Source organism: Rhinolophus ferrumequinum, chromosome 19, assembly GCF_004115265.2.
Source record: "Rhinolophus ferrumequinum isolate MPI-CBG mRhiFer1 chromosome 19, mRhiFer1_v1.p, whole genome shotgun sequence".
NCBI classification, from domain to species: Eukaryota; Metazoa; Chordata; class Mammalia; order Chiroptera; family Rhinolophidae; genus Rhinolophus; species Rhinolophus ferrumequinum.
The window spans coordinates 32,679,193-32,751,281 of record NC_046302.1 but is presented as its reverse complement, the minus strand read 5'-3'; positions in this window follow the sequence as shown (position 1 = coordinate 32,751,281).

Genomic DNA, 72,089 nt, shown 5'->3' with positions numbered 1-72,089 from the left:
TGGGCTGGCATTTAGCTCAACATTTTTATTCTTCTTCCAAATCCAAACCCACTCCATTTTCTTCCTCCCTCTTAGAGTTCCCTTTTCTCTTTCTTCAAATATGTTCTTTTATTCTTTTCCTGTTTCTATCTAATAGTGTATCTCTCCCAGCTTTGTGCTAGTAATACAGCAAACAACTCTTTGGAAAACAAACCAAAACAACAACAACAAAAAAAACAAACCTGATTTATGTTTGTGGCACTGTTGATTTTGGTGGTGTAAATAGTCCCTCTCTATCATGGCTAATTGGGCTTGTCTGAGTATGTATGAGCAAGCTCCAGTGTACCATTCACTCACTCAGTACCTCTCTCTCTCTCTCTCTCTCTCTCTCTCTCTCTCTCTCTCTCTCTCTCTCTGTCTCTCTCTCTCTGTCTCTCTGTCTCTCTCTCTCTCTCTCTCACACACACACCCTTACAAAGCCACTGACCAGAAAGATAAAGAGGTGAATAGAGAAGAAAACCCTGAAATCAAAGAATATTTCAAGAATTTCTCCCCTTATTGAAGTGTCATTCTGGTCTCCTGGTATTTGAAGTTTGGGGCCAGCGATGTTCTACCTCTTTTTCTGTAGAGCTGGGCAAAAAATTCAAATCTCAGCTGAGCTCTTACAATTTTTCCTTCTAAGAAAAAGTGAGCTCTGGGGAAGAGGAAAAATCTGAAGAGTTTATGTGTGTGTTTTCATTTGTTGCTTTGAGATTCAGAACTTCTGTTCTATTGCCAGTTAAAAACAGTATATATATTTTTTTCTCTTTAAGTCAGCAGAGAACTGGAGATGATGAGCCCAGGACTTGGTTTCAGCCCTGGGGCACAACATCATAAGATTTAAATAATGTCTTATTGGTTTTCATACCTTTTTTCCCAGAGAGTTCTAAGCATGTTGAAATGTGCAACTTTTGCTCTCAGTAGTCATTTCCCACTGGCTTTCTTTCCTTTCAACATTTTCTCTTCTCAAAGCCTTTTCTCTTTCTTTCCTTTTCCTTTATTCATCCCTACTCTTCTCTAAGTTTTATTTTCAATCACCTTTTCCCTTTGCTTTTCTTCAGTCCTCTTTCTAACTTTCCTTCCACCTGTGATTTTACGTTCTTAAAAAATCTTCACCCAGACTTTTCCCACATAACATCATCATGCAATAAATCCTCGTGGCAATACATTGAAACATTTGGGAGCAAGGAAAAAGATCATTAGCATAAGTAATAAGAACAGCCCAAATAAGAGTTGAAGTCCTGGAAGGAGAAGGAATATTCATTCAAAATCTTAAGTAAACTGTGAGGTAAAAATCAATATAACTGTAGCTGTCATTAGTACCGCTCACTAGATGGTTCTGCTTCTTCTCCCGGGCACAGGATGATGCTGTGTATCCCTCTCACCTTAAATTGGATGTATCATAGTGCATGTGTAGGCAGGGTAAATGAGAGTGGCAGCAATATTATTTAAAGACAAATGTTTCAAGAGCTGATGCCATGGCAATTTACAATGTTCAAGGTGGTGGAGTCTCCGTCAGCCTGGGTCCCAGAGTGAGGATAAAGAAGGACAAAACCTCCGGAAGACTTGTGGTGGAAATATAAAATGAGCAAAAAATAAAATTTGTTTTAAGACTCTGAGCTGTGGATGTTGTTTGTTACATAGTACATAACATAGTCTATTCTGAAGAGTATAGTAACCAAGAGGAGAAAAACATAAAATAAGCTATTGGCTTTCAGAGATAAGAGTGTAGAGGCTCAAAAGAAAATGAAAAATGAGGTTAAATTATTGTCACTTCAAGGAAGATTTCCCCAAGAGTATAAAAGATGGCTGAAACTAATCCTGTATTTTGGATAAATGCAGTAAGCGCTAATTCCTGTTGTCCACGCACATGACATATTTAAGGTCCAACAAATACTTTAGAGCACTTGCAAATGTTGCTGTATCTAGCCAAGAGGAAAATGTGCGTTTTCGAAAGTGTTCCAATCCACGATTTGAAAATCACTGCGAGATCCAATCCAAGGCCAATGCCAACCTAGGATGTTATTGAACCCATTACTTTCTCATGATATAGGATAGGCAACATTCTTTCACCATTTTCGTACTTTATTCATTAAAAATTATCAGATATCTATCTGAAACTAAAGTAGACTTTGGAGTGTTATTTTTATTGCAATTAATGAAATATATTGGGAAGAATATCAAACAAGAAATAAGAAAAAAAAAAATTGGCAACTGCTTAGATTCTGCCTCTACATAGCAATATTATTTTAGGTAAACAAACCTGAGCCTCAATTTTTCTCATCTGTAGAATGAAGGATGATCTCTATGATCATTTCCAGATTGATTATCTCCTGGTAGCATGTATAGAAGTCACAACTTACAAGGAATACTAATACTTGATCCTCAAAATGACTGTGGTTGTCTAGAAGAAGACAGTTCTGGTCTATTCCATCAGGGGCTGTCAAGAATTGTGAATGGGGTGAGATTTTACCACATTTGCCAGCTAAAAAGTTAGCCTTCCTCAGTTTCACGGGTATGGGCAGAAGACATGACACTCCCGAGTCAGAGACAAAAGGCTCAGAGCAGTAAGAGTAGTGAGAATATCAACATTGCTTGTGCTTAAGCCCCAGTTCCCACAGGGTGATATAAAGAGAGCCAAGTGACCCCTACATATGCAAAGATAATCCAGAACAAAGATAACCGGTGTGTTTGCTCCTAACACAGGCAGAAATATGTGAAACCCATGGAGAAAATAAGTCTCCCCTAAATAAGTATCCATTGTTTTTACTTCATCACCGCTTCTGGAAAATTTCTCAAGGAGCAAGCCACTCCATAACCGACTTTGATTAATCTGGAACCAAATTTCCAGTTTATCCCACACAGCATTTAATTAAGGAATCCAACAGGATTCCAAGCAACAGGATGGTGTCAACTTGAAATATCTGATCTCAACCATATCCTCAGGTTCTTGATCCCAACCTGAGTAAGGATCAAAACATTAGAGTCTACCTTAGAAAGCCAGGTGGCTTTCTCCTTTCATTCCTGTATTGATCTTTGCACTTGGCCCAAGATGTTAATACAAGCACTGCAGCTTGTTTAAGTGACTGCACAGATTCCACCTTGGTCTACAAGGAGGACGTGTGTGGCAGTTCTATCATCCACAAAAATGGCCAATGAGTTGAGGCTGATCTGAATGTCTCAGAGGGCTGAAGTGGTGTCATCTATTCCACTATGATCTTTTCCACTATGACAGCACCTATGTAAAAGCACTTCAGGTAAAGTGAGGGACAAATTTTGCACCCCCTTTTCTAATTAGATGATCCCCATCAGAGGGATAATACCCAGCAGATGCAAATAAATAACAAGATAAAAGATAATTATCTCTCTAGTTATTAGAGACAATTTCATAACCAAATATAAGAGATTTCAAAACTTAATAATCTGATTATGAAGTTGCTAGAACAGTGCTAAAGTAAATTATTATAAAATGATGTATTTCATTTACCGTCTAAATGTTATAATTTAAAGTTTTCTTCTGCCGAGGATACTAAGTAAAAGTCTTACTTCTTTGTAAGCCCTATGCCCTTTTATTAAAAAAGAAAAGTGAGAATGAATGTTCACAAAACATCAAACTGGGCAAGCCCTATTTGCAGACAGAATAGGTATTTTCCCATATGGTGTGCAAATAAGCAGTTCTTATCTAAATCAATCCCTTTCACTTGTCTGCCATTGTGTCTGAAATTCACACCTTTAGGTATAAATGTGTTTATATCTCTCTATAAAATATAGAAATAAAGCTTGTTTATATCTATATCTATACATAAGGGGGAGATTCCCGTTCATAGCAAATATCCTTAGTAAGAGAAATGCTCTCAGTGTTTATTATCCACACAGTTTCAATTAACATGAGATCTTTTCCACTGAGACAGCACCTAGTTAAAAGAAACTTCTTATGAAATGAGACCCACAACGAGAGATCAGTTTTGAAGAGTGCGTAAGTCAAATAAAAAAAGAAAGGAACCATGGGGTAAATATGAAATTGGAGGAATGCATGCGTTGGGGAGGAGGATAGTGGAAGTTGAAGTTTAAGGGCACAAGGCATCAAGCGATAACCCACCCCCACCCCCAACCAGGCCAAAAAAAAAAAAAAAAGAAAATAGAAGAAAAGAAAACACACTGTAGAAATCAGATTGTGTCAAAATCTCAGTTTTGCCTAATAATGCTCTTTTAGGGCATAAGAAATTGTAGACGATTGGAGCCTGGAAGCAAAGTCTTTTCTGTGATGGAGTGTACCATTAAAGTATTCTGGCTCCTTTTATTTCAGAACAACGTTGACCCAAGTCCAATGAGATCCATCAACATCCTATCTCTGCTGACTCATTTAGCCGCAAAAAGAGGTTCACAAATCAATTCAAAATAGAAACACAGGAAAGGTGCACAAAATAATGGAGAATTGAAAGAGATATCATGTAAGACTTCCAGCACCCTTTAAAAAAAATTTAAAGCACACCCTCCCAAAATAAAGAAAAAAAAATGGAAATAATTGGGGTGGGGTGGGGGAGTCTCTGAGCCCAAGACCACTGTACCAGGTGCACAGTAAGCGAAAAACATAACCTTTCATCTCTGGGAATGATAAATGGATGATTGTGAAATTGTAAAATCTGGAAATGGTTTTCCCCACCACTGCCTGAATACCTGGCTTCTGCATCTCACATCCAGAGCCCAGATTTTATATCACAGAAGCAAAAGGGTGGCATGTGGGGCTCAGCTGTCAGCCGTGTTGACACCACACAGCAAAGGCTGTTCAAATGGACAGATCTTCACTGGGATTATGCCTAACTCAGTCGTTAGTCACTCACCCTTCCTGGCTTATCTGCTTTAATTTGTTTATCTTGTTTGTTCGTTAGTTTTGTCTAGATTTTATATTCATTATTCTGTATTGTATCTCTGACATTTCAGTTTAGGTGGTGATTGTTTACCGTATAGATTGATTCTCCCAGGCCCTCAAATATTCCACAATCGATGCTAACAAGATAGTAACTACGAATAGTCATTATTTGGCTATTTTGGGACACATTCTCTATCTCATTTTAATGCATTCTTATGTTTCCTGTCTCCTGGGGAATCTCACATATTCCTTTTGAACCTTTACTCTTTAATGCTACCCAGACGGAGCCTTTGTACCTCTTTGGAATGAATAAATACAGACTATCTCTGGTGATTTAAATCTCTCTCTCATGTGCCTTTAAAAATGCACACTTTGCTTTTATCAACCCCATATTTTGCACTTTTAAGAGAAAACACTGCAACTGGCATAGGTTCTCTTATCAGTCCGTATTATAGATGAGGGGACCAAGTAGGGACAGGCTTGTCTTCTAGGTTCCTAGCAAGTCACAGACACAGAAGGAATGTATTATGGATGTTGTAGATCATTTGTCTGGCCTGTTTGCTATTGTAGTTTTTGTTGCTAGTTTATCTTTTTACTGCACCTGCAGTTTCCATGTGGCCTTTAATTGGGACTGAACAAGGAACAGTTATTCCCAGGGCTGAAGAAATATGCACAGCCTGGGAGTTTGCTACGTCTAGTAAAATCCATGCCCTGGCCCTACGAGAGAGAGCTCCGATACCAACAGAACAACTGCCCATTCTACTCTCCTTCTTTGTGCTTTTCTGGGTTTACTTGACATTTTTTTCCCCCCATAACAGAGTTACCACTGTGTAATTGTCATTGCCCCATGGGTAGGGCAGACTGTGGAAGTCCTTTGGAATATTTAGATATAGGCCATATGTTGGCAAAGCTGATGCTACAACCTTCATACTAAACTATACTATACTATACTATAAAACTTGGTATGAAAACAGACAAGCTAGCTTTAGATGGCCATAATTTCACGAGTAGACCTAAAACAGGTTCTGCTTCATGCTATTCTAAAAAAAAAAAAAAAAAATTCTTACCTATTTATGTGAAAATACTAAGACATACTGACAAAGCAATAAACACAAAATGTGGCTGACTTCTGCAGGATTGTGTGGGCAGTCAGGCACTTCCGGCCAAACGCCAGGGCATCCAATAAAAGATCTGTTACATTGTGTTTCATCGAACCAAAATTTGCTTTGGAAGAGATATAAGATGGAAGAAGAGGAGGGAAAAAGGAACCTTTCTCCTCAGCATTAGGTGAGGCCCATATACTGGGGATTTATGTCTGAGCACAAACGAGCCGCATATCCATAGCCAAGCTTTTGTTTGCAATATTCTGTTTTTATCTCTTCCACAACAACCAAATTACAGAAACACTTTCAAGGAAATGATAAACCCCAAAGTAGAATACAACTCAATGTATTAGGAATCCAGATTAACTCAGTTAGATGTCTAGTCCAGGGAACAAAATATTCAACCTTTAAATAAATACACAATAAAAATAGCACACTCTTACTATAGGGTTACTGGACTGTAGCAATAAATGAACTGAATAAAATTTTATGGCTTCTTAACATGCTGAGGTTTTTGCAGTGTCTTCCATCTTGTAGCTTAACAACATTTTGCAGTCTGCTATCAGTGAAACTAATAGTGCAGATGAAAATTTTATGAAAAATGGGAAATCTACATTGGTTTTATATTATGTCAGTGAAATGAATAAAGATCATATTTTGGCATTAACAGCTAATGGTGAGAAAAGGAGTGGGGGCTGGTTACTCCAATTTGGCCCTGGAATTGATGTTTTTTAAAGAGTCGGCTGTAATTATGATATTTGAATGTCATTATCATTAAACTGATGAATTATTTAGAAAGAAGGTGAACAAGGCAAAGAGTTCTTCAGTGTGTTCATGCATTTTAGTTGTATTTTGCCAGTCGAGGTGCTCCTTTCAGAGGGCGGTATTAATCACGGGGATGGTGCAGATATGTGGTGTTATTGTTTCTCTCAGCAAGGTCAAACTTTTCTAGCATAGAACATTTGGGGGCTAGGAATAGAGGAAAAGGGGAAGAGGAATTGCTACACAATCAATCATATTGCAAATGTTGATAGAAAATAGTTCCTACTCTTTGAAATGAATTGTTTTATGTTTTGCATTTGAGTTGTTATAACGACCTCCTTATCAAATTTCTGGCCTGCCACGTTGATTGGCTTCAAGAAATCATTTTGATAAGAAGAAAGCATATTTTTTTTTTAAAAAAGACTATTAGAATAATATTACGTGGATGAGAACAATATTCAATTTAAGATACAAGGAACTTTGCCTACAAACGTTTTCTTTGAACCAAATGGCACGTTAATAATTAGCAAACTTTATTTTCTCATTTCTCTCTTTCACTCCCTCTTTAGGAAATGACATTTGCTTGTTTTCAGTGGTTTTATTTTTCAGGTGTCTGCAAAGTAATTTTCTCTCTAGATGTATTTTTAAACATTAAGTTTCATTTACCTGGCTCAGATAGGTACGTCACTGCCTTCAAAAAAAACTTGCACTTTGAGTCCTTCATGCCAGTCTTTGACTGAAACTTACTGAGTATCAAAGTACATAATTTTGTGTGGTATACAAGATGGACCATACAGGATTCTTTGCTTTTGATGTTATAGTTAAACAACCTATCATATTTTAACTTCATCCTACAAAATACAAGTTAATTTTCTTGTGCCCTAAGATTTTGTTCATTTTCATAGTTTGTAGTAAGAATGCTTTTGTTCTAGATCATTCTGAATGCTATTCTTTTTTGCTAGATGACATCCTTATTTTCCCAAAGAACTTGTATGATCCCATGATTCCAGTAATATGACCCCTCTCAATAGCTTATTCTTGTCTTTTTTTTTTTTTTCATTGGGTTTAAGGTTGTTTTGACTGGGGATGTTCCTTTGACAAAAGTCCCAAAAGAGAATAAACTGCAAGCTGCATTCTAAGCTGCATAATTGGAATGGACTTTGGATGTGTACACTCTAAAGATAACTTCTTCCCATGTTTCCTCTATTCAACTCAGTTAATCAGGAAAGGTCCAGAAATGCACAACCTAACTTCCGAATAGTATAAAGAATATGTATTGAATGGACTATCTTTTTCTACTCTAGATTCAGGAAAAATGGAAATGAAGTATATGGAGATAAAGAACACTCAACATCCAAATAAATTTTCCATCCATATGGCAAGATTAAAACAGGGAAATATAAATCAAAACCACATTGAGATATTACCTCATACCACTAGAATGCCTGTTATAAAAAAGACAAGAAATAACAAGTGTTGGCAAGGATGTGGAGAAAAGGAAACCCTGGGCACTCCTGCTGGGAATGTAAACTGGTGCATCCAGTCAATATGGAAAACAGTATGGAGGTTTCTTAAAAAATTAAAAACAGAGCTACCATATGATGAAGCAATTTCACTTCTGGGTATTTATTCAAAGGAAACAAAAATACTAATTTGAAAAGACATATGTACCCCCATGTTCATTGCAGCTTATCATTACAGCATTGTTTATAATAGCCAAGACATGGAAACCACCTAAATGTCCATTGATAGATGAATAGATAAAGAAATTTTGTGTGTATGTATACACACACACACGTATATATACACACACACAAATATATATATCTGTGTGTGTATATATATATACATATATATGTGTGTATATATGTATATGTATATATGTGTGTGTATGTGTGTGTGTGTGTGTGTATATATATGTAATTCAGTCATTAAAAAGAATGAAATCTTGCCATTTGAAACAAGATAGATAGTACTTGACAGCATTATGCTAATGAAATAAGTTAGACAGAGAAAGAAAAAATACCTTATGATCTCCCTTATATGTGGAAAACAAAACAAAAAAAAACAAGCTCCTGGATATAGAGAACAGATTTGTTATTGCCTGAGGTGGGGGTTGGCCAAAATGGGTGAAGGCTATCAAAAAGTACAAATTTCCAGTTATAAAATGAATAAGTCAAGGGGATGTAATGTACAGCATGACTATAGATAATAATGCCTTATTGAATATTTGAAAGTAGCTAGGAGAGTGGATCCTGAAAGTTTTCATCACAAGAAAAAAAAAACATTTGTAACCATGTATGGTGATGGATATTAACTGGACTTATTGTGTTGAACATTCTGCAAATATACAAATACTGAATCATTGCATTGTACAGCTGAAACTAATACAATGATATTTCAGTTACATCTTGATAAAATAAACAAACAAAACAGAATTGTTTTTCTCTTATTAATCTTTTTGTGGATTTGTTTATCTTCCTATATTTTAGTCTTTAAATACTTATGGTAAAGAACTTTCCGTACACTATCTTGAGAAATATTATATAATACAGTATTACTTGTTAAGAGAATTTCTAGATTTAAAAAAAAGATATTCTTTCCATATGTCATTTGTGTTGTATCAAAGTACTCTCTTTTATCTGTTTAAGTAAATTATTTTTCTACCTAGTTCTTTGAATACCTTATGTGTTCACATACACACAGTCCCACACAAACATACACACAAATACACACATACACTCTTATCACAAGTGATTATCAAAGAGAGACCAGTCAATTTATTAATTTATTCAGTGTTATTTACATTGAATGAATGAGATTTTATTTTCTCCAATAGTATTTACATTCATATTGTTTAATTTATAATAAAGAGTAAGTATCAGCCACACATTTCATTTACATTTGAATTTTGAAGCACTGGAGCTTACTCTAATTAACAAATGATTAGCCTTGACTAAAGAGTAAAAACTGAATATTAAGAAAGTGATAATATTTTGTTCCTTATTACTGAACATGAATTCCTGTAAGATCTTTAACTCTTGTCTCTTTTCTCTTTTGATTTTCATTAATAAATGCTTTGTAGAAATTTTGTGTCATTCAGTTTGGATTTTAGGTGTGACTTAGGATAGTTTTGCCTGTGTTTTCGTAAGAGCACAACCACATACTAAAATATGAATGCTTTGCCCATGGGATGCTAAACATTTAGTGCTTGAGAACCGTGTACACATACACCAGGTTTGCATTCTTCTGGATCATTAACATTATGCAGCCAATACCTCCAATTGGGAGACTTAGAAAGCTTCTAAGAAATAATTTTTGATTCCACTGACAGGGTTTGGGCTTATTTGTTTATTGGTTGCTTGCTTACTTGTTTGCTATTCTTGCCTATTTCTTTGTATATTTTTATTCAGTCGTAGATTAGTGGATCAAATCACATCACTTTATTTATTTATTTATTTATTTATTTATTTATTTATTTATTTATTTATTTGTAAGTTGTAAGAATTGAGTGTTGTAATTTGAGAAGTATAAAAAAGACAGTCAATAATTTTTATTTAGATCTCACACTACTAGATGTGGAGTAGGGAGGACAAAAAGAGAGATCAAGTATTTCCTTTTGGAGCATTTCAGAATCAGAGTTAGAAAAAGTATTTCTTTGGGATTTCATCAATCAATATTTACAAGATTTCCATGAAATGGTTAGAACTGAGACGCCATGCTGAACAAGTCAAATGTGGCTGAAATTCACCCGGGAACGAATGTTGCAGGTATTAAATTATCCATGGGCTCCAGTCAAGCAATTCAATACTCAATCTGCTCAAAGCCCAAGGAAATAAAGATCACATAAGGAATTCCAGTTTGAAAGAATATTTTCTTTTTAATTTCTGACGCACAATGGCAGGCCATCTGACATCATGTCACATCAGCTTAACTCCCTGGCTGCAACAGACCTGTTGTGCCGTATCAGTGGGGGAAATGTACAAAGAGATTCTTGTCCTCAATCAGATTTCTCTGGTATCAGTCTGGACAGCAAGCAGTCAATCCCAATTGAGCAGGCAGATGGAGACAGAGCAGATTAATAAGTGGATCCTCTTTATCTGAAGAGCTGGCAGGCATCATGGTTCGCCAGGCACCTGAGTTATATTTTTAAATAGGTCAGCACATCAAGCGTTTACAAAAAGGAAATGGAGTTAGCTGGAAGATTGGCACCAGTGGGGGACACAATGTGGGAGGTGGAGCTCCAGATGTGCTTTGATGGAGTCTGAGGATTTGGGACAGTAGAGGATCGAAAATAAAGAGTCGCTGTTTCTGTTTTACCATCTTGTTTGGGGGTGGGGAATGAATCGAAAGTACACAAAACACATCTAGGTAATGTCTCTGAACTTGGCCAGGCATTTTAACTTTTAAAAATTTTCAACGTCATCACTGTTTCTACACAGCTACTAGCACCAGGGCAAAGTGCCCGGTTTTTTGTTGTCGTTTTATTTGTTTGTTTGTTTTGTACCTTAGAAGGTAAACAATCCTCTGGAAGCTACACAGGAAGTAGAGAAATTGGACCTAAAGAGAGGCAACATATAAGCTAACATATAAATGATCCCCAAGATTTGCAAATAATGCTGCCATGAAAACTGACCTTTCTATGTCTTAGTCAACAATGTGATCAATAGTTTACACTTTGAATATTAACCTGTATCAACCTGAAAGTTTTAGTCCCTAAAATAAACAGAGAAATCTGGGTACCATATTTTTCAGGGTATAGATTTCCAGGGATGGAATTATAGGGTGGCCCGAGCTCAATTCTTAATTGCAGTAACAAGGTGAGGCCCACTTAAAATATTATATTTCCAAATCTTAACCCTGACTTATCAAAGAAGTCCAAGGAATATAATGAGGATTCACTATTTAGCTACAGGTTTCTGTGTGAATGAGCTCTTTATAATTAAAATAAATAAATGAATTGTCCACCTTTTTGAAATTATGCCATTTGTGTTTGACTCCTTTCTCTCTCGGTGATAGGGGAGGATTCCTGGGACGGTGCCACATTACCCAGACTGAACAAGGCAAGATCGAGTGATTCACGCTCACAGGGTTTGCCTCTTGATTTGACAGCTGGAAGTCAAACTCCATTTGCTTGTGTTGTTTCCAAGGATAGATAAAAAAGACATTTGAAAAGAATAATTTGGGACCTCTAGGGAGAATTGTGTATTGATTGAGATGAAGTGTGCAAGGCTAAAGGAGCAAATTTCTCCTAAAATGAGACTCAGGAAAATTAAGTAGCAAGAGAGCAATGAAGTAACAATAAATGCTTAATTTGGAAAGGTTTTTTTAAAGTCTCCCAGAGTTCTTGAATCCTCTGATCTCAGTGCCTTAGATTTAGTCAGTGATTAAATGATTATCTGATATGACAGTACAGTGTGGTGGGTGTTTCCTCTATAATTCCAGTGTTGGAACAGCCATTTTCTTCCCTTGGAGGATAGAGGGATACGTGTTGGTATTATATATCTAATATATATTGCGATATAGAAGTGAAATGACAAAATTCTGAACTTTCCTTGAAGTCATTTGAGAAACCAAAGAAAACTGAGCGAGTAGAAACAGTCTCAGCACTGATAGCTGAGGCAATCCTCGAACTCAGAAAGTAAAAAGTGACCACTGGAAGACTGCAGTTGCTATGGAGCAGCCATCTTGGGTCAGGGAGATGGGATTGAGCTGGGGCGGGGGATGGGGGCAGCAGGCCTAGTAATAAACTTGACAAAGTGGTTCTGGGAAATGGGAAAGCCTGGAAGGATTACCAGATCGAGAAGTGTCTCCAAGACATCCACCTCATATTAGAAATTTAAGCAGCTTTATTATTCTCCAATTCTCCTCATGCCCAACAGAAAACCTTTCCAGTGCTTTTGGTTCTTATCCCCCACCCCTCAAACTCTGTCTCATGAGCATACCTGTAAAAATGCTAACCAATGGGTCTTCCAAAGAATCAAAAGATGATCAATCCTTGAGCAACCTAATCTCCTATAGGCCAATAAAAGATTGATTATATCTCTGGAAAAAACTTCCGACTCTGACTTCTGGTATGAATGCAATTAGAGATACCAGTTAAGAAATATAGCCATACAGCTTTTAACAGAATATAATACAAATAAAAGAAAATTTACAAGTAAAAAAAATAAGAATCCCACTGCTGTAAACCAACAGTTTTCATTCCCTGCATTTTCTATTTTTCAATTTAGTCCAGTGTATCACACACATGAGTCAGCCCTATAACAGGGATGGAAAGATGACTAAGATATTACCCCTCCCTTCCAACAAGAAAATTCACATTTTATATGGGAAAAAAATATTCATCTATAGTAACTATGATAAGTATTACTTTATTCATTTAAGATACAATCTAAGGAAGAAAAGAGGAAGAGCATATTTTAACAATTTCTTATACTAGGTACAAATACTTTTCATATTGTAACATAGACTTTAAATGTATCAGATTTGCAAAACACCTTTTCCCCACTTCTTTGCCCAGACCTTAGCTCCTTCTTTCCTATAGCCAGCTGCAGTGGAACAAGACCATAGATGAGTTCAATAGTTAGAGTACTTAAATCTGGCTTTAGAGTCGGCATTCAAATTGTCTTATTCCCAGGAAATGCGCAAATGACATGTAATAAGTGTTCAGTAGATAATAAATCTCAGAAATTTTTCCAAAGGAATTTCTTTGCATACCATTTTTGTTCAGCTGAAGGTGCTACACCATCACCTATCATGAAAAAAACCTATAAGCTGCATTCATCTCTCAACATTCCTTTCCCCATTCATTCACCTGTTCCTCCTTAACATACTCAGAGTATGAGTATAATGACTGGATTAGAGTGAAAACTTCTAACAGTATATCTTTATGCTGAAAAGATTTGTGCGTATATTCAATTGTGTGAGTGTGTGTGTGTGTGTGTGATGTACATATAATTTATGCTGGCTTTAAGAGAACATAAACATAAACAATAAATAATAAAAACGCACAGAAAAAAAACAGGACTATATTTTTTCTTTTTTAGAAAATACTTTATCCAAGAATGATGATTCCTTTCTTTCTCTTAACTTAGTACAGAGGTTGTGACTTGTTTGTCCTATGTATTCCCCTCAGTTATTAGAATAGTACTAAGTTCAGCTGATTGATGAATTAATGTAAAATGTTAGATATATGACTAAAGTAATATTTAGTTTATCATCATAAATGGCCCTCCAATTGCACATTCTACTTACATTTTTAATACCATTCCCTAATTATTTTAATACCATTCACAATGCATTGGATGACCCCCAAGAAGCAGCAGATGTGTTTACAGGGACTCGTATAAAATTTAAGTTGCCAAAGAACATTGTCTTTGAGGAACAAGAGAGACAGACTCATGGTGTGATTACAATCAGAATCCTGCTACCAAAATAGGCAGAAACCAAAGCATGAAAGAGACCGTAAGACCCTGCCTCTGCTGTACTTTTAAGCAGAAACTGTGACAGCCTCTCTTTCTCACTACTGGTCTTCACCTCCTTCCCAGCATAGAAGCTACTGCATTATTTTCTTTTTCTCTTGATAAATGATTCCGTTCCCCCCCCCCCCAACATAGTTGGCAGTATGGGCAGCGATGAATGTTAATTTGTTTAAACTAGCAGAGTGTGGTCAGTTTATTCCTGGGGGAGGAGAGGAAGTCAAATAGGTCTAAAACAGCATCATTTAAGAACACAATCAATTCATTATCTTTTTCATAAAGTTCACATTTGCACACATTAATCATCATGACATGGCACTGGGCAGGAAGTTCTTACCTAAGCAAGTTCTACTCTACAATATATCTTTAGTGTTTAATGGCCTTTGCAACTTGGATTTTGTTGTGTGCTCACTCATCTGTTGTTTTATGACTCAGTCTATGTCTTTGTGATGAACTGATTAAGCAACTGGTTTTGAAGTTAAAGTCATAGGCCAGTCAACACTTCATCCATATCTAGCTAAGGACTTTGGACCATTATGGTTTCATTTCTCTCTGCTATACACAGTGTCAAGGGTAGGAAAAGCTTCTGGAGGAATTTGAGGCTACTTAATAAATTAAGCAGTTGAAAAACTCTAGATGGTGACTGACAAAACAAGATATTAAATTAATATCTTGGTGGCCATCTTCACACATGTGAATGGTTATCTACATTAAAGTAAAAAACACAAAGTCACTATCATGTTTCCCTGAAAATAAGACTTAGCCAGACCATCAGCCCTAATGTGTCTTTTGGAGCAAAAATTAATATAAATATAAGACCCAGTCTTATTTTACTGTAATATAAGACTGGTCTATAATATAATATAGTATAATATAATATAATGTAATATAATATAATATAATATAATATAATATAATATAATATACATAATTTAATATAATACCAGGTCTTATATTAATTTATGCTCCAAAAGACTCTTTAGAGCTGATGGTCCAGCTATGTCTTATTTTCAGGGAAACATGGCATATACTGCTCCAGAAAAAAGACAATAGTCCTGTGAAAAAGAATTAGGGTGAAGATAAGAAATAACTTCCTCAGCATGCAACAGTGAAACAAATTAATGGAAGAAACATTGCAATTTTTGTCAATGAAATGATTCCAAAAGAATCTGGATGAAGATGTTTTGGGGGTATTAAAGTAAATTATGCATTTGCTAGGAGATTGGCCTTGATGACCTCCCCAGTTAGAATCCCTGATGGTAAACATTATTTGACATCTAACTGTCTTATTATTTACTAACCAATCAATCTGGTGAAATAACCAGTTTGGTTGTTTTTCTCCCTTCTTTCCTCTTCTCTCCTCTTCATTTCCTCCCTATCTCTCTTCCTTTCTATTTGTGCTTGTTGATTTTTTTTTTTAGTTAAATGTAAACCCTTTAATGATGATTATTTAACTCTTATATATAAGCATAGTGACAGCTGCAAACGTTCAACTGATTCAAACAAAATAACTCAGATCTAATTTGATACCAAATGATACCTTGTACCCTCCTATGTTAAGCTACCTCACCTGGTTATTGTGATGCTACTCTTTAAGCTAAATGGCTTACATTATCAAAATTCAGAATAGTTTACCTCATTTTTTTCCTAAATAAAGCATTAAAAATTGCTTAATTTTTAATTTTAGAAGGAAGTTTACACTTTTAAGTGACACATACTTAATAAATAGAATCCAAGAAAAGAAATGTCAAGCACATTTCCAATTCATTCTAAATCAAATGCCAATTTTAGTTTTAAAGCCCACCTAGAGAAGATTGTAGAATCTCTTCAAAGCCTTTAAAACAAACAAACACAAAAACATGTTGGGAAAAAAAGTCCCCTATTTCCTTAATTTTATCTAATTTGGGCTTCCTTGAATATGCAAAATAGTTTGTTTCTTATAAACATTTCCCCTATATTTGTAGGTTGCAATTAAATCATCCTTTGCCTTCACTTCTGTATATTAAGTTGGAATTTTAGCTCCTCCCCAGCACTGTTTTGTGCTAGCTCTTTAAAGATTTATGCTGCTTCCTGCTGAATTCTTACTCAAAACTATTTCCATACAAAATTGGGCTGAATTCTTTATATGCTAAAGCTCATACTGCCCTTCTCAGATTGATGTAGTCATCATCTACTATTTGAAAGTTGAGGAAGAAGCTAAAGAAGAATTAGCCCCATCATCATTAATAGACCCTGAATCATGGCTAGGATTAGAAATCAGAAGTTCATACCAAATAATAGTGAGATGAACAGCAACTTCATCACTCACCAGTCACCTGACAGGTTGCCCTCCAATATCATCTTTATTTTATAGCACTATATTTCTTACCTCTGGGAATCTATGTGAAATGGATGGGATGATTGGCTGGGCTGTGATGGATAGAACCATGTTGATTGCTTGTTTTCTAAGACTGAAGACTCTCTGAATGTTAAACCTACTCTGTGGTGGACAGACTTTAAGGCAGCTCCATGACCCCAATCTTCTGGTGTTCATGCTGTTGTATTATCTCTTTCCCTTGTGTGTGGATGCAAACTGTCACTTATTTATAACCAGTAGAATACAGCAAAGGTGATGGGTTATCATTCCCGTGATTATATTGTTATATACACTCTGTCTTGTTAATGGGCTTGTTCTTACTCTCCTACTAGCTTAAAGAAGCAAGCTGCTATTCTGTGAACTGCTTATAGAGATGGCCACATGGCAGGGAACGGGGGAATTGAGGATGGCCTCCAGGTGACAGCTAGCAAGAAGCTGGGGCTCTCAGTCTTATACAACCACTAGGAAATGAACTCTGCCAGCGACTGACTGAGCTTAGAAATGGATTTTCCCCAGTTGAACCACCAGACAATAATGCAATCTGGCCAAAAGATACCTTGATTGAAACTTTGTGATACCAAAGCAAAGGACCTAGCTACACCATGACCAGACTTTTAACTCACAAAGACTGTGAGATAATAAGTGTGTGTTATTTTAAGCTGCTAAGTGTGTGGTAATTTTTTACACAGCATATGAAATTAAAGTGCCATTTTGCAGATGAGAAAAGTGAGTATGTTGACTATAATAAAGAAATTTTCCCAATAATCTCAATAAAGGGACCATAATTCAGAACTATGAGGATGATGATAAGGATTTTTTTTAAGCTTTAACCTAATGATATCTCACTGTAACAAGACGTGGCATAAAATCAGGCTTAAGACTAAATTGTGCAGACGTAGTTTTATTCCCCTTTCCTATTCTCTACAAGAATTTACTCTGGACAGGTGGAAATGTAGGGTCTGATATAATTTTTGGCATTGAAAAGGAGCTATGGTTTCATTACCAGTCTTAAAAAAACTTTTAAATTCATACAATGCATATTATCCTATGATAGGTGTTTCCTTAAAACAAGATAATGAAAACAAGAGTTATTTATATCTAATGCATGGAAATAACTTAAAAACAAAAAAAGAGAGGACAGAAGGTAGGAGGGAATGAAGAAAAAAAACAAGAAAGAAAAGGGGAGGGGAAAGAAGGAAGAAAAGGAGAAAACAAAGAGAAAGGAAAAAGAAGAGTCACACAAGATAATAATAACCCTTTTCAGAAAATACATAAAATACAATTGTTTATAAACCACTGTAGCAAATTAGTTATTTTTACTTTATGTGAACATAGAATGATTCACATAAAGCAAATGTTTAAGTAATAGACATGCTTTATTTTATGTTATGGACATTATCATACATCTAAATTATTATAAACTTCTTTAAAATACTAAAAATTAATGACTTACTGTCACAGAATTTTGAACATAATGTTCACAACTCATAGATCCTGCTCAAGTTTCGAGTTTCAGCTTATCTTCCACTGCCTGTAGAGTTGGTTTTACCAGCCACCCGCTTTGAATGTTGTCTTTTAGATTCAATACCTACAGACTCCCAAATCCTTCCTTGTCCTATATCTAGCTACTTCCAAGACAGGTGCCTATCTTTGTTAATAAGCCATGATGAACTCTGTTCCCTTAATGTAGATAATTAAACAGGAAGGATCCCTTTAGAAACTCTGACAATACACTAGGCCAATTATCTTCAAGGTCTTCAGGGATAGAATTAAAAACTTTGACAAAACTTAGGTGGTGATATCTCAGGAAGAGTAGCATTCATTCCATCACTGATTCTATAGCTTATTACTCTTGTTCAGATTCCATGGAAGGCTTGTACCCTGTGGTTCCCTGCTCAGACATTCAGAGCCCCTCATGCTTTTCTTGGATAACCAAGGTTTCCTATTTTGGTTTTCTATGTGCAAAATGCTCTCACTCTTGTACTTTCTCACCCTTGAACATTTACCAGCAGGAAATCCTTCCTTGTACTGAGTATGAGGTAACGCTTGTTGTTAAGTCTTGTTCTCTTATCATTACACCAATCTAGATTTTCACCTAAATGAATCCACTCAAACCAACCTGACACTTATGAGTAGAATACCCCACTTTTCTACATTTCACTCATGGTATGTAGGCACCTGACTAAAGGAAACTGAATTTGAACCTCTAAAGAATGGGCAAATACTTTCAAATTTCAAGATCTGGCCCACACCTTTCCTCTTCAGCTTGTTTTTTGACCAACCTTGATGACTCACTCAGTCCTTAAAAATATTACTTAATCTGGCACTTCTAGGATCTATTTGAGGACCCTATAGTACTTCTCAAATACCACAATAGAAATTATTGTCCTACTTATATTGTGCATAGGTGTAGTATGTGTATACCTATGTATCTATCAGGTAAAAATATGGTATCAACTACTTTTGATTCCTTATAGTCAAAGATTTAGCATGTTGTACACAGTAAGTATTTAACACATTAACTATTAAATAAATAAGTACTTTGATTAAATAAATACTTGCTAATCATCAGTTAAAAATTGGTGAACAATCTAATACTTAGAACTCAACAGTTCAAAGGGATTCATTTTTTTCCCACTATCATTGTCTGGAAAGGCCCCAGTATTAAATGTGGAAATTTACTCCCCAAGTAAAGGTAGTGAAGAGAATATTATAAGGAGATAGGACCAGATCCCCAGGAGTCCAATAAGATTATGTGGCCTCAGCCTCATGATTCAGTGTTTAGCAGTGAGATCATCTGAGTAACAAATGCAAGAGAACAGCTGCAAGTTTGTATGGGGTGGAGGTAAATTTAGGTGTAAAAGGAAGCTAATTGCCTTCCTGTGTGCCAAACTTTTCAGGTGCTAACAAGATCCTGCTCAAGACCCTGGGGCAGGGAGCTGGAAGGAGAACCTGGAATGCACTTGAACTCAGCTATTGACTCACATCCTAAAATCAGTCATTGAAAAAAAAAATAAAAAGACCTTGATGGAGGTTGAAGATAAGAAAGGGTACTGTGTCAAATGTCAACCTGTCTAAATAAAACAAACTTGATTTAATTAATATATCTTAATTCTTTTGGGCGAAATGTAGTTTGAGTCTAAATCAAATGCTTTGATGAAGGTGGATACTTAGAACAAGATCTGCTCATATCTAGAGAATGATAAATATTTTTTACACAATCTTTACAATATTTTGGGAGAAAATATTTCTAAGATAAAAAGTAAAGTAAAAGTTATTTCAGTTATTCATTATGACCTTGCATAATGTGTGTGTGTGTGTGTGTGTGTGTGTGTGTGTGTGTGTGTGTTTAAACTTTCTGGATGAGAATCAGATTAAAAACTACTCAGTACTCAATTCCATATACTTAACAGTTAGTTAAACATTCTCTTATAATGCACTAAAATGTTAAAGAGAAAAAGCAAAGTAGTAAAGAAATCAACCAGTTTTCAATTAAATTAGAAATTCAGTCCAGTGTCATGGGAAAAAAAGAATAGATTTGCTTTAAAAGTGATTAAGTTGTTTGAGATTATCTGCCACCTGTTCCTATTGGTTGTTTGACGGTGGAACAATACATGTGGGACATCCCTGCTTGTGCTATCACAGGTTGACTGTGGGTAAGGCCTAATGATAGGATGGACAGATTTCCAACTCTGGGATCTTAAAAAATTCACTTACCTACTATACTTCCTAGCTTTAGGACTGGAGTATTCTCAAGCAATAACACAGAAAGGTGTTTTTCTTTAATGTGTCTCCTATTCAAATGATCCAACACCATTTCCATCACTTCTTTATTCTTAATTTATTCAGAGATTTTCAGTCAGGGCTAGAGGGCAATTATGAGGCTGAAATTTTTAAAAGCTAACATTTGAGCCTGATGTACTACACAAAGTCTTAACTCATTCTTCTGGAATAAAACACTCTATAGAATTTTCTTAAAATTGTCCACTTCCTACATCTATCTATTTGCCAAACATCCTTCTGTACCTTTGGTCAAAGGCCACTTCTTACAAGGAGTGTTCAAAAATTTCCCCACTCCTTATGGTCATATAGTATTTTGCTTATACCTTTAAAGTAACTCACCCCCAACCTTAGAGCTACCTGTATTTTCTTATATACCTCCACCATAGGGGACTTTCCACATCTCAGCACAGAGCCATGAGTCGCCCACTCTCTGACACCCTCTATTCATGAAAGGCCATGGAACTCAGGCAATGTTCCTTCTTTCTAGGCTTCTACACTAATCCCTTCTCTCTCTCATGGTTTTCTTTTCTTTTCTAGGCCTGATATTTGCATTGGACACATTGTATTTAGGTTCTGTGTCTTGTGGCTTTTGATACCAACAATTTTCACACTAGAGATTTTTTTGGGTTTTTTTTGGTTATAGGAAGACAGATGGGGAAACAAACAATAAGAAATACATAGAAGGACAAGCTTATCCTAATTTCTAAAGCTCTTTTAATCATGCCCATATGCCCACTCTACTTTTCTTCTGACTGGTTGTAAAGAGATGGGCTTCTGCCAGGGGATTTCATTCTTAAGTGTGGGAATTACCACATTCCCTGTCTCCTGACTTGCATTTGGGAGAAGCAATGTGAACTTCTTATTATTGAAGGCCTCATTTCCTCACTTTTGCTGCTAAAGTTGAAATCAATGATGTTCCCTTTTTTTCCAAAGATGAATTATATTTTCAGAAAAACTTCATTGTCTACCCAGCCTCTGCCTTAGACTGGGATATTCCTACTTGAGAGGTTCTTTTTTCCCCTCTGAAGGGTAAGTTCTTAAAAAGAAGGCATCATGTCTTTTGTTTTGTCTATGTTTTATTTTATATTTTATAAAATATATTGTATTCTATCATGATATCACACATAACAGACTTACCGTATACTTACTCAATGACATGATTTAGGTGTAATTAATATTCCACAAAGCTTCATATGATATTCCAGTTTTCTCTTCTGTCTTGTGGAAATACTTGACCTTGGGATGTGGTACATGGCTGATAAATGTGGTGATATCTTAGGACTCAAGAAATGGCAAGAGCTCTCTGTGGGGCCTACACCCAAGCTGCCTCCACATCTTGGCCATTATAAACAATGCTACAATGAATATATGGATGCATCCGTCCCCTAGAAGTAGTATTTTGGGTTTCTTCAGATAAATACCCAGAAGTGGGATTGTGGGACTTTGTCACTTGTTATAGCCTTTATTTTAAAGTCTATTTTGTCTGGTGTAAGTATTGCTGCCCCAGTTGGTTTGTTTGTTTGTTTGTTTTCATTTTCATGAACTATCTTTTTCCATCCCTTTACTTTCAGTCTCTGTGTGTCTTTTGATCTGAAGTGAGTCTCTTGTAGGCAACATATGTAAGGGTCTTGTTTTTTTATCCATTCAGTCACCCTATCTTTTGATCAGAGCACTTAATCCACTTACATTTAAAGTAATTGCTGATAGATATGTAGTTAGCCATTTTATTCATATTTTTTATCTTTTTTAAATTTCATCTTAAAAGCATCCCTCTAACATTCCTTGTAATACTGATTTGGTGGTGATGAACTCCTTTGGCTTTTATTGTCTGAGAAGCTCTTTATCTGTCCTTCAATTCTAAATTATAGCTTTGCCGGGTAGAGTAACCTTGGTTGTAGGTCCTGGCTTTTCATTACTTTGAATATTTTCAGGCCTGCTAAATTCCTGTTGAAAAATAAGTGACAGTCTTATGGGAGCTCCCTTTTAGGTAACTAACTGCTTTTCTCTTGCTGCTTTTAAGATTCTCTCTTTGTCTTTAAGCTTTAGTAGTTTAATTATGTGTTTTAGTGTGGGCCTAGAGTTCATCTTGTTTGGGACTCTGTGCCCTTCCTGGTCTTGTATCTCTCTTTTCTTCACTCTATTAGGAAAGTTTTCCATCATTATTTCTTCAAATAGGTTTCAATTCTCTGGTCTGTCTCTTCTCCTTCTGGTACCCCTATGATGTGAATGTTGGTGTCCTTAATGTTTTTCCCAGAGGCACCTTAAACTATTTTTTTTTATTCTTTCTTCTTTTTGCTATTCTGATTGGGTGTTTTCTGCTTTCTTATCTTCTAAATCACTGATTAAATCCTCTGCTTCACCTAATCTGCTTTTGATTCCCTCTAATGTATTTTTCATTTCAGTTATTATATTCTTTATTTCTGACTGGCTCCTTTTCATGTTTTCCATCTCCATTTTCATGTTTCCTATCTGTGTGTTGAAGTTCTCCATGAGATCATTGAGCATACTTATCCTCAGTGTTTGGAACTCTGTGGCTGGTAGATTGCTTGTCTCAATTTTGTTTAGTTATTTTTCTGGAACTTTGTTCTATTTTTTCATTTGGGATATATTTATTTGTCTCCCCATTTTGGTTACCTCTCTGTGTTTGTTTCTATGTATTAGGTAGACCTGTCATGTCTCCCGGTCTTAGTACAGTGGCCTTATGCAGTAGGTGTCCTTTGGAGCCCAGTGGCACAGTCTCCCTTGTCATCAGAACTGAATGCTCCAGATGTGTCCCTTGTGTGGGTTGTGTGTGCCCTCCTGTTGTAGTAGAGCCTTGGTTTCTGTTTTCACATCAATGGGAGGGATTGACCTTTGGGCTGATTGGTTGTGAAGACTGGCTTTGTCTACAGAGGAGGAGCTGTTATGTAGAGGCTGACCCCACAGAGCATGATTTGCTTTAGCAGGTCTCTGGTGCCTGCCCAGTCTGCCCTTTGGGATGTTCTCCTTGGAGGTGGCTGAGTGATATTCCAGCTTGGTCCAAAGCTGGCCACTGGACATGCCAGCCCTCGGGCCTCCTGTGAGGGACCTGCTGCAGACTAATTTCAGCTGTAGCCTGTGCCCGACCTGGGGCCACCTGACATAAGCCCCACAGCAATCTGCAGATGGATGCCACCTGCACTGGGCTTGGGAGTACCTCAATAGGCCAAACCACGAACCAAAGCCCACTGTTACTAGTGCCAGTCCTAGGGCTGCTCAGCCAGAGATCTGAGGCATGCTGAAGCCTATGCTGCTTGTTTAATTTTGTGAGTCTTTGAGAGATTTTAGGAAGGTCTGACACATAACCCAAGACAGGATGTTTGTAGGGAAAAGCCACTGGAAATGGTTTGGTGGCCTCACAATATAGGTTGGGTGAGACCTCAGGAACTCAGGACAAAGGACTGGTGTTACCTAGGTTGATGGAGACTGAAATATGGCAGCCGCCTACATCTGCATGCCAGAAGTGGGGAGGGTCAACAAAGAAACAATGGCTTCTCTGCCAGGTCCTCCATCCAGGAGAAAGCTGCCCCTCTGGCCCTTGCAGCCAGATAATATAGTTCCTTCCCATATGTCCATGGTGTCTTTCAAGGTGTTGCCCCAGTACTGGAGATCAGAGTGAGAGAGTCCATCAGCAAGTTAGTCTGTGCATGGGTCTTTTAAGAGTATCACCTGTGACTGCAGCTGCCCTAGTCTTACTCAGCCACAATCTCCATTGATTTTCATAGCCAGAAGTTATGGGGACTTCTCTTCTCATCACTGGAACCCTGGGCTGGGGAGCCTGGTGTGGGCCTGGGGCCCCTCACTCCTCCTGGCGTGATCACTGCAGCCAAGATTTCCCTCCTGATTTTCAATGGTCACACTCCAGTGTGGGAAGAGCCTGTTTGGTTTCTTTGCCCCCGCCATCAGTCTCGAGTTGTCTTCTTCTTTATGTCCTTAGTTGTAGGGCTTCAGTTCAGCTAGACTTCAGGTGATTCTCAGTGATGGTTGTTCTGTAGTTTAGTTGTAATTTTGATGTGGTTGTGAGAGGAAGTAAGCATGGCATTTACCTGCTCTTCCACCTTGATCATAAGAGTGCAACATCAGTTCCTTAAACTTGTCTTATGGGGCCTATTTACCCTTGAATTGTAGTACACACACTTGAAGTATATTGCCTTCCATGACCCACAAGTTAAGCCTGCTAATTTTAGGGAAACTGAAAAAAAAAAAAAAAGTAAAAAAAAAAAAAAAGTATTGTGACGACAACCATTATGCGGTGTTAATTATTCCATTACGAAGAAAAAATACTTGCACTATGGACATACTTCAAAGACAGTTTAACTTAAAGAATGTACATTTAGATCTCCTGTTCCAAACACATTTTCAAAATATGCTCACCAAATAATGAGAATTATGGTTGACTTCTCCATCACAGTTGCCTTTACAGTCCCTAGTAATAGCCATACACAAATGTACCAGGCAATGCTCCATTTGGACCGATAACAGGATTAGGCCAGTCAACTGAGTGACTTAAAAAATGGACTATTCTTTAGAGCAGTTTTAGGTTTGCAGAAATATTGAGCAGAAAGTTCAGACAGTTCCCAAAGAGCCCTTTTCCACCTTCACCCACATCCACAGTTTCCCCCAATATTAACATCTTGTATTCAGTGTGGGTGATTTGTTACAACTGATGAACCCAATGGACTTTTGCCACTCAGTTAGAAGCTATTATATTTCCTGGCACAAGTCTGGACTCTAAGCCTCCCAAGTTTGTTTTTAAAGGAAGCATGGTCCAACACAATGTCAGGAAATAGAATTAATCTCATTTGCCAAGTGGATTGCTTAACTATTTTGAGGAGATGCAATGTTTTTTGAAGCTGCCTCCATATGCAGCAGGAAAGCAGGTCATCACTGATTAACAATGACTGCCATGCACTTGGATGAAGAGAACGGTAACATACATCATACCTATTTGTGATATTAGAGTACCAAAAATATGTGGTATTGTGAAGCAGAAGCCTGAATTCTAGCTCTCTCCAGCATAATTCTATCATCTCAAGGTGCTAATCTAACCATTCTGAATCTCAGGTGCAATAAAACAGAAATATTATTTTAACTTCCTGAAAGCAGCACTCTGAACTATTAATAGAAGAAACTTCTTGAAATTACAGCTCTAAAACACATGATTTTAAGTGTCTTTAAAAAACATTGCTGACTCAGTTTTTATCAACTCAACCAATAGACAGACAGCTGGCATTTTTAACACCATATAGTTTTCTTGGCTGAAAGTAACTATTTCCATAATTAAATCCAATAATTTATTCCTGGCTTAACTCAATCCAAACTCAACACACTAAAAATATCAAAAAGAAAAAAACAAAAACAAAAACACGGTGGGGAAGAAAAATAACTAACATATTTCCCATTTGATCATTACATTCTATTTTAGTGGCTGTCAAAAACAATATCTAATTTACAGTACTTTATATTGAATCATCTGACAGTTTGATTAATTTGATTAATTAATTTGTTAGAATTCTATCAACTCTGCTACACCATAACTTGAATATGAAACTACGCAGTGAAAAATAGCTTTAAAATGAATTAAAGATGTCATTATTAGAGGTTTGATGTTATTAACTTATCATCTGGAAATGGCAAAATAAGATGAAATTAGGAAATTAAGAGAAAAAATAAATAAATTTCCAAGCTAAATGTGCATTGTAAGATATGTAACAAGTACTTTAAGGTGTTTGAAATTATATAGATTCTGAAGGTTGCTAGATGATTGGATGGTTTAAAGGAAGATTTGTTGGGAAATATATTCTTATATTTTGGGGCTTGTTTTTGATTTCCAGCTAAAAATGAGATTGCCCAGCACTTTAGATTATGCCTTCCGTTTGGCACTCAAGTGTGGTAAGTCCAGCAGGACCCTTGTGGAGAAAGTCTGCTCAAGTGCTGGATCATCTCCTTGTGTCAAACATTTTCTCTAGGGGGAGAAAATCAATCTCTTTGCTGCACTAGTTGTTATGCAATCTGCTATCTGGACATCATACCGCTGATATGTTGAAAACATCTCTCAACTGACAGCTTTCTGAAACTGGTTTTCCCAGTTATCCAGCTGATGAGCTTATAGCTACCCCACATTTTCCTGACCACTGCAATTTCACAAGCAGGGCCTAGTGAGGTAATCACCTGACCTCAGCAAAACCATTGTGTAAAGGAAATTTTGTTAACATTGTTGTCAGCACAGCTGGATGGACTAACATTGCTTTCCTTTGCAGATTTGAAGTCTGAATTCCAGCAGCCAGCAATGGTGTTCCTGGGTTCTTGCTGGCATGTGTCTGCATCTGGCTCATGCTTCTTTCTCAGGTGGTTAAGCAAACTGCCCATTTCTGGAAAAGTTCTGCAGCACAAAAGGAAATTTGCATGCGGCCTCTCTCTCAGGACATGGAATTGCAGGATTGACCTATTATTTCAAAATTGGGGTAGGAAAGTACACAGGAGGGTAAAATCCACATACTCGCTCCTTTTCCTGCATGCCCACTGCAGGTATAAGTGTCTTTTAGGTCTTTGTGAGCAACTGAATAGAGATTGCATACATTTGCATATTTTACTCTTACCCACATAGACTGTGGCATATTCTGAGGCAAGATTACCATCCAGAATAATATTATCTTTTTAGAGATTTTATGTTTTGAATGATCTCACATTTATTTTGAAATATCTTTCGTATTGATTGAATGTTCCCTGGACATTGAAATAGGGAAGGGTATACACAAAAACTGAGGACAAGGAGAGAAAGGGCAGAGATGCCAGAGACTGTGGGCAAGGGAAAAGAGAGCCTCAGATTCACTCCTATTGGGAAGAAGGAGGGAGAGTTTGGGAACATGGACTGATGGAGTGACACAACCTTATGAAAATTTTGAGATTAATATTTTTATTCTCCCACCTTCCTTTACTCTTACCATCCCCTTGTGCTCTATCTAAATTCCCAGTTCCCAACTGTTTTTTCTCCTTTAGTATCATAGTCAGACCAGACATGCTTTCTTCGGGCTGCAGACCAACACTGACTTCGCTTTCACCCCAGATCCAATGTTCCAGCCCTTTAATTCCGACCCTCAGCTACATCATATTGTATGAGAAGATCTTTAATAACCTGAAAAAGGTGACTAGATAACAGTGACATAGAATCGTAGATCTCAGTGAGATGTTTATATCTAAGTAAAACTTGATAGAGACGGATGTTATAAGTAGAGTGAATACACACATCCTATTCTAAATCATAATCAGAGCTCTAGTTAAAAAAATCGTCTTCTGAGAGTTGATCCCCTCTTCTTACTGAGATGACTTTCCCTCAGGTCACAGTCACTTCTCTGTTCTTCTAATGAATGAATGCCAGTCTCTCTCTGTTCACCTCTCACATCTAATTTGATGAAACATTTTATGGACTTCCCAGGGTTAATATTTACTACTTTGTACATACCTTGCCTCCCTATTTATATGGTGAAATTTCTGAGATTAGGGATCTAGACTTACACCTCCTGGTATTCTTCACTCTTGGCACAAAACCCCCACCCAAAGGATTCAGGAATGCTCTCTTCTTCAGGTTGCTACAAGACTGGGCACTTTTCAGACTTAAGGTCTCAATTCAAATGTCAATGAGGCTTTCCAGGGAAGCCTAGCTAAAACATTGGTCAACATTTCCAAGAAGTTAGTCTACTCTGCAATGTCCCATTTGTTTGCTTAATAGCAACTCTGTTGCGATCCTTTATTTTATGTGCTTCTTTATTTTCTGTTTTTCCTACTAGACAAATATATCCATGAAAAAATAGGCTTTGTTGGTTTTATTTCCTACTGTATGTACAACCAGAGTTTACCTCGTTTCCTAGCACATTCATTCATTATTATTTATTTGAATTTTTTTATGTTTCAAATATGAATACATAAATATTTTAAAATAAGTATTTATTTATTGAACTATGTATCATTCATTCATCTGGATTCTCAAGATGATGGTGAAGATGATGATGACGATGATGATGATGATAGAAATATACCTTTGGAGATATCTCATATATATAAATATATTAACTCTAAACAAGTTTTACTTTTTAATTAAACATTTTTGAGGTGACAATGGTTAGTAAAATTACACAGGTTTCAAGTGTACAATTCTGTATTACGTCATCTATATATAACATTGCAGTTCACCTGAATAGGTTTTTGATTCCCATTTCAAAGCAAAATTTAAGAAAAATAATTTAAATTTTAAATTAAAAGCAAAATTTTGCTCAGAACAATTAGCATATTTAAAGAAGATAGAAAAGTAAGTTGTTTTTGGTGAGTTTCGGCATAAAATATGATGTTCACTAGAGGTGATGTGTCTATTGAGTTCCACGGAACACACTGATGTGGGGTATACAAGATCTGGGTGGTTGAGAATGTCCTGTAGTCTGGGAATCCAGGAGAGTACCATTTGACAAATGAGAAAAGGTGATATTAGAAGTGGCTCTAATCAGATCATTGCCTTCATTTCAGATTGCGTAGTCTATTTCTTGATTGTCAACCATCTTGACATTGAAGATAACTGTCCTTTTTTGTTTGCTCCCAATGTGTAGTTAACAAGCATAATTGTTTCTATTTCATGCACATTCTATTTCTGCCGCCAGTTGTTAAATAGCTACCTACGTGGGATTCTTGCCAAAATGGTCTTATTGTTATATCCTAACTGGGTAACCAATTGCTGCAACCCATGTATTTGGCAGTAGTTTGGACGTTTTTAGTTCTGTGTAAAAAAAAAAAAAATTGAGGTAAAAAGGAAAAGACCTGAAATTTAATCAAGAAAACACTCCAAATTTTTCCCCTTTATTTCCTTGGATACATCTACACATCATCACCATGGCTTTGACGGTATTTTTCGACCAATATGGAAAGATCAAAATCAAATCCTAAGGTCATGTATACGTGGCCATTTCCATTACTTCTCTGTTATCAGTATGATCTTAGGAAAAGCCAATGGTTTGTTTCATTGACTACCAAAATTGTCATAAAAGTAATCAATTAATCAGGACTAGACATCTAGGAGACTCTTACGATACAATGAAATACAACAAATTTTTATAGAGCTCATGGAACTCACAAGGCATGGGGAAGGGGTGCTTTCCTGGCCAATTAATGCCATAGAATCTATAATCATAGGACTGGAATCAACATTAGAAATCATCTAATCAAACCCTCACTTTATGGCTGTGCAAACAGAAGCCCAGAAAATGTAGGTGACTTATTCAAGGTTAGTAATTGTGCCAATGGCAGAGTCAGAGCCAGGGCCCTTGATTCCCCACCAGGTAACAATTTAGAAGGAATTAATTGACATCACCTGAACATACAGCAGGAACTGGGACAGCACCTTGGGGATTACAGAAATGCTGAGAACTGCTAAATAGGAACCTAGAGAAAGGAACTACAGTAACAGCCACCATTTATTGAGAAACTATTATGTGTGAGGCACATTGCTTGACATTTTATAAACTGATCTCAAATGTTCACAACAGCTCTACATGGTAGATATTATTCATTTTATTTTCTAAATGAAGAAATAAGTTCAGGAAAGATAATTAACTAGCCTAAGGTCACAGTTAGAAATAAGATTCACACTGAAAAGATTCACATTCTTTTTCCTAAGCCAAATTTTCCCAAGGTAATACTAAAGGTGCAGGGGCCATGTTTGATCTGACCGGAGAATTCATGTAATGGAAGCCCATGAAGGGTAGGTTCAAACGATCTAATTGGACATGATCATGGGAGACTTTTTATGCTGGACTAATGACTGAGGATTTTAACAGGGATTCTAGTAGAGGCATATTTGAAAATTGGTGCTTCAGAAAAGGGACTTTTGTAGTGAAGGCCATATGATCAATCAGTTGGAAGATTGATGAAGACATGGAAACCAATAATAAGTGTTTGATTTCTTGTCCCTCCCTCTTATTTCCTTACAACACTCAGAGCTATTCTGGCAGGGGGATTTGAAAAGTGATCCCAAGTCCTCAGAGGCATTTTTCCTTCTGGCACAGCCAGTCTTGATTTTCAGCATGTACTTACTGTTCTGATTGGTCACACATCTGTTCTGTTGGAGGTACCCATACCACAGCAGATGTTCCGATTTTGAAAATAACTTCTTTGTATATCAAAATGAATCTAAACCATCCTTTAAAGCTATCTCCTACTGCATCATGTGTGTGTCTCTTCACAATTCAGCACTTCACAAAATTCAGTATCTTCATTAGTAAATCTAATATTAGTTAACCTAAGTGTTGTAGAAGGTCCTGGAATTTACATTTTGCTGTTGCTATTCTCCCAGCACAGCAAATGAGGCTGTTCAGTATTTTGCTAGTGTTTACCTTTTACCCTCCATCTTCCTACCACTCATTAATAGGCATAAGTTATTCATACTACTCAGAGAGCTGTTTGTCTTTTCTTCCCTATCTGCATGAACTCCTTTCTTCTCCTGGAATACTCCTGCTTAATTTTCAAATATTGAGGACGATCTCCTGCAGTAACTCACCCTATTTATGCTATTACAGAATCCTGTGCTTAAACATCTCAGAACAATTACATTTTATGACTATTGTTGAACTTACTGATCACACATTTCTCCTCTAAACTGGACATTTCTCATAGATGGCAATTTGATTTTCAACATAGGTTTGATGTTCAACCTATAAAAGACCAGGCACTGCTTTATAAATATTTTCAGGAGGAAATATTGAAGAAAGAAAGGGTAAAAGAATGGAAGAAGGAGGTGGAAGAAGCATTTACATGTGAGTGAATTAAATCTACAAGTAGCTATGATGGTTTGTTCTGGGATTTCTAGTTTCTCAACTTGTGGCTGATTTAAAAAGTGATGTTATCTCAACATGGAGACCAGTTAGTTGTCCATATTATACCTGTTCTATCAACCAAGAAAAAAAAAAATCTACAGAAACATGTGGATCATTGGGCATATCAATCATATATAAATATTGAATAAGTAAATAAGAATGCAGATTCAAGTAGAATTTGATCATTGGTTAGATTGAAAGCATTATTACTCTTAGCTGTCTGTCATCCAGTGCCTAGCAATGGGTCGGGAACATGTTACTTAAGGGAAGAGATGATGGCTTACTCTTTATATGTTTTAACCTCTGCAGAGCACAGTGTCTAGCTCATAGTATCTTTATAGTCAAAATTTGGGTAAATGTTAAAACAATATTCCACACTTTATGCTTGTTGACTGAACCCTGGTTTTGTTACTTAGAGGTCTGTAACGTTTGTGAGCCCCAGTTTCCCCATCTGTGAAGAACAAATATATATCTACTCACTTTTACTGTTCTGAAGATTATCGGAGATAATATATTTTTAAAGACCGGATAAATGTTAAAGTCCTTAAAAAGTGTGAGCTATAGCTATTATGGATGGATTGAAGTAAATGTATTAGTTCTCCCTATAAGCAATATCAATTTTCAGGGTGAAAATGTGAAAGTTATCAATATATATTAAGAGGATAGAGAATAAACGGAATTTACCCTTTTCCAGCTTTGCCTCTGAAACTATTCTTTTCATGCCTTGTCATTTTTTCAGTTAAGAGTTGTCTATATTGAATAATTTCTTAAGATGGTATGACAGCCTTACTTTGTAAATACTAATTAAAAGAGCCAAGATACAGCTTATAGAGGTCAAATGAATGGAGATGTTTTACTGCTAGGACAGATTTGGCCCTTTCCATGGGAATCCATCACTGAAACAAAGGAAATTCCATTTCAATAATCTATGAATATGAGTTGACCATTATACAGAAGTTTCTGAGAAACATTCCTTATCAATTACTATAGAAAATATGCAGTTTAAAAAAAAATCAAGATTTATCAACTTGTGTCTGACTGGATGTAGTGCTATGAAATGTATCATTAGAAAATAACTGTCCCATTGCTGGTTTGGTCATTTGGTTTAGAACTGATTCAAAGAAGCTAAAGGTGTGGGTTTAATTATTGAACAAATGCCTTAATATTTTCTCAGGAAGTAAGACATTTCTTCTGTGTACATCTGATCTCTGTCAAAGGAAGAACCAGGGAGAAAATAAGAATAGTTACGGAAGACCGGTCACCACTTGAAAAGGGATTGCAGAGGAAGAAACTCACCCTCCCTGAGTTCTTCCTTTACTGTAGGCACTAGGCTTGGTGATATGCATACATTTTCTCATTTAATCCCTGCAAGGGAGGAATGAGTCTTCATACTCTTGAGGAAAGAATTGAGGGCTTAGTGAGCCCAGGTAATTTGCCTAAGGTAACCCATGTGGTAAGTGCCAGAGTAGGGATTGAAACCAGTGTGTCAGACACTTACTGGAGTACCACGGTGTTGCAGGTTATGACAGATATTTTCAGTTTGCCTCTGTAACCTTTATCTATCTTCTCCCTCTTTCAGCCCTGCAAGACTGATCTGTGATGAACCGCACTAAAGAGCTTCCATGCCCTCTGGTTTCTATTGGGGTTTAATTGATAAGAGCTCTGGAGGAGATGGGAAGCAAAGAGGAGGGAGAAGGATTTTATTATTACCGGATTCCTTCCTTGTCTGGTCTCCTTGGGATATCTGTGTTCTTTAACAGAAAATCACTGCTTTCCTTAAGGTGGTTTGTTTAACACACTACTGGGCTTCTGGACCCTGGTAACTTCTTCTCCTTGTCCTACAGGCCTTGGGTGATAACAGCTCTCAAGTGCCATTCCCAGGTTCCTGTACTACTTGTGTTTTCTCTAGACGAGCCCACACCTGTGGGTTAGAAATACCGTAACGTGAGTGTGCCATTTATTTCCTACTGACGCCCTGACTGAAACAGGTATATTTGGAATGTGTACAAAAGTTGCATCCAAATACAATCACAAGGTAAATACTTTGTCCAAAATTCATAGTGCCACAATTTTGTTGCTAAAACTATGTGCTTTGAAATGAATCAAAGTTTAAAACTGCTTGTGACTTAGGGACTCATAACTAAGAATGACTGCTCTCCTAGAACTGTGTTCCCCAGACAAGAAGCATGCTGTGACTTTTAATGATGAAAAATGCATTCACTGCAGAAATTTAACATTAACTCCATGAAGTTTATGTAGAGAATGTTTTCAGTCAACAAAACGTGTCAGAGCAGTGAGTAAAGTTTTAGAAGGAAGGCTGAGTTTAGGGATGCTGGGGGAAATACAAATTGAGCATCATACATTTTATAATGTCTGTCTTAGGCTACAGCAAACAAATGTTCCCTTTGGTAGTTTACAATGAATTAGAGAAATCATTTAACTTACTGCTAAATGCTTGTGATAATTACTTGCTTTGTGATAAAATTAATTTCTTAAAAAACTGGAATTTTTTTTTTCTTTTTTTAAACAAATTTCTTAGCACAAACTATATATTTTCCCTGGTTAAAAATAAATGAATACATGAATGAATCAGAAGAAATGTTTCTTGGATAAGCTAATTTTTTTTTCTTGTTTGTTTATCTGTTCACTTTATTAGAAGAGGCTGTAGATAAAGGAGCAAAAGTATTAAGTGAAAATTATGAGAGCTTATTAGCTGCACCATTATTAGTGGGTTTAATGTAGAGATGGCTATTCTAATTTACTCATTAAGGAGTAAATATTTAGACTTTACCTTTGAAGATTTAGACAAATTCCCAGGTAGAGCTCCTCTAAAGTAAGTAAGGGAGTTTCTTAGATTCATGTCCAGAAAGGTAATCATGTTCTAATGCTTCTTAGAAATGGAACTCAAGGCTAATTTGTAAGCCAGGTTATATTTTTATTAAAAAAAAATATTTGCTTTTCAAATTATTAAAAAAGGCTCTGAGCCTTCAAAAGACAAAAGTAATAATTAAACTTTTGCGAACATATTTGACAATCGCCATCGTATTGCCCAGTGGATTATCCATTCCAGGCCACCTCACCACCCCTTGTGCTGGAATCTCCCTCTTTCCAGCCTTTGCAGCCATCCCATCCCCCTGCCAAAGTCTTTTGAGTCCTTCCTGAAAGTTGAGCTCAATGATTCTCAAACCATTCAGTGTCCACATGAAACTTTTAGATAATTTATCATAAGACCTGGTTTCCTGAATTCCTCCTCAGTGATTGTAATTCACTAGAGGACTATAAATATTTACTTGAACAAACACCTCAAGTTCCCTGATGTAGGTGGCTGGAGAACATCGACTTAGTATTCTCCAGTATTCTGTGTTTATCTTGACCACAGGTAGGCGTGGGTGGATTAAGGTATTTTATCCCTCACAAGTCTTGACTCAGTAACAAGTTTCACTTTCTACAAATGTAGCTTTATTGTGATGCCCTAATTCTAAAAACTGGAATGCAGGGCTGTTCTCAAGAGCAGCAGTCACCTTGACTCTCACTTCTGCTAATGGGGTAGCAAGCGTTTTGCTGAGTCCTGCCCAAGTTACCTCTGGGGCCAGGACTCTTGTCAGTCTCTCTGAGGCCTTGAAGTTCTTGCTGAGAACTTGGTAGCGGCTGAAAGACTTTGTGCATGCAAGTCTCTACACATGGTTGCCTCCCGATTCTTTCCTTCCCTGCTTTCATGCTGGGTCTTTTGTATTGGAAGCAGAATAGTGCAGTAGTTGTCACAGGCATTAGAGTCAGACCACCTGACTTGAAATCTTGATTCTGTCCCTCACTAGCTGGCTGACACTAGCTGGCTGACCTTGAGTATGTTAGACTCTGTGACTCAGTTTCTTTTGTGCACGATGGGAATGGCAACATCAGTGACAACCCCCACAGCACTGCTGTGAGAATTAAATGTAATATCCATAAAGCACTTACCACAGTGCCCGGCACATACTAAGCACTAAATAAGTGTTAGCTAATACAGTCATCAAAGGGATGACCTTACTGGATCACAGCATTATCATCTTGGGGTAGAACGGACTCTCTCCAGCTAGACCTCTTGTCATTTTCTGTCTCACCCTAGCAGAATGGCACAGCCACTCCTGGTCTGCCCCACAGAACCTCAGACAATTGGCCACTTGAGGCTTCAACTAATTGAGATCATGAACAACGTCTTCTTATTTTTCTACCCTTTGCATTTGGTCTGAAAAGGAGACTATAATTCTTTATTAACTTAATACATGAGTAAATGGATAAGCTTCCTAAAATGCCAGACTGTATTTTTTAGTTGTTTTTTTTTTTTTTTATGTTTCTTCATTTGTGAGTTTGCCAGTTTTTGTACTCTCATGAATTGTCTAGTGTTATCAATTCCTTTAGCCTAAAAATGAAAGTGAAGAAACTTGAGATGAAAACTATATAGAAGAAAGAGCATTACCAGGAAGAGGAATGGCATAGACTTCTCCAGACCTTCACCCACTCACACAGAAGTATTTTTATGTATATGGGGTATACATGGACACTGGAAGGTGCTGGCTCTTAAAAAGTAGCCTATGCAGGACTCCACAAAAAAATGAGCGGACGTATGGCAGCTAAATTATTTTCCTTGGAAAGCAGACTGTCCCTGTTCACACATTTCACTATTGTATGGATTCTTCTACAAACTGGGTTTCAAAGTTAGAGAGGAGTGGGTGATAGCCTACCCTGCCTCTTGACCTAACAAACTTGACCTGTTGCCTGCCCCTCTTTTGAGGTCTGACTCTGTGATCTAAGCTGTAGCAAATCCTGGGGATTGCTAAGAAGTGCAATGCTGTCTCTATCCCATACTCCAGTGACTGTGAGAGGCCTTATTTGCTCCCCCTTGCTGAGGATGCAGCTGTATTGTGGTGATATGGGTCCATCTGTCTTTGCAGCAGCCTGGGAGGCCTCCTGTGACATGGACTAATGTTCCAGAAATCCGAACCAACCGCAAGGCCCGCAGTTCAGCGGAGCAATTGTGGTTCTTGGGGTCCTGAGGTCCACCTGGGACATTGCTAGGTAAATGAACACTGGGGACAGGACTCGGACAGCTTAATCCTGCATTGTAAGAAAGGCTGGAGCTAACGTAAGCTCCAGACACACTGTCATTTAAAACTGGAAAAAAATTTGACCGTGTCAACTTTTATTTCTTATTATCTCCCAGAGACCCGAAACGGTTTACTAGGAAGAGAAAAAAGGGGTAGAGGGGGGAGGAAAAAAGATCAGTCTATATCGCCTCTGAAATCCTGTTCAGAGGATTTGCTGCAGTGGTATTCCAACTTCAAATAAGGCTGATTAAAATAAAATTACTCAGTCTCCTGACCCATAGCAAATTTCATGAGCTGCAATTTGTCTAGTAGTTGAGCTGTGAGTACAATCTGATTGGCTATAATTTAGGTTTATAGTTTCTTTATTTCCCCCTCAAACACAGTAGAATCCAGTGATCCTAAAATAAAGAATTAGAAGAAAAAATGGGACTTAGTATAAACTAAGGAAAAATTCAAAGGAAATTAAAAAGATATATATGATAACATGGCTTGCTTTTTGAAAAGATTGAATTTTCAATGTCTCTGGAGTTTTCCAGGGAGAGACTGCCCTTACGTTTGCATTTGTACATTCCATTCTAAACTTCCTGGCTATGTTTATGTTTGCCCTGCTAGATTGTGTGTTGTTGTTTTTTTTCCTCTCTCTGTCTCTCTCTCTGTCTCTCTCTGTCTCTCTCTGTCTGTCTCTCTCTCTCTCTCTCTCCTGTTGTCTTTTTCTCCTTCTCTCTCTGTTTTCATCTCTGGTTTCTAGGTCTGTAAGTCACAAGAGAATTTCCAATTCTGAAAATGCTGAAGTCCCCACAGTACCAAGAATTTCCAACCCATTGTCCAGGGAGAGTGGCTCTTTCTGTCTACATGCTGCCACTTTCTCCTTTTCCCACGGTTATTAGTGCTCTTGACAACAAATTGCCTTCTTTTTTCCAAATGTCCAGTAAAGCACGTTAGCAGCCCTGGCAAGAGGAGAATATCTTTGAACTCCTATTGTCCCGGATGTTGGGACAAATCTTTTCAACAGCCAGAAAGAGAAATGCATGCCAATGCAAAGAGCAGTGTTGGGGAATAGACACACCTGCTTCATTTTCTCCTTACCAATCAAGACCCCAGAGACTACGTATAGATTAAGCCCTCCTTGGCCTAAGAACATTAGTCCTGCAATTTAGGTCTCCCCAATGAGCTGGAGGGAGGTGTACTGGTAAAGTAGAGAGATAATTTGAAGCCCAGGCAGATGTTTAGACTTCTCAGTAATGCATCACTGACTGAACCATGATTACATATACTTTTGGCAACATAATTTCCTTAATTCTCTATAAGACATGGAAACATTGCACCTCTTCCTTTTTTCTACCTGGAGCTCGGTTCCTGGCAGTCTGGGACCAAAGAGCTTACTTGGGTAAAGCGGCCAAAGAGCAGGTAGCTGTAGGCACAAATTCCTATCACTGCGTTGATCTCCTCTAGATTCCACAATGTGGTGAGTTCTTCTAAGAGGGAGATTAGCAAGGTCTTCCTTATTTCCCAATTAGAGGCATCTGTGGTATTTCTTGTGACATACAAAGAATTTTAAAGAAACAACTTTAGTTTCATTTTTACTGTCCTGAAAGAACCTGGAACACAGTAGATGCTCCACTAAAATCTGTGGAAAAGTGAATGAGTGCGTGGAGCTGCTTCATTGTAGATCGTGCCTTGCTAAATGGGGGTTGATCAGTCTGCAAGCCTCTCACTGCCTAGGAGACAAAGCAGGAACACTGGGTTGACTGTCTCTGGGATGTCTTATAACCATTTATTTTTCAGAAAAGAAATTTTGAACTGCTCTGTTAGAGCAACAGGTTCAGGAGTTCCTTCTCTTCTCCCCTTTGCTCTGTAAATGAAAAGAGGTTATTTCTATGGAAAGAAAAGCTGCTTGGGTTCAGACAAAACTCAGCCTGAATATTAGTTCTACAGGTTGTGTGTTAACTGGGACAAATTGCTTTGTATCTCTGAGGCTTAGTTTCCTTTCCTACAAAATGAGAATAATAAATTCTACCTTGCAAGAATGTTAGGAGGATTAAATAAAATGAGGTATCTAAAACTCTCGGTACCTAGTAGGATCTTAATAAGTGAGCACGGTTATAATAAAAACATATGAAGAACACTTGGCACTTTTCTACAGAAATCTCTCTTTAATTCACTTCTTCTCATACATTGCTTAAGGCCACTCTAAAAAAGTGGAAATTTTATTGAACTACCAATGCTTATTTTAAAATGTGTAATCACAAGAGAGTCTAAAATGAGAATCCACCATTCTTCCTATGTTTTCAGCATTGCCATAGAGTCTCATTAATTTGATATTCAGGAGAACATGGAAAATTGATTCCAACTGCAAGTCGTTTAACTTTTATTTTATTATGAAAAGATTCAAACTTATGTACAAGTACGAGTACATAATGAAATCCATGTTTCTATCAGTCTTCTTCAAGTAATATGGAAACCCAAAATCTTTTTCAGGTAATATGGAAACTTAAACTTTGACAACCTCATGGGATCTCAGATTTCCATATTTCCTCCACAAAATGATAAAGAAGACCTATACTTATACTTGTTTTACAGTTGAGAAAACAGTTTCATAGAGATTGTGAGGGATCGAGAGTCACACTTCAACCTAGAGAAGAATCAAGCCCAGGGCCCAGATGCAATGCCCACTCCCCAGCATTTCTCTTTCATGACACTTGTCAATACGTAAAGCTGAGGAGCAGAAGTCTTAAGAAAAAAATCAGTATGTGATATTGGTTAGTATCTCTTCATCGGCATCGTCCATCCTCTTATTGGAGTACGTCATATAGTTAATGACTCCATTATAAACAAACTATTTTCTAGAAAATTTAACTTTGTGTAACCTAAAATGTATTTCAGGTTTGATAGCAGGCAGTTTTCATATTAACAAGATGCAAAAATGTACTGCCTAGGTGACATCAATTCCCGTTAATTAGATGATAGAGGGAAAGTTTTTGCCATTAGTAGTCTTCTTTAATCAACATGGATGGTAAAGTCAGGTTAAAGAAATTCTCACTTTGGATTCCTGAACATCACAAGGAGGTGCAGAGCTTTGGGCAGGAATGATCATTGTTAAATTTTTAAAAACCCTGGAGAATTTTGGGCTTTTGGAAGACTGGACACCAGAGGGTGCTAAAGAGCTGCATAATTTACTGTTGGGTCTTTCTCTACCAAGTTTCTATGGTAATGGGGTCAGCTGGCACTGAGAAAAGAGTTTGGGTGTGTTTAGTGCTGGGGGATATGTTTGTTCCCTGGCCGAAGATTTTGTTGGAAGTGTATGCCCGCCTGGAGCCACAGGCCACAATAATGTACTTCGATGTGGCCATCCTCTTGTTGTTGCTGACTTGACGGTTTGGTCAATCCCATTGATTGTGAGGAAGTCAACTGTTAAAAATAGAATCAATGGTGCTACCACCAGCTCACCAGCCATTTACAGGCAATCATAAATACTGAAAATGACTGCCCAGAGGCTGAGCTTCCAGGCTTCTTTAAACTTTACTTTGAATTTGCTGCTTCTCACTACATCAGCAGAAGAGAGATCTTGAAAGAGCTGAAAACAGCCCAGACTGGATGAGTCTCTCAAGAAAGGAATTATTAATACAACGTCAACTCCTGTGCATTAAGCTTCTTTTGAAAACCTTTCCTAAATTCATGAAACACAGGGATGGGTGTTTTGGGCCTGCTTTATATTCCTGGAACCCATACTTCTGCTTGTCAAGAACAAATTACTGCTTTTATCCAAGGAATCAAGTTCATCTCCTCACATGACTGTAACTACTGAGGGCTTGACACAATGCTTGGCACAATACAGAACGTAAAATAATAACAGATTTTGACCTCAAGAATCTTACAATGATTTAAACAGAAAAACATGTAATGAGCAATTTGACTATTTTTATAAGCTGCAGTTTTGGTTGGTATATTGAGTTAGTGCACTGGTGGGAGCTCTCTCTAATTTACATTAAGAATATGGGAAATGAATATGTATGTATATTTGCATGTGTATATGCAAAATGTCCACAATTAGACCTTGACCAATGTGGGGGTTAGGGGTGCTGAACCACATGCAGTCAAAAGCCTGCATATAACTTTTAACTCCCCCCAAATCTAACCACTAATAGCCTACTGTTGACCAGAAGCCTTACCAAAACCATAGCCAATTAAGACACATTTTGTATGATGAATGTATTGTATACTATATTCTTACAATAAAATCAGCTGGAGAACAGAAAATGTTATTAGGAGAATTATAAAGAAGAGAAAATTCATTTATAATGCTGTACGTATTTATTAAAAAAATCCATCTATAGGTGGACCTGTGCAGTTCAAGCTTGTGTTGTTCGAAGGTCAACCATATATGTATATATATGTGTATGTATATATATATATATATATGCATATATATACATATATACACACAAATTATATATTTATATAAACAATATATGACTGAGTTAATTTGTGTGGTTTAAACACTAAGTAAAACATAATTCTGAAAAAGTTTTGTTTCGTAGTCTATTTTTCTTCTAATCACTCAATATTCCCTTACATAGCCATTTCATTCTACGTTCATGATGGCATACACATGTTAATGATTTTATTTGTACAGCACACTCTTCACCACTCATTCATGTATTCACTCATTCAGGTTTGAATTTAACAAATATTTTGGGCACTCATCATATACTAAGGATAAAAATTGCCTTAGGACACTACAATGAGTAAGATGCAATTCGTGACCTCATGGAGTTGACAGTGCACCAGGGGAAACAAGTAAACTTACAGAGACAAACCCTAAACAGAGGTACATATGGGGTGTTACAGGAGATATGGAAGGCTAGGTGAGATCAGACAAAACATCTTCCAGGAGGAGGTGGCATCTGGACTGAATCCTAAAGGATGAATGGAAGTTAGCCAGATAATAAAGGGAACATGAGGATATCTGATTATGGGTCAACCATGTGAAAGGCCCCAAGGTGACAAGAGTTTGCTACATGCTGGGAATCACAAGTTATTCAGGACTAAGAGATGAAGTATCGGGGGTCAGCAGAGATGAGCCTGGAGAGACAAGCAGAGAGAATTGATTAAAGAGAAATGCATGTATCATCCTAAGGGGTTTGGATATTATGCTGTTGGAAATATGGAGTCATTTAAGTATGGTAGGGAGGAGATTGGTTGGGTCAGAGCTGCATTTTAGACAGATCCCATTGGGTACATTGATTAGAAGAAGACAAAGCAAGAGGCAGGGATAGCAGTTATCCAACTACTTCAATAATCCAAAAAAAATTTTGCAGACAACTGAATTCACGTAATGGCAGTGGTGGTGAAGATAAGTAAAGGTTCTGAGAGAAAAGAGCCTTTTGTTGTTAATGATGAACTCCAGGGCCTCAGTGAGAGGTAGAGAGTTAGCAGTGAAGCCCTGGATTTAGGATCAGTCCATTCTCTGGGTGACTGATGGTGCTATTCTCTTGGAAATATGAGGCCACAGGCCTTTTGGATTCACTTTTTAGATGAAGTCTTCTGTGCTTAATATTATTATACTTTTGAATTAATATCTTAATGAAATCATACCACTGAACACCTACCACACATTATTTTGTGTTATTTTTGAAGTGTGGGTCATGTCTCCACATCAAGAGGATAACAGAGAAGAATCCTCTACTTTGTGATTACCTGCACAGCTGTTTTTATAATTGGAGCACCATAATCATATTAAACCTTTGTCTGAGTTCAGCTTCAGGTTTGAGTTCAGAATGTGTGATTATTGGTTACAAAAAGGCAACCTTTAACATTGGGATCAGAATCTGGAAGTAGCTTTTAAGGTCTTTCCCAATGGACCTCCACGTAAGACTCTTGTTTTCATGCCACCCTGACTTGTTACTTGTCTCTACCAATTCCCATACTCTTCCATTCATTGGATTTTAAAGTAAGGAGGAAAAATAAGTTACAATCAGTAATGGTTTACAAACCTTAATTTCAATAAACACTATGTACTCACCAACCCAGATAAATTCATGGTTTGGGGAAAATTTGTTAAGTTTCTCTTTCTGGTTTTCTCACAAATGCATTTGGAGAATTTTGCAGTGTAGCATCAGCACAGTTCAGCAGATAGCAGACTCCACTAACATCCCTGCGTGGCATCCCTCCCCCACACATGGCAGCTCCCTTTCCTCAGTGCTCTCTTGCTGGTTCTGTGGGTGGGTTAACAAGAGGCACAAAATCACACTCAGAATCCTTTCCCCCCGAGGGCAGAATTCATTGATAACTTTTCCAGTTAGAGAGTGGTAGATTACTGTACTATACCATTTAGGTTCCCAAAATAAAATAGTTTTTTTGATAACATTTTAAGCTACTGTTTTGTTCCCCTGATAATGTTTTAAGCTATTGCTTTTTTTTTAAGATTAAAAAGTGTTAAAAACATAAAACTCTTACCTCAAAATTATCAGCTATTATAATGCTGTTAACATTTTTTGAGAATAGTTTACAACTATCGCCTTTTCTCTCTACAACATATTAGATATTTTAAAAAGAGAAGTAGGTATGTGAGTCTATGTACATACCAACTACTAAAAAAAGAAGTGAATATACCCTAATTTTTATCGTATAACCTTTTCCCACTCAGTAATTTAAAAAACATCTCTCCATATTAATAAATACATATCTATATCATGATTTAATGGCTACAGAGCATACTAATGTGTGAATATGCTATAATTTGTTTAACCAATGCCTATTAGAAGGTATGTAGTTTTTTGTAAGCTTTTGCAAATATACACTATGATGCAAGGAACAAATGTGTATCCTCATATTTGCTCCCTTCTTAACAGTATTTTTAAGACTAATTTCTAATCGTGAAATTTAAATCAAAAGATGTACATAGGCTTTAATAATGTATTCATTTTGCCAAATTTTACTCTAGCAATGTTAAATCAACTCATTGTCCCATGCAGTGTACATACAATAAGAACACACCGAGTCCTTGTACTGTCACAACGCAACTCAAAACTTGGACATTTTCTTTTATTATTGTTTATAAATTCAGTGACTATGAAAAAAATAATGTATACTTTTTTCAAACAGTAGAAATATTTATTTAATCTTTTAATTGTACTTTGTCCATTTTTGCCTTACTTTATCTCTTTCTAAAAGTTTACCTTAAGTATATGTTTCTACTGATGTATTTGATCCTGACCAATCCTACAATGTTTAAATTATTATTGCTTTGCCATATGTTTATAAATAGTATAAATGGCACAGGAAATGCATATTTTGTACAGTCTTGAAAGGAATCACTAATAAAGCAAACTAAGTAGACCTTATTTTAAAAAAAAAAGACTCTAATTTATTAAAAATTTCTACATTTCCTCCATGATTGAGTTTTATCTTTTTATTGTTAAAATCACTTTTGGAGTCAATTTTGTTATTTTCATTTCTCTACAACACTATTTTAGTGACTTACATTTCCAACATTATTTTCACAGCACTTGACAAATTTCTCTCTTATGACTAGCTTATTAAAGCAATGCCGTCTTCCTTTTTGTTAACTCTTAAATTTGTGTATTTTTAGCCTTTAATATTTTCTTTGCTATGCACATTGTAAGTTTTTCTTTATACAAAGAATCTCTTTCTGGTTTATCAACTTTAATTTAAAAAATTATAATTTTTTCATTTCAGCTCTCATTTTCATATATTTTCTTTTGCCTTAATAGCACTAAATTACTGCTTCATTTTCTAATCTTTTGATCTCATGGATTAATTCGCCTACGTTTTGTTTAATGATAAATACACTTTTATAAAATTCTTTAGTTTATTTTACCAGTTTTGTGGAGGCATAATTGACAGGCAACAAATATTCAAACTGTACAAGTGGATATACTGTGAAACGATTACCACAATCAAAATAGCAAATGTCTCTATCACTCTTAAAAGTTTCTTTAGGCCTCTGTGCCCCATTGTTATTCCTCCTTTCTGCCCCATACCATACCCTATTCTATCCCCAGAACACCACTGATGTACTTAAGGTCACTGTAAATTAGCTTGCAGTTTGTAGAATTTTATATAAATAGAATCATACAGGATGTACTTTTTTTTTTTTTTTTTTTTTTTGGTCTATGCTCTTTGTACGTTGGGGCTATTACAAATAAAGATTCTAGGACCATCCATGGACCCATCCTTATAGACACAAGCTTTCATTTTATTTCTTTTTTCTTTTCTTTTTTTTTTTTTTTTGAAGTGAAATGTCACGGCTTTTTTGATAGGTGTGTGTTTAAATTTTAAGAAATTGCCAAAGTCATTACCAAAGTGATTTAATTATTTAAACCTCCCTCAGCAGTGTACAAAAGTTTTAGTTCCTCCACATATTTACCAATATTTGGTATGCTCAGTCTTTGCAACTTTTGACATTTTAATAGGTACATAGTGGTATCTCATTATAGTTTCAATTTGCGTGAAATTTTATATGTTTTGATGTATCCCAAGTATTCTGTGATTTCCTTTTGAAATAATAATTAAAGGAAGTTAAAGAGTCCTATAGTTGGGATGTCTTATTTTCATTATTATTATTAATGTTATTATTATTATTACATAATATCCTAAGATTATAATATATATTATTTCTGTGGGGGGGACATAATAGTATTTATATCAACTGATCTCATAGAGTCATGAATTTAAATATGATAATTATATAAAATAATGTCAAAAGTCATATTAAATGGCTTGGCAATTGTTATGTTTATTTAATATTATCAGTGAAAAATCTATCTTATTTATGATGTGACACGAAGAGAAAAACTTGGGGAATGTGACAGTAACCCTAGATTACTAGCTGTGAGTCTGTTTATCCTATATTTATGCCTGGATAACTAACCTCAGAAATTTTCTCAACAAGAATCTTTACACACATTTCCATTCTCCTGAAGGACTAGCTTTAGTGACACATGAAGAGCTATCAGTCTTGAAACATCCTAAAGTTCTTAAATTCCATATTTAAATACTATTTAGAATGGTAAGGAAATCAAAAAATAAGAGTTACATTAAACAATGATGATAGTAGTTGACATATAAAGGGTCACTTATCGAGTGCTAAAATATCCAAAATTGAAAATCATAAACCTGTTCATTTAAAAATTATATCTCCATATTCTGCTATACGTATTTTTTCCAACAGCCAGGACTTATCAGCATGTATATGTAAGGGAAGATAAATATCTGAGAAGAGTAATTACTATTTAATAGAATCACAGACACATTTTGATACCACCAGTTTAAATAACTGTTTAGCCAATTGGTCATTATGGAACGATACATATATCATTAGAAATACCATTGTCAAGGCAATGGCAGTCAGGAAACTAGAGATCCTGGTAGATTTCAAAAAATACCTTTTTTTTTTTTTCTCTTCATAGAAACATGGGCTTATGACTCACTATATTCATACTCATGAGTACTTGAGATACCATCATTCGTTATACCTAGTAGGGAAACCTTGCCCAAGTTAGACAGCCCCTCTGGGCCTCTATTTCTTCATTAGTAAAGGGAAGATGCACTTACATGTTCTCCACATATCAGTAAAACTCTGATAGTTCATGATTTTGTGTGTTTATTAGCCTCCTTTTTGATAAGAGGTAAAAAAAAATTACATGGCTTAAAAAGAACTACTTATTCCCACAATTGGGAACAGTGGCCAGTGGATGTAGTACTCTTGAATAAACTCTATTAAGAAATCCAGGAAGAATTGGGTCATTTAGCCTGGAGATAAGAATACTGAGGGAGGGTTTATTACAATCTCCTGGGGCATTTTCTCAGCATCTAAGCCAGATGGCTTTTCTTAGTTTTCTTGTTTGGGCCATGTGTAAATGAAGTCATTAATATGACCTGATGGCAGCTTTCTTTCTCTCTATTGGCCTTACAGAGGCTGTCAGAATGTTTGTGGGGTATACTTGCTTGTGAACTGTATCCTTCCCTGAATCTGAGTGACAAGCAGATGACTTAGTAAATGACAGAATGTGAGGATTCTGATTGCTTCCCACATTTCCCTGAGATGCCTGAACCAATAAGCAAAACCTTAATTCGACACATGAAATATAGTTTTGCTTTTTAATATATTCATCAAAAAAATCTTTATTTGGTGTTACAATGAATTATTCCACTGAGATCTGGACTGCCTTAGCCAGTGTTAACACACAAACACACACAAACATATGTAACCGCTATTATGGCAGTGACATCTCTTATGGTGGACACCTTGATCCCATAAAGTAACTTACTGAATATTCATCCCTTTATCCATTTCACAAATATTTTCTTAGAGCCTGTTATGTAGTAGGCACTATCCTGAGAACCTAGCATATTGGTAAGCAAAAATACATATTAATCATGATCTTGAAGCATAAATGCAGGCAAGATAATGATCAAATTTTTACACAATTACATGTAACATCATCATAAAAAATGCTACAAGTAGAAACAGAAGATGCCACAAGAGTCCATTGGAGGGAACTAGCTTGGGGGTGTGAATCATCATGAAATAGTGTTTGCTCTAGGCTCTGAAGACTAAACAGTAGTTCAAGTGAAGTGAAAAGATTATTCCAAGTAGATGAAACAGGATGTCCAAGCGCCCTGCTGTCTGAGAGATTCGATTTAATCAACTTCCTACCCAATGGGTGTGGCTGACATTAGATGATACTCAGCATCCACTCATTCACTCATTCCACATTGCTTATGATATGTCTACTATGTCTGTATGGAGGCGCTGTACTCTACGCTGGGAACAGGGTGATGAAAAAGAAAGACCAGGTCTGGGACCTAATAGAAATTTTAGTCTAGGAGAAGAGGTAAATATTAAATTAATACTAGTAACAAAATTATGTAAATTACAATAATAAGAAATCCCAGAAAGCAGATTAAACAATGTGTTGTCTCAGGTGTAGGGCACAGTTGTCAGATGGGAACTGGGAGAATTCCTTGATGAAATGACATTTAAGCTGAAGCTTGCAAGATAAAGAGAAGTGTTGAGTACTCCAAAAAAAGAGGAAAAGCTTTCCAAGAAGAGGAAATTATTGACTCAAACTTGCTGACACATGAACTACCTTGGTGCATAAGTGGAAAAGAAAGATGGCAGGGAAGTTGGAGAAGAGCAGGCAGAGGAGAAGATTAGGAGAGCTGGGCTGACCTTGGGAGGCATTTTCAAGGGACTGGTCTCTATTTTAGTGGCACTAGGCAGTTACTGCAATAGCTTAAAGGGAAGGAGATATAATAAGATTTGTGTTTTAAGAATATTTGATGACCGCTTTGTGGCGAAACGGTTAAAAGTAGGCAATGGTGGAAATAGGTGATCAACGTGGAGTCGGCTGGAGTTATCCAGGTGAAAGATGGTGGCAGCTCAAAATAGAGAGGGAAAGCAGGATTGAATTTGATTAGGAATCGTATTTAGGAATCATATCTATGTTTAGGAATCATATTTAGGAAAGATCCAAAATCGATTTTGATGCCATGACCTAGACCGTGTTACCTTGTTGCCAAAATGAGCAGATGACAGCATGTGTCATACTCATGGAGCTCTCCTTCTCATAGCATTACACAGCAGGGTTATATCACTACCGATCATAGCTCAGTCATCTTATATTTAGCTTTGGTCTGGATGTAAGTTGCACTAATGAACATACTTATATCAGTGCACCAAAGCTAAGTCAGAACGGTGCATTTTCTGGGCAAGAGATCAATGCCTATCTGAAATAGGAAAAAGTTTTTTATCAGTAAAGCTCCATAGTACAATAGCACATTTTATAGAAGTATTGTATCTAATGGTAAGAATCTTCCATAAAACAAAGAAAATACAGTTTGAATTTCAATAAAAAGAATTTAAATCAGAGGTAGAAGTGTACCCTGAGGAGAAGTTGAAAAAAATTCAATACTTAAAGGAGGTAGGTTAAGAAGGTATTAAGCCATGAAATGGAATGTGAACCATGGAAACACCTAGGGCATGGGGTTCTGCAGATTCTTCATTATAGTTTTCATGATTGGCACTTCATGGAGTTACACAATGAGCAAACTAACCAAATTTTTGTCACTATCTTGTCCTACCTCTGCCACTTGCCTGCTCTATGACTTTAGACCAGTCACTTCACCTGTTGGATCTTCTGACTAATTTCAAAGAGTTGGACTGTACTGCCTGCACATGCTAACCTAGCTCTATAACTCTATGATTTTAAGGCAATATTTCTGAAGGTGATAGTAGCTTCTTAAGGTGTTAAAGTGGCATTTTCTGCCTAGGTCTGGGGGAAATTTCTGTTCACTCATGGGTTCTTCTGAAGGTATCCAAACCAAACTGGGAGGTGTAGTGAAGCTGAATATCTGACTTCTCCGCATTAGCAGACTTTAGTACAGCTTCATATTCTAAATCCTCTGGTTCATTCAGGTATGCTTTGTCTTTCTGAGTCTCAGATTAGCAAGTGTTTTACATGATGAGGTCTCAGTAAATCTGCCAACTCAAAAATGTGCAATCCTCAATTCTTGAACTCAGTTTTCCATACAACTTGACGAGATTTCTATGAGACCAAAATATATTTTCAGCTGTTACAGACAGCCCTTAAACATTTGTAGCTCGATGCAGTTGAATATTCACACTGTGTTTTTAATTAGGCTAATGTGTGCTTGCTCCAATGTATAATAAAAGACATAATCCATAATTATAACCCCTTTGCACTGCTTCCTGTCAGAGGGATTGGTAAAAAAAATTCTTGTTCTATCTTTCAATTTGTTAATGGGATTATGATGAGCCAAAAAAGCCTGATTACCATGGCCGAGCAGGCATGCCTTAGCAAGGTGAAAGGATTAATACTACAGGTCATCAGTAATTTAAAGATGTCAATTGCCAGGCTCATCCATGGGTTTCCGAAAAACCAGAGAATCTAGAAAATGTTTGCTCCTAGAAGGTGAGCACGTCAGCCACCCTTAATAAGTGCATAGAGAAAAAGTGCCCTTGTATAACTCTACAATTCAAAACTACTGTATGCACCTGTAAAAGAAAAGACTTCAATCATGAATCTATATATTGGGAACAAAAATAAGTGAAAAGGAAAATAGCTTTGCAGTGAATAGAGTTTAAAACATTCGATATTATGAATCCTATCCTGGGTCTTCATTGTAACTTTTCAAATCTATTACCATGCACTGTTATTTGTGTTTCCATGTGTAAGATTTTTCTTTCTCTAAATGCATTTCCCACTCCACAAAGGTAGGGATTTCAGCATGAAGCAGTGGACATTGCCCACAGTTTGTGCAGGACACAAGCTCACTGATATTTATGATGACAGCAATCCCTAAGGTCGTATAGATGTTCAGGCTAGGAAACGTCATTTCATGTCAATCTTAGTGGACTTTAATAGCAGGTTTATTTGCTTTTAAAGTGTATAAATTAATGTTTAGTGAACTATAATACGAAATAGTGAATCCTGTGTCTTTTTGCCAAATGTATTTTTCTACCCTGAAATTTCTGAATCAAGAGGCTTTTGTGGATGCTTACCTACTTCATAGGTATCATACTACCACACATAGTAGTTATTCAAACTATCCACTAGACGACATGATGATGCAAGCAAGTCTAGGGTCGCACAGAATAGTATTCAGAGTCTCAAAAATAGAATGAAAAAAAATAGTGTTATTCTAAATCCATATAAAAATCAATTCTCCAATTGGTTCGGAGTGAGAATTCTAAACCCCTCCATAAGTTCTTTTATTAAATTATTTATCCTCTTCCTGAGTAAAAAAGTTTTATTTTCTCACTGCGTAGGAGAAAAGCAGAGTAGGGGGGCAAGGAAAGGACAGCTGGAAGCTTCTATGGAAAAGAAAGCTTAACCGACATTGGAGAAGAAATAATACAGACAAGCTAAATATTAATTCTTCTGAGTATAAGTTTTAAGCAATTATTGTTTAAGTAAATAAAATTCTAAAAATAATTAATTATTCAAAAATAAAATAGCAGTAATTTAAATATCTTCATGTCAATAAACCAAGGAAGTTATAGTTTATTGATTCTGACACTCTATAAGTAATAATAATTCCTTTTTCTAGGACTGTTTTTCAGTTGTATTTGATGTATCTTTGTTGTCTTAGAGAAAAATAAAAAAGCAAAATTGTGTGGGTTTTTTTCCTGAATTAATTTTGTCAATACCGTCTGTTCTCTTTATTGCACAATATAAGAACAATTAAGTCATTTTTAAAGAGAAAGTGCTTTGAAGATAACGATTTTAGGTTACTGCCTTTCTTAAAAAGAAAAAAAAAAAAGATCTGAGACCTAATAAGGAAATGCATTTTATTACATTTGTTATTGATGCTATAAAACACAATTTTAATAGCTAGGAAATGCAATTCAATTGATCATATGTTAGAAATACATTAATTTGAGTTATCGTATTTTTCATATGTAATTTGAAATTATGAACAGACGTAAAAATGTCTTATTGCATGGTATAAATCTATGCATTACTATTTCATTACATTAAATTAAAACCATGTCTATGAGAGATTTACAGTAATATTTATCTGAATATCTGACACAATATCCTGGAGGACATTCTCTTAAATTGAACTGACCATGGTCTATTATTCGGAATAAGTTTTTTCATAATTCTAGTTCTGGTCTATGTTTGTTGCTTTTGACCTATTGTTTCTAGAGACAGTCATTGGACTAAAATAATGCCATCCATAAAAAGGGCCATTTAGTAGTAAAAAATGAAGAACTTTACTGAGGACAGAACATAAGACAGCAGTTCAACAGCCCTTTATAAAGGCTACTTTGTTTTCAGGAAGGAGATGCTGCCTCCCAGATCCATCTCCACTACTCAGCATGTCAAGAAATGGTGGTGGCAAAGGAATGTGTTCCCAGCGTATGTGGGTTCCTCTTGCACAACTGGCTGAACTCAGAAGAAGAAAAAGAACTCTCTTGGTCAGCGGAGTTAGAAGCGTATTTTTCAGATCACTTTCCAAAGTAATGCTATCCCTTTGATCTAGTTGTAATGAAACCATCAGTACATTAACAAAATATCCTGCTTCTCACTATATACAGGGTCTGAATTACCTAATTATTTGCCAGATATATGCAATGTAGTGTGTGTGTGTGTGTGTGTGTGTGTGTGTGTGCGCGTGCGCGCACACACACACACAGACTTAGATTTCTGTGCTCCTCTAAGCTCAGATGTTTTAATTAGTTGTTAATCCTTCCTCAGGCATAATTTCAGGAAATATGTTTAAGCTGATATGGCACACATCCACTTTCTTCAGCTTGGTCGCCCAAAGGTAGATTAGCTTGGTATCTTACATTCTATCTCTGCCTATCTGAAACTTTTCTAGAGATAAATTTGTAAGAGAGTAGAGTTTCTTTGGCTTCCAACTACTAACTGAAGAATGCTTCATATTTTACTTTTTCATGTGATGATGCAGTCTCCTGCTCAGGTTCATAACCTTAGAGGTCATCTTTCATCCTGAACACCCTTTGATTATAAATTTACATCACACAAATCTCCTTCTATCATCTCCAGAACATAGCAAGGCTGTGACCAAAGCTGTCTCAGGAAGATGCCAATTCAATAATTCATATCGTTATTATATCTCGGCTGGTCGCAGTAATTCATCCTAGTTGTAACACCAGTAACTCTCTCAGCTCTGTACTTTAGTACTGCTGAAGAAGTCTCCCATCTATTGCCAGTGCTGTCACTCTAACGTATCTGATATTTGTCTAGTACTTTTGAATTATGCATCCACGTGTCTCCGTTCCATTAATTATTTATATAGCTTTGAGTACCTCAATACCTAAATTCTTCAACAAAAGAGACTATAATCAATGGTTATCAGGATGGGGAGGGAGTATCGTAACCTGAGAAGTAGCTTCGAGAAACCTAAATGTTGACCCTATTTCTATGAAAGAACCAACCTGGAAAATTACAAAGCAATCAGAAACATTAAAGCTAATAAATGTCAGTCACATCAACTATGATGAAAGAAAAACCGAAAAGTGAAACTATAATAAAATAAAGTACCTGAAACTTTTTTTTTTTTTTTAAGTTTTGAAAGCTCTACATTAAGCTAAGAGGGAAAAGAGAGTATAAGAAAAGAGAGAATAAGTCTGTTGTTTATTCCATTATTCAACAGATATTTATCAGACAGCTAATATATGCTGGATGTTACTCTGGAAACTGGAGAAATGGCAGTAAAGAAAACACAAAATCCATGAAGCATTAATGGAAGTGGATGAACAAAGAGACAATGATTACGTGATCATGCTTTAACCAGATGCATCTAAAAATGGCAATACCTTGGCTACAGTGTGAGAATCCACTCTCACTTTCTACCTAATAAGCCTAATAGAATGTGCTCTTCTGTTCTTGTGGGAGCTTCCTGTGTACTTGTATCAAGGCAGAATATGAGCAAGCAATTGTCCATTTGTATAAAATAAATGTAGTTGTCTTGTGTTCAGGTCTATTAGAAAAAAAAAAAAAAGGTCAACAAAGGAGAAAGAAACTCCTTTTTAGGAAAGTTTTAAAATTCAGTATTAGTCTTAAAACATTACAGAGCAATAGGAGAGAAAAATAATCTACAGAAAATAAATGAAAATCATTAAAAGTTTTCCTTTCAATGAATGGTTGTGGAGAACTCTCAAGAGAAGACTTAGATTTTTCCATTATAATTCCTCTTACTATATCACTGAAAGGACCAAATTCAGACAAAAAATAAATTTTTTGGTGATAAAGTGTAGACAGTTCTTTCAAGAAGTATGACAGAATATTAAAATAGATAAAATGGAGTCAAAAGAAGCAATATGTTTAATAATGGAATTTTCTAGAATAGGGAGAACTGACTTGTGTTTTCTTTGACAGGAAGATGTCAACTTGAAAGAGAAATGATGAAACAAGCAGCAGAGGCCATAATTAAAGAAACAAAATCCTAAAAGAGTAGTAGAGAGCCACCAGACAAAGATGAGGTTGAGCAATAAACTTTAATGGAAATACAAAAAGGGTAGGTTGGATTGGGAAAGAGAAAGAGATAAAGTGGAGAAAAATGTTTTGGGATAGAGCTCTCTCCCTTTCTGCCATCAGATGGCTTCAATATCTCATGAAAGAAATTCACACTATCTTTGTTGAGAGTATTGCATGGATTTACATAAAGACACTGTAGACTTACAAAGAAGAGATAGTTTGAAGTAAGCAATGTATACGCAAATCTTCCACATAAAGTATTTTAGTGTACAGTATCTTTGCTGACTCCAAATAAGAAAAAGACATTTTCAGAAACATGACAATAGCAACGATGTAATAATAATGCTTGTTTAGTGATGTCATCCAGCTGAAGTTTAAAAAAAGTTGTGTATCTTATGGTAAGAAGACACATAATGGACATTTACCTTTAACAATAGGCCATGCAACTATTTGATATGGTGTTTACATACTAATTTCTAGTTTGACCTTGGAAATCGATCGTAACCTCTTAATCTCCTTTTGTCTGCCCCAACTTCTAACCATGTGCTACACACTCAAGAACTCCTCTTTTATTACCTAGAAAATTTCCTGTTGTTCAAATCTTATTTGTATTTCTTCAATGACTCCAAAATATTAACTTTCTTTTGGAAAACACCGTTTCTTATAACCTCTAACTGGTAGCTTTTCAGCCTTCCACAAGCATTCTCCTAGGGCCAAACATGAGCTAGAAATTCTCTTAGGTCCATATGACTATTCCCTGGATAGCTCCTCCCCCTGACTCCCCTTTCTTGGGAGCCCATCTCTCTATCACTCTTGTCACATGCTGCCATCACTGATTGATGTCCAAATAACACCCATAGTCAGTGAAGGTTTTGATAACTTTCTTGAACACATTTGTATTCTTGTATTTATCTTGTGAGAATTCAATATTCACAACTATGCTCATTTAAGAACTTCGGGCTTTGAGTTTGATTCTTTTGGATTTTCCATCCACTCCTACCATGGTGGTCCAAAATGACGGCCAAACTTGGGCTTGGAGTTTATTTAAGTCATACATTACCTCTTCAGTTTATCTCATAAACTATCTCCACAAGTGTATTCCTAACACCCTTGATCATATTATTGTCCAAAAACATCTCATAAGTCTTGAATATCCATTAGAAAATATTATTTATACCCCTTAGCATGGAATCTAAGACCCATCACAATTTTACTTAGACCTTCCATATCAACTTCTTTGAAAGCACTCCTTTCTTTAGAAATGAGATAGTTCACTTAATGCTCTCTGAGTAAACTATGGAAATTTCATGTCTCCATGCCTTAGCAAATTATTTCTGCTGTCAAGACTAAGCTTTTATTCATTTTTCTTTCCTTCTCTATCCTAATTCTTTTGGGCCCAGCTCCAGTACCCCACATTTAACTTTCTAAGATCTCTGCTTGTATTCTAACCATGCATGTGCTTCATGCCTTCATAGCACTTGGCTTACATCTCTCTCTTCCTTTATGATGGTGGATTTATAAATAAAGCAGGCACATAATATCAATTCAGTGATAACCTCCTTTGGTCTAAGTTTCCATGCTTATAAAAAGAGAGAACTAGAATAGATGCCACCTAACATTCCTATTAGCTCAAATGTGCTATGATTTACTAGTATGATATAAAGTTTTCATCATTTTGTATTTATAATAGTGTGTGTGGCACTTGCATTTCGATGCATGACCAGCTTCCTTTATCTGGTTCTTATTTGTTGAGAGCTTGCTATATACAAATCACGGTATGTGTAGTTGTGTGTGTGTGTGTGTGTGTGTGTGTGTGTAAAATCATGAGCCATAAACTCAGGCAGATTACAACCAATTCAATGAAATTCCTTGAATTCTCCCATATACATGGACTCAATAGCTTTATGGACATTGTCAATTCTTTCTGTAAAACATATTTACAGAGTCCTATAAGAGACTGAAAACTTACTCTAATCAACTGAGTTGTATACTTCCTAAGACTCAGTTGTGTTCCTCCCCAAGTTGGTTCATATTCATTTTATGCAATATTCTAAGTATATAATTTAATTGCATATAAGTTGCTGGGAGATGAATATAAAAGTAATTATTTTTTTTCTAAGAAAAGTAATTTAATTTGAATGCCTGTGATGTACATACCCTAGGGTGACCCAAATGAGTCATAGTTTTGTATAATTCCTCACGTTACATGCAGGTAGAAACTGTGACTTGCTTCTAACCAAAAGAACATGGAAAATGTGAAGGCATATTTCTGCTGTGATTATATTACATTACATAAGACTCCATCTTAGCACTCTAGAAATAGAGATATTTATGCTGACCAAGAGCCATGTTGTAAAACAACCTATGGAGAAAGCCATGAGGCAGGGAACTGCAGGCAGCCTCAGGGACTTGGGGTCGTCCCAGTAAGAAGCTAGGACTCTCAGTCACAAAGCCACTAGGAAATGAGTTTGACCAACAACCTGAAAGACCTCCTGAGAGTATCCTTCCCTTGTTGAGCTTCAGATGAGAATATAGTCTGGCTATTATCTTGATACCTATAGTCTGGCTGATAGCTCCTAAACAGAGGAGTCAACTAAGCTGTGGGAGGCATCTTGACCTTCAAAATCTGTGATATAACAAATGTGTGTTGAATTAAGCTGCTAAGTTTTGGGTAATTTGTTATGCAGCAATAGGAAGCTAATATGGTACCTTAGAAAGGTTTATTAACGTGAATTTGTTAGTTGCAAAAAGAGCCACCACACAATACTACTGTAAAATTCAGTCCAGGCAGGATAACAATAAATATTTGAGGGAAAAAATGTAGAAGTTGATAAGTATTTTTCCTTTAGATTTTTACAAAAGTATATTTAGGATGTTGCTCCATATTTTCTTTTGTTTTGTATGTTCATTTATTTGATGTTCCTCTATTTTAAAGAAGTTAATACAGAAATAATAAATGATGCATTAGAGAACAGTATATATAGGAAAAATAGTGATAAATTACCATCACCAGATTTATATTCCAATTAAAATCTTGGGCAACACCAACAGATTAAATAATTATTTTATGTATCTTTTAAGTTAGAAAAACAAATTTAAAAAGCATACCTTTTAAATAATCATTTCATACTTTAACTCCTTTTTTTAAGTTTATTGGTGTGACAATTGTTAGTAAAGTTACATAGGTTTCAGGTGTATAATTCTGTAATACATTATCTAATATCACATTGTGTGTTCACCACCTGGAGTCAGTTCTTAACTCTTTCAATTAGCAAACCAACCACAAGTATTGACTGTGTTAGATAAAAGTTTATTTTATTTTATTTTTCTACAATAAGGAGAAGACTTTGGCCTAATTAATGACTATAGGATAAACATTCTTGAGAAGGGGAAAAAAAATCTAGCTAAGACCATTAGAGAAGTTTTCACAGAAATGAAAACCTTCGATATGTACAGTAGATAGGAAAAAAACAAATGGGCAGGGTTTCAGTGCGTCTTGACGTGAAGGGAAGTCCCAAGAAAGAGCATACGTGCAATGGTAGATAGGACAATCTGGGTTTCAAAGTGGTGAGACTCCCGTCTAAGAGAAAAAAGTCAGTAAGTAATCATCAAACAATGGAATGTGTCCTCCTGCTAGTCAGAGTTCTGTCTTTCAATTTGCAGGAAATAGTATGTTCATTTATAAAAATCACAAAACCATTGTATGCCCTATGTCTTTAGAAAAAAAACAAACAAAAAAAAAACAATTTGGAATTTTACCTATAAGTACAGCTAAAACTTAACCCAATTCCCAAAAAGTACAATTTAAATGAAAGAGAATCTCAAGACCTGAGGAAGGAGCTCACTAATATTATTCCAAGTTGGAAGAAAGTCAGAGGAGTGTTCATAATGAATCAGCCTATGCAGGTGTCTACAGTTGAAGGAAGCTCCGCTAGCCAAGAACTCCATTAAAAAGTATGGTATATAACCTTTGGTTATTGAAATTTTTATTACTGCTATATTATCCTTACACTGAATGGCCATTATCCCAGCTACTGGTTCTCATAGGTTTCTGTTAGCTGCTTTATCATGTTGCAGTTTGTACTACTTAAGCAGGCCATGATGATATATTACAGTCAGCTAAAGTGTGGAACATTCTTAGATTTATTTTGACACCTAAAGCAACTTTTCATTAGGCTGGTAACAAGCCATACAGATGCCATAGTCCTCGCAAAAGCATCATTAGGATGTCGAAAAAGTGCTGACATAAATGTGGACATTCTCAAGAACTTGTTTAAGAAACTGATAGGGTGGAAGCTCTTAATTTTCTCAGGTAGCAGTCGGGGGGAATCTATATGCAAATGGTAAAGCAATGGTGCCCATTTTTCTTGACAGAAAAAAGTTCCCATTATGCACATCTAAGAGCTCCACCCTCCCCTGACTGACTTTTTATGAAATTACAGAGCACCCTGGGACATTGTTTGAGCAATATCAAGTGCCTCCAACAGCTGCTTTGCCTTTCATGGAATGGCACAGACATTTCATGGGACACATAAAAGACTCAGGCTGAGAAAGGGAGAAGAATTCACTGAAATGTATTACTAAGTAATGAAACATAGAAACAAAAACAAAGCCATGAAATTTATTATAAATCTATATGTAAATTTATTTCACAATCCAGGTGAGAAAAAAAAGGGGGGGGAAGGGTACGATCCACATGGACTCCTGTGCTACCATTAGTTACTCATTTAAGGGCATTCTCTATAAATCATGGTGCAATAATCTTCACCAGACTTTCTGCAGATTTAAAATCAAGTGGGAGTACCAGCCTACCAGATGCATTGCTTTAATAAAATAGGGTTTTCTCATAATTCAAGATATACATATATGTGTATATATATATATATATATATATATATATATATATATATATATATATGATTAACTTAAGTGTATCATAAGGCAGACATATCACATTATCCGTATATATGCATATATTCATATTGCATAACAGCAAACATGGCTGTCCATCCAAATCCCACCCTCCAACCTCACAGGAATTAATAATCACATGTCTTAATTCCCTTTCTTTAGCTGAATTAATTCTGTCATTTGTTAACATTATTGATATCGTTTCAAACTTTGAGTCATTGTTTATTTTTTCTTGATCATTTTTGCCTTCCATTGTACCAAGTTCTCTATCATATTTTTTCCAAACTTGACTCAACAGTTATGGGAAACCATTCCATTTTTATTCCCACCCTTCTACATAGTCCTTCAGTGGCTATATATTGAGGTTCCGATATTTTCATTATTTAACACTTACCATTCTATAACATACAAATTTTCTTCAGTTTTTCTCTGTGAATGGTTTGTCATGAATAATATGGTACTTTCTATGTATACTTAATGGAAGGAAGTTGAACCACTTCATCCTCTACCCCACCCTCTGTCCAGAATTTCAGCAAAATGTTCACATCCAATTGTTATTGCTATTGGCATTAGTGATAGTGAATAGCAACAAATATTATCTTTACTGTACCATTCTGATTATATTGACCATGCTGTGGTCCGTTTTTTTGGTACATATATAGACCCACAGTGCTATTGACCATATGTTATCTCATTGTTTCAACACCGAGATTACAAGTCATTTTCTCCTTCATGATAATATATCTGGTATTCTGTATCATCTATTTAGCTATATTATAACTGGATAAATCAATATAATAGACACTAATAAGTTTAAACTTCTTGCTAGAAGCACATGTGGGATGTTGAATCATTATCTGGTGAATGTTCCTTCATCTACCTATCCTTTTATTCTCTTCCCAGATGACTGAGAATTGACAAGAGAAAGAAAAGAAAAATTTCCTGATACAGTACAAATGACTCACAAATGAGTTTTGGGGAGTCACATCCAAGAGGTATGGGAAAGTTGTGAGAGTTATTTTAAAAATCCTTCTATATGCATTTTCCCCCTGTGATCTAATCTCAATGGCCATATCCAATATCATATAAATGTCTTGATTTCCTATGTATCTCTGGGTTCTATTATGGATACTTGCTTTAGATAAAGTTCACAATCGCCATTGTGTTTGATATCCATGTATTATTTTACCATAGTGTCAGTGCCAGGGCTCAGGGCTACATAACTCAGGGGAAGTTCTATCTCAACAATATAAAGAACTTATTCATTCACGAACTAACACACTCCATAATGTTCATAACATGCAGCTTTTTGGAGCAGCTTATTTTCTGGGAAACAATGTACTAAAATGGAAGTAATACTACCAGTAGATGCCCTCTGACCCCCTAAATGTCCTTTTGGAGGAGGATGTTACTGGCCATGGAAACAATGAATCTCTTAAATAAATTTTTATCACTACTGGACTGCTATCTACAATAACTTGTTAAAGAGGGATGTCCAGTTGCTAAGTCAAATCTCCAAGCATCTCATGATCAGACCAGTTGTTCACCATATAATTTCTGGTTAGGTTCCAAAATTAAAAACTCAATATTTTTTTCTCTTTTCTGTTTCCTCTTATTTATTAATTATATTTTCTTTAGTATTATAAGAAGTTGAAATATCCTCATAATTCATTCTTGTTCCCTAAATTTGTTAAATCAAAATAATATTCCTTCACATAACAATTCTCCAAAGGAGTGGAATAGTTTACTGGTTAATATGCTTTATCTTGCAAGTAGAGTAAAATATATATTTACAATAACTGAAAAGACAAAATTATAGGCTAAGTGTGCACATGTTTGTAATCTTTTTAAAATCCAGACTATATACCATTCTAAACACTTTTAATTTTCAATGATCTTTATTTTCTCTTTCCAAATATTAGATGATTATGTTAAAAATGTCTTTATAAGTGTTCTGTTCCTGAAATAACAGGATAATCAACACTAATAAAAAAAATAAGATTGTCACACAGACAACAACTAGAAAATTGGCCCAAATATAAAAATAAAAATGGTTTGGTGGCCTTGAAAATCTGGGGAAAAAAAAAAAAATCAGTGAAGAGTTTTGAGACCAAAACCTATGAGAAGGAAACCCAGAGAGATGAGACCAGTTTTCAGCAAGAACTGGCCTGACAGGAATTAAATCCCACACTCAGATGATCATAATCTCCAATCAAATTAAAGTCTTTGGAATTGCTAGTTCCCATCTAAACATAGAAATTAAACACAAATATTTTCTGGAGGAAAATAACATCTTCCTTTACCTCAAAATATCTATGTACAATGACTAGTATTCAATCAAAAATGTTCAGGAAAACAAAAAGATAAGATAGCATAATTTATAAATCAAGAGAAGCAAGACTTTAGAGATGAACTCACGGAATATCCACAACAGAGTTAATGCTCATGGACTGTAAAATAAGTAGGCTTAAAATATCCAAGAAAAAAGTAGAAAATTATTGCAGAAAACCAAAAAACTATACATGTGAACCAAAAGGGAATTCTATACCTGAAAAATGGACAATTTTATCAGAAAACTGGAATATCCATACGTACATACTTACATACATGCAAATGGAAATTCTAGAAATAAAAAAAAATAATAGATAAGCTTAATAGTAGATTAGATATAGGAGAAAAAAGGATTATAGGATTGATCATTATAAAATATTGAAGTTAAAGAAGATAAATAAAATGTTAAAAAAAAATCATAAGAGAAGTGTGAAACTTGGTGAAACACTCTAACATATAAATAATTGGAGTCCCAGAAAAAGGTGGAGAGAGAATCAGCTAGAACATTTTTAGATAATCTGGCTGAGAATTTTAAAAAACTGTTTCAAGACATTAAATTGCTGATTCAAGAAGTGTATAAAGAGGCAACCAAGTGAATGGGAGAAGATTTTTGCAAACAGTGCCTCGATAAGGGGCTAATATCCAAAATATACAACGAACTCATGCAACTCAACAACAAAAAAAACAAACAACCCAATTGAAAAATGGACAGATGACCTGAAGAGACATTTCTCCAAAGAGAACGTACAAATGGCAAATAGACATATGAAAAACTGCTCAACATCACTAACCATCAGAGAAATGCAACTAAAAACCACAATGAGATATCACCTCACCCCAGTCAGAATGGCTATCAGCAACAAGACAAATAGTAACAAGTGTTGGAGAGGCTGTGGAGAAAAAGGAACCCTCATACACTGTTGGTGGGAATACAGACTGGTGCAGCCATTATGGAAGGCAGTGTGGAGGTTCCTCAAAAAATTAAAAATAGAATTACCATACGACCCAGCAATCCCTCTCCTGGGTATCTACCCAAAAAATCTGAAAACATTTATCCATAAAGACACGTGTGCTTCAATGTTCATTGCAGCTTTTTTTACGGTGGTCAAGACATGGAAACAACCAAAATGTCCTTCGATAGATGAATAGATGAAGAAGATGTGGTATATATACACAATGGAATACTATTTGGCGGTAAGAAAAGATGATATAGGACCATTTGTACAACATGGATGGATCTTGAGAGTATAATGCTAAGGGAAATAAGTCAGACAGAAAAAGCTGAGAACCATTTAATTTCACTGATATGTGGTATGTAAACCAAAAACAACAAAAGAACAAGATAAACAAATGAGAAACAAAAACTCATAGACACAGACAATAGTTTAGTGGTTACCAGAGGGTAAGGGTGGAGGGGGGTGGTAGATGCGGATAAAGGGGATCAAATATATAGTGATGGAAGGAGAACTGACTGGGTGGTGAACACACAATGGGATTTATAGATGATGTAATGCAGAATTGTACACCTGAAATCTATGTAACTTTACTAACAATTGTCACCCCAATAAATTTTAATTTAAAAAAAATAGAAAGTAACTTAAAAAATTTAAAAAAGAGTTAAAAAAAGTAGTATTACAAATATCAAGGAAAATACAAGAAAAAAGAGAAACAAAAACTAGCTAGAACATATTATAATATCAGAAAACCAAAGATAAAGAGAAAAATTTTGAAAGCAACCAGAAGAAAAATAAACCCTTTACCCTCAAAAGAGAAATAATAAGGCAGAGAGCTGAATTTAAAGAAGAAATGATGACTAGAAAAAAAGAAAATAACTTACAAACTAAAATTTCATACGAAGCAAAATTATCTACCAGAAATGAGAGTATGTATTGCCAATGGACCTGAAATAACAGATATGGTAAAGGGATTTCACCAGGCAGAGCAGAAATAAAACGATCTGAGGTGAAACCTGATCATGCAAAATGGACACAAGATCTCTGAAAAGGTAAATCTGCTGATAAATCTAAATTAATATTGATTGTTTAAAGCAGGGATCAGCAAAAATTTTCTGTTATGGGTCAGAGGGTAAAATTTTTAGTCTTTGCAGGCAACATATGTCCTCTGTTGCATATTTTTCATTCCTTTCATTAATATATATATACATATATGCTATTTATATATATTTATATTATATTAAATATAAATATATTATATATATATAAATATATTTATATTTATGTATAATATAAATATATTTATATTTATATTCTTAGTTCACAAGTCATCAAGCCATAGATAAACACACTGGGGGCTACATTTGTCCCCAAATGCTGTAGTTCACTGAATCCTGGTTTAAAGTGACAAGAACAATATAGTTCTTATTGTTAGTATGCAAACTATGAGCAGGATTAAAATATATTTAAAAATACAATAAAATACAGAAGGAAAATTGAGCTAAAGTCCTTTAATATTCTTGCATTTTCTGGCATGTTCTTAAAATTCCATTTTAAGGTAGATTTTTATTAATCAGTGCTGCATGCTGAAATCTCTAAGACACTAAAACAATAGTAAAAGTTTGCATAAGTAATAATTTATACAATTTAAAATGGTATAATAAAAAAAATACTGATTAACCCAAAATGAAATAAAAAGATAAAAAGAGAGAGACAGAGAGAGAGAGAGAGAGAGAGAGAGAGAGAGAGAGAGAGAGAGGAAAAAGGACATCTGTAACACAAATAGAAAAGAAATAGTAATATGTAATTAAATTTCCAAATATCAGCAGTCATATTAAATACAAATGGACTTAAACTCCAATTAAATCATAAAGATTGTCACTCAGTATATTTAAAAAATATATGCCTTGTAGAAGAGAAAAATCTCAGATATAAAGTTAAATAAAGATTAAAACATCTGAGGAGGAGACCTACACTTCTAGGCATAAAGCAGAAGTTTGCAGCAGGTGATGGACCTACCAAGAACGATTAACACCAGACAAACTACTAAAATATTATGGTTGATGGCATCAGAAAGTTGTGGAAACAAATAATAAAGGAACTAAACTTCTCTCTTGTGAAAGAGATACATCAATGATCCATACCTTTTTTTTTGCATTTTTTTTTTTACTCTAAGTATTCAAGACTGTGGGTATGGACTTGAGGCTGAGAATCTGAGTTTGTCTCACAAAGATTATATATATATATATATATCTTTTATATATATATATATCTATATATAAGATATATATATATCTTTTTTATATATCTTTATACATATACATCTATCTTCTGTCTGTCTATCTATCTATCTATCTATCTATCTATCTATCTATCTATCTATCTATCATACTGATGTTCTTTATTTCCTCCTCTAAAATCAAGTTACTATTCTGAGTTATTTTATTTCAGCCTGAATCCCATTAATATTTCTAATATGGCAAGTCTGACAGTAAAGAAAACTCTCAATTTTTGTTTATTAGAGAATATCTTAATTTGTCCTTTATTTTTGAAGAATAGTTTTACTGGATATAGACTTCTTGGCTGAGCCTTTTTCTTTCAGCACTTTGAATATGTAATCCCATTGCTTTCTGACTCCATGGCTTCTAATCAGGAAGCAGCAATTAACTCTATTGAGATTTCCTAGTATATGATGAGTTGTTTTTCATTTGCAGCTTTCAAGAATCTCTCTTTTTTCTTTTTCTTTTTTTTTTTTTGTCTTTCAACTATTTTGTTACAATGTGTCTAGGAATGAATATCTTTGAGTTTATCCTTCTTGTGATTTCTTAAGTTTCTTGAGTGTGTAGATGTTTTTTATCAGATATTGCAATTTTTGGCCATGATTTCTTCAAGTATTCTTTCTGTCTCTTTCCCTCCCCTTTCATTCTGTGACTCCTATTATGCATATGTTAGCAATTTTGATTGTGCTCCACAGGTCTTAATCTCTGTTCATTTTTCCAATTTTTAAAAAGATTTTCTATTTTAAATTAATAGATGATTTTTGGAGCAGTTTTATGTTTTCAGCAAAATTGAGTGGAAGGAACAGACATTTCTCATATATACGCTGGCTCCAAACCCTTTGAGTGGGGTTTTTGAGGGAATTGGCACACAGGACAAATCATATATACAATCATTCTCTAGGGATGGGCTTTGGAGGTACTCCAATGCCATTCTGCCACTTTCAGTGGCTATTAATATGCTGGTTTTCACCTTGACTCCAGAATTGTTGACCTTCAAGGCTACCACAGAGCTAGGGGGAAGGAAATGTGAATGAAAGTGTCATAAAGAACACCATTATTACCAAGATTCAGCCATGTTTCTTTAACAAATTCTGCCCAGCTTTTGAAATCCTTTGGTTAATTTCCAGAGATCTGAAAAAGTTGACTTGAAAATATTTTGCCAAGGTTCTCATTCTTATATGGTGAAGTTTTTTGGAGGGTTTTACTCACAAGGTTCAGAGGTTCTTACTGGTGTCACTCTTCCCAAGAACAGTAAATATTAGTTTTCGTGGTGAAATATTAGAAGCCTTTTCCCTAAGATCAGGAAACAAAGCAAGTGTGCTCAGTGTGCTCACTTTAACTACAAATATTTGTACATTATATTGATGAGTCTATCCAAAAAATAATGCAAATAATAATAATAATAATAATAATAATAATAATAATACAGAATAGAGAAGTATATTTAGATACATAGATATAGAGAGAGTTAATTCCAGTTATTTGTAGTTGTTATGTTCTATAAAGTCAACATGAATACTGAACAATTGCTTCTAGGGAAATATAGGGTTAAGTGTCTGAGAGCCTTTGGTCAGATCATTTTCATTAATTAATCAATACATAACCTTGTTTTATATGCATTGCCATTTAAAGCCATATATATATATATATATATGTGAATATATATATGAATATATATATGAATATATATATATATATTCATATGTGTGTGTATATATATTCATTCATATATATAGTCATGATTCATTGCATTGAATTCATGCCCAACAGCACTATAACTCACACCTGAACAAAGCTTACTTAACACATGTATTTTTTCTGTAAGGCACATCACAGTCTAATTACACTTAGGGATACTAGACACACTTCAGCACTAGGCTTGGAGGCCATTTTAAATAGTAAAATCACCAACAAAAATGCAAAAAATGTAGCACCAGAAAGACTGTTTCATCTCTCATACTATAAACAAGTGTTTATAGTTAAAGCAGAGTAACATTTTATTCAATATATATAGGAATTTATGTGCTGGTTGATTCAAATTTTTGTTAATTCTGTGCATATTCACAAATGACCATGAAAGTGACATGAATATGTATTTAAGGATTACAAATACGTTTTAGTAAGTAGGTGAATTTGCATATACGGAATCTGTTAATGAGGATTGACTGTATATGCACGTGCACACACACACATTCAAATTAACTGTTTCAATTGATAAGTAAAATTAGAAAGGGTGCTGGATACATAGTTGATTTGCAAAGGTCAATTGCTTTTCTAAATAATACCAAACAGTATTTAAAAAATATTTTTCAAAACATGTTATTCTCAATAGCCTCAATAAAATATCAAATCCCTATAAAGAAATCTAATGAAAGATGTTTAAGACATTCTAGAGATAATATAAAATATTACTATATTAAAGAATTGGAAGAGTATATATTCTTAAGAAGTTAAAACTCCATAAATTGATTTACAGATTCAATGCAATTATACTATCACAATACAAATTTTAGCAGTTTATTTTTTGTGGAAAATGATAAACTGTTTTTAAGGTATGTATGGGAATACAAAGGGCCAAGAAGACTCAAGATTAAGTTGAAATATAGAACTAATATGAAGATACAGCAATAAAAGATAATCAACCTTCTTAGAAGGCTGCAGTGATTATTTAGGATACGGTGATATTAGCATCAAATTAGAGAAGTAGACCACTGGAAAGCGATAACGTTCAGATTCACATTCATACTTGATTTATGAGAAGGTAGTTCCACAGGACAGACAGGAAAAGACAATCTTTTCAATAAATGAATAAAATGATTAAGTACATTAAAGTACTCAATAACTATAACTTCTCCTTATTAAATGACCTCATTAATAAAGTGAAAATGTGAGATACAGGCTGAGAAGAAAATACCTATAATATACATGTGCAACAAAGAATTTGTATTCATAATATATAAGTTATTTATATCTAAATTTATAATAAATAAGAAAAAGATTGATAACCCACTTAAAACGTGACTAAGAGACTTAAGTGGGAAATTCACAAAAGTGTATATCCAAATGGCTAATAAATATATCAAAGGTATTTGGAATTATTAGAATTGAAGGAAAAGTAAATTGAACCATAATAATATGACATCACACACTCACCACAATTGCTACAATTTAAAAGACTGACAATACAGTGTTAGTGAGTATGTAGGGTGGCTACAAGCGTAATATACTTCTGGAGAGGATGAAAACTTGCACAACCATTTTGGGAATCTAGCTGCAATTATCTATAAACCTGAATAAATGCCTACCAAACGAAATAGCATTTCTACTTCTAGGTATGTACCCAACAGAAATATCTTCACATTTACACCAAAAGAAGTATGTCAGAATTTTTGCAGAAATATTTTTCATGGGAACCCAAACCTGAAAGCCACTAAAATGTCCATCAACAGTAGAAGGGATTAAAAGAAAAAGCATGTTTCATTCACAAATGGCATAATATATGAAAGTGAACATGTGTGTACTACAGCTACAAACAAAAACATGGATGGATATTGCAAACATGATGATGAGTGAAAAAAGCCAGATCTTAACGAGTATGTATTGTAACATTCCAGTCATATAGAGTTCAAAAGCAAGCAAAAATACTCCATCACGTTAAAAGTCAGGTAGTGGTTTTCTTTGGGGAAGAACAGTGGTAGTTCTTGAGAAGGTGCACAGGGAGGGCTTCTATGATACTGGTAATATTTTATATCTTACCCTGGGTAGCCTGGGTAGTGGATACAAGTGTGAGTTTACTTTTCAATAAGTCATTAGTCAACATACTTACAATTTAATCATTGGTGTGTTTTTCTTGAATAACTATATTTAAATAACCCCATACAATTTATGAGGTTGATGCAAAAGTAATTGCAGTTTTTGCATTCTTGAACTTTGCCGTTTGATATTGGAATACATTCTTAAATAAATCTGGTTATGTTATACATCATTTTAACATGCATTTCTTGCTTTATTTTGTTTTATTTTTTGCTAATGACTTATTACTTGCTGTCTATTTTATATTTATTTTAGACTATTGAAATGACATTACACAGAAATCAGATTCAAGCGATTTTCTTTTTCGAGTTCAAAATGGGTCGTAAAGCAGCAGAGACGACTCGCAACTTCAACAATGTTTATGGCCCAGGAACTGCTAACAAACATACAGCGCGCAGTGGTGGTTCACAAAGTTTGGCACAGGAGACGAGAGCCTTGAAGATAAGGAGCATAGTGGCCGGCTATCGGAAGTTGACAACAACCAACTGAGAGCAATGATCGAAACTGATGCTCTTACAACTACATAAGAAGTTGCCAAAGAACTCAACATCGACCATTCTACAGTTGTTCGGCATTTGAAGCAAATTGGAAAGGTGAAAAAGCTCGATAAGCGGGTGCCTCATGAGCTGACTGAAAAAAAAAGAAAATTGTCATTTTGAAGTGTTGCCTTTTCTTATTCTACACAACAATGAACCATTTGTCCATTGGATTGTGACGTGCGACGAAAAGTGGATTTTATATGACAACTGGTAATGACCAGCTCAGTGGGTGGACCAAGAAGAAGCTCCAAAGCACTTCCCAAAGCCAAACTTGTACCAAAAAAGGTCATGGTCACTGTTTGGTGGTCTGCTGCCGGTCTGATCCACTACAGTTTTCTGAATCCCGGTGAAACCATTACATCTGAGAAGTATGTTCAGCAAATCAATGAGATGCACCGAAAACTGCAACGCCTGCAGCTGGCATTGGTCAATAGAAAGGGCTCAATTCTTCTCCACTACAATGCCAGACCGCATTTCGCACAACCAATACTTTCAAAGTTGAGCTAATTGGGCTATGAAGTTTTGCCTCTTTTGCCATATTCACCTGACCTCTCGCCAACTGATTACCACTTCTCCAAGCATCTTGACAACTTTTTGCAGGGAAAATGCTTCCACAACCAACAGGATGCAGAAAATGCTTTCTAAGAGTCATTGAATCCCGGAGCACGGATTTTTACACTACAGGAATAAACAAACTTATTTCTCATTGGCAAAAATGTGTTGATTGTAATGGGTCCTGTTTTGATTAATAAAGATGTGTTTGAGCCTAGTTATAATGATTTAAAATTCATGGTCCGAAACCGCAATTACTTTTGCACCATAGACACATTTTGAGCACCATTTTCTGTACCAAAGACAGGGCTAAGTGCTGTGGATGCAAAAATCAATACACGACACCTCTTGGAGCATTTCAACCCTATATGCTAGGGCAGACAACTGCTCTAGATTACTCAGTTCCATGATTCTACTTCCCTTCCAAAGCAGATATTTAGCTACATAGAGAACTGAACACAAATGCATAAGAAAATGCACTCCCTAACCGAGCAGGAGTGAATGGGGAGGAAAAAACTTAGTGACATTAAATGCTCACAGTTGCAGAAGCATTTGTAATCAGAAAAATGAAGCATTAAGTTGGTGCAAAGGTAATTGCGGTATAGAAGGTTAAAAATAATTGCAACCTAATATATTTTCATATATATATATATATACACATATATATATATACATATATATGTATATATATATATACACACACATAATGTATACACCCTCAATATCACAGAAGAAAAAATCAATAAGGAAAGGGAAACTTCTTGCCATTTAATCATAGTAACATCAAATCCTCCATACATGCTTGTACTTGAAGTATGAAGCGACATCTTGCTTACCCCAACTTAGTTTTAGATCATGAATGGTAGCAATGAAGCGGGTGTCTGGCCTTGTGTAATCAGTTCCACTTTACTCAAAATAAAACCATCACTAAGAATATATATATATATTCTCAGTGTGATATATGTATATCACACTGAGTCAGCTATTAAGGCTGTTGAAAATGTAGATTCTGTTACTCTCCACTCAGAGTGTAGTGATAAGAACATGGCCCCTAATACAAGCACATACAAAATGTAACGCCTTCCTTACACATTTAATTGAAATGAGCCCCTAACAGATTAAAGGACCTGACAGAAGTCATATAGCTAGTCAGAGACTGAGCTGAAACTCAGATTTTTACCACCTGTTTGTAGGCTTGGGCTCTTACCCCTTCATTCTGCTAAAAGCCAGACAGAAAAACCTATTGAACATGGTGTGTAGTGGAATTAGATTATAGTTGCCCCTTGAACAATTCGGGTATTAGAGGTGCCAATCAATCACCTGTGCAGTCGAAAATCTGTGTGTAACTTTCAACTCCTAAAAAACTTAACTACTAATAGCCTACTCTTGACTGGAATCCTTGCTGATAACATAAACAGTGCATATTTTGTATATGTATAAACAATACATATTTTGTATGTTATATGTATTATATACTGTATTCTTACAATCAAGTAAGCTAGAGAAAAGAAAATGCTATTTCGAAAATCATAAGGCAGAAAAAATACATTTACTGTATTGTACGTATTTACTGAAAAAGTTCCATGTATAAGTGAATCTGCATTGTTCAAATCTGTGCTATTCTAGCGAGGGTCAACTGTACTTCAAAGGCCTTTCTGTCCTGTGTTTATAGGAATTAAGTAGACAATGAGCAATTATGGTTTCTGAGTCATCAGAAGGAAAGATACCCTAGGTCAGCATCCAAGCATACATTTAACCTTTGTCTGTTAAAGTATTTCCTTTACAGTAGGAAGCAATCCAAAGCTGACTAAGTTTAAGTCCTGTTGCCAGGGGCTGGCAATGAAGTCACCATTGTCCCTCTTTCCAGACACAATAATTTCTGCCACATTCTGAGTTGCTAGCTCTCTTCTTCTAGCCGTTTCTCTTTCCTTCAACCTTTATCCGTTTTAATAGTGATTATTTTTCTCTCCAATTACATTGCAATCTCAAGTTCTCAAAGCTTACTTTCTTTTTACTGTTTGGAATGAACAAAAGCCAGAATCTGCTTCCTTTACATGATTAGCTACTAAGGTAATAAAACAGGATGAATGTCCAAGGGAACGACATATTTGGTTGTACATAAGGAATGATTCTCTCAGACATTTTCAAAAGGAAAGCACTTAAAAAATGTACTGTTTAAAATCATCCTGTAACTCTTTCTTGTCTTTTAAATTTTCCCTGGATTTTCCCCCCAAAATACTTAAAAGCTTCTTATGGCATTCTCAATGAAGATCTAGAGAAATAAAAGTATTCTAAATGTTCTGTTTACATTTCTACCTTAAATTTACTTTTTAAAAAAATTTTTGCATTGATCCAATATCTGTGTTAATATCTGTTTCCCTTCCCCAGTTCCATCCCAACTCAGCAACCCTGTCTATAAGATTGAAAGCTTCTGCACTGCTGGAGTGAGAGCATATTGAAGGCTGGGGCAGTATGGGAAGTTATCAATCACATGCATAGAATGAATTAAGATTTATGACAGTTGTAAAAAAGAATGTTGATTTGTTATTTTTCCTCTGGGCACATGGGCCTGAGACGGTTAAAAAGAGTAATGAGGAAGATGACAGAAATAAAGCTAAGCTCGTGTGATCTCTTTATGTCTTCTTGTTTCTAGCCCTCCAGAGTTCTCCATACACCCAGAAGAAAGCATTTCCTGGGATTCAGAGTGCCTGGTTGTGACCAATAGAAGGAAGTACCTCTGAAGGAGAAACTGGAATTACTCATTTGCTGAATCTTATTTCCAAGCTCTCTCAGAAATAACCTGTTGTGACAATCCACACAACCACTTTGATTTGCATGGTTCTCACCTGTTGAATGGGATGAATGTCTCTCTATCTTCTTTGGTTATAGACTTGTGAGGATTCATATGAAGTAGAATGAGAACGCTTTGAAATGCTTGGAGGATATGCAAGTTTAAAATGTTATCAGGGTCATTATTAACACTGTCATTGATGTACAAGTGTCAGTCCTAGCAGCGAGTGATGTTAGACTACAAAACAGTGGAGTTGAGCATAAGCAAAATCAGGCATGACATTGGGCAGAGGAAAGTAGAGATCTTCATCCTTATTTTCTAGGCCAACTATAAATCTGCCTTTCAGTCTTGTGTTTCAATGATTATTAATTATTTCTTTCCTGGAAGCTATAATCAAATAACTTTATTTTATTTTTTTAATTTTTGGTCTTTCTTATTGACGGTGGCTCCCTGAACATATAAATCTCCCAAAATATTTATTAAATGACGATTCTGGGCCCTATGTTTACCTTTATTCCATTAGAAATACAGATTGTCAGGTGTAGGCCTTAGAATTCTCAATTTTGACCCAAGTTCAGGTTATCTAGAAGCT